The sequence below is a fragment of the Camellia sinensis genome, chromosome 14 (assembly GCF_055761805.1).
Source record: "Camellia sinensis isolate YWXY chromosome 14, ASM5576180v1, whole genome shotgun sequence".
Taxonomy (NCBI): Eukaryota; Viridiplantae; Streptophyta; class Magnoliopsida; order Ericales; family Theaceae; genus Camellia; species Camellia sinensis.
The window spans coordinates 126258319-126330407 of record NC_138974.1 but is presented as its reverse complement, the minus strand read 5'-3'; the positions used below and the strand labels follow the sequence as shown (position 1 = coordinate 126330407).

The 72089-nt window shown below is 35.7% G+C and overlaps 1 protein-coding gene across 1 annotated transcript; it reads right to left on the bottom strand.

The window, feature by feature from the left end:
• Nucleotides 1–34344: 34344 nt before the first annotated feature.
• LOC114323012 (protein RETICULATA-RELATED 4, chloroplastic) lies at nt 34345–65906 on the bottom strand. The gene is made up of 8 exons (XM_028270469.2): nt 65157–65906; nt 56593–56661; nt 54245–54376; nt 54069–54122; nt 53911–53955; nt 46383–46522; nt 34826–34951; nt 34345–34723 (listed from the first exon to the last, which is right to left on the bottom strand). Exons 1-8 carry the CDS (start codon nt 65688–65690, stop codon nt 34669–34671), a joined length of 1155 nt encoding a protein of 384 aa, XP_028126270.2. The 5' UTR covers nt 65691–65906; the 3' UTR covers nt 34345–34668.
• Between the last annotated feature and the right edge of the window lie 6183 nt (nt 65907–72089).

The window sequence follows — 72089 nt, the reverse complement described above, 5'->3', positions numbered from 1 at the left end:
ATGAAGTAAATACCTCTCGTGCCTCGTGGGAGAGATGATACTCAGGCTCCCGCAGGAGGAGATCCCCGGGTACTCGCACGTCAAACTCAGTGAAATGATGAAAAACAGCCCGCGGGAGAACATGTACTGGTGGATCATACCTCTCGGGGATGAAGGGGCGAACCCTCGGAGGTAAAGACATGATGTTAGGCTCGCCCTCAGCACCTGGAGAACCTCCACCGTGGGGAAACTGGCGCGCCATTTCAAGAAATCTGCAAAAAGGGCAAAAAAATGAGCAAAAATGAGCCAAAATTGGAAAAAATCAACAAAAGTCAACTCTCGGGAAATGAAAAAGTCAACAAAAGTCAACTCCCGAGAAAATCTTCCAAATATTGAGACAAACTCACCTCAAGTGGCAAAAATGAGAAAAGAAGCCCCGAAACCAAAATTTAATCGGTTCAAAGTGCTTGAAACTGAAAGATTTCGCGAAAACAACTTGCGTGGGGCGTTGGAAAACGCATATAGAGCCCAGATTTGAGGGAGAAAATGGTTTGGGAAGGTGGAGAGAAGAATTTCGGAGCTGCACAAATGAACTCAAAACGTTTGGATGAGTGTAGTTATAAAAAAGAGGCTAAAAGGACAAAATTGCCCCCGGATTTGGCAAAGTGGCCGGCCGGCCACTTTTTCTGGCTGGCCGGCCATTTACTTTTCAAAAAAATGGCCGGTGGCCTCCCTCTCCCAATAAAACTGGCCGGCCATGTTCCCCACATGCCCTCCAAGGTCCCTGCAAATTTTGAGGAAGATTGGAGTCCCCGAGACCTGAAAAAGTACAAGAGAAGTACACTTTCTGTCGCGAAATCACCTCGCCGGAACTTCAGCTTCAACTTCCAATGCATGTCTCATCGTTTATTCATCGAAAGTGAGATGTATCCTTTTGAACATGTTACAACCTCTCCGGGAGGTGAACCGGAGGCCGCGATCGAGTCGCCCTCGCCAAAACACGCGTTTCTCCCCGCATTGCGATGCGCCTTTTTATCAACACCGTTATCATCTGCATTTGATATCGCATTGAACGTATGCTGTTAGATATATTGTGCTTGTTGAGTTTCTTTATTTTGCAGGCACGATATTGTATGTACGGTTCATTTGAGGCTGGTGTGACCAGACGAATCGCGCAGGTATCGTATCTTCTCCGTGTGAGACGCGACGAGAATTGAATAATTCTCTGCATTCTTAACTGCATGAAATGTAGTTGTTGCTTTGCATTCTTGCTTAAAACTGTTGCATCTGTTTGCGAATACTTGCTTCATTACAACTTGCTGCATTTGCACGATCATTGAGTTACCTTCGGCTTCTTGCATTGTCAGTTGCATTTTGCCCCTGCCTGCGGGCATGCCTGCGGGCACATCTATGTTATTTTGTATGTTTGTCTAAGTCTTCGGCCTTGTCAAAAATGGGTCGTCTCTAGGCTTTGACATTCACTCCCGTCACTTATGACTTTCGAGTTCTATCAAAAAGGGGCAACTGTAGGCATCCCATTTTTGACCGACCTTGAGACTCAGACGTCACCAGTTGAGCACTCGGTGATACTGCATATTGTGCTCATTTAGAAGTTTCGGAGTCTCGGCTGCGAGCCTTGCCTCTGGACTTTCGGACTCTTTCATACTTTGCCTCGGTTTGCGAACCAGGCTCTGTTTTCTCTATTTTCTCTTCGCGAGGGGAGGGAGAGGTCTCGTAGACCATCTCTTAGTGGCCGTAGGCTACGTTTCGTGGTCGTAGACCATTTTGCCCGATTGGAGTCCGATTTCCGATTTTTCGGAGCCGATTGGCCATGTGCCTCGGTTCGGGACCGCCTAACCACCTCCACTTGCTTCGGTTTTTGGCATACTTCTTATTTTCTCCCTTTTGAGGGACACTGTGGCCCGGGAAACCGACTTCGTGGTCGAACATCACTCCCGGTGCCTAACAGCCAGTTTTCGGGGCCTTGAACTGCGTGTTTCGGCCCCCGAACCTTCGTTCTGCATCGGTTTTGGTTCATTTTTGGTAGGGACCTCTGTTTCATTGGTAGGAAGGCCGTAGAAGGGTGGGAGGCCAATAATTGTTCTGTCAGCCAACTTTATCCCTTCATCGCCCTCAGTCGCCCGATTTTCCTCACTTCAAAGCCAATGTTGACCACCTTTAGACCATTTTCTTGAACTTTTAACCACATATTTGTGATGTACACACCTGGAAGGCCACCAATATTTGGTGGCCGGCCAGTAATTGTTGTTGACCCTTTTGAACCCCTTTGAAAAGTGGGTTGTTCTCTCTCCTGGCTCACTTTTTCCAGTGTTCAACCACAGGGTTGTGTTGTGCACACATCAGAGGCTCTCTATTTGTGGTGGCCGGCCATTAATCACACTTGACCCTTTTGACCCTAGCCGGCCGGCCATGGGAAGTAGTCGGCCGGCCACCTGCAACCAAGATAACTGGCCGGCCATGTTCCTTGCATCATCTACAGTGCAGATATACATCTGTTTTCCCTCCAGATTCTGTATCCGGGGGGCCGCATTTTGGAGGGAAACTTGGTTGGTTTTCCCTCCATTTTTTTCCCCCTTTTTCCCCCCATTCTTGCCTATATATCAGAGGCTCCAGCTCTGATATTAGGGTTGGAACATTTTGCCTCAAGCCCTTGCCTTGTCTCTCTCTTTTTCCATACTTCCAAGCCCCAATCCTTCAAACCTTACACCATTTTACACTACACCACCTAGCACCACCCTTCCATCCTTCATTCCAGTAGCTGGAGGTTATTCTTCAAGGCCTAAGAGTGCTGCAACTCAAGCCAAAAGGGTGCCAAAGTCAAGTCTTCAAGGGTAAGCTCCATTTCCCTCATTTTGGTCCATATTTTGTTCAATACATAACTCGTTCTTGCTTGCTGTGTTGGGCTCCAACCCTAACTGAATTTAAGCTTATTTTGAGCCATTTTTCATGTTTCATTAAGGGCCTCTTACTGTTTGAGGCCTCCTTGGTGTACTTACTTCATTATCCCTCTTGTATGCCATTTTCTTGTGTAATATTTTTGGCATGTGTATAAACTGTTTTGAGCTCTGTCATGAACTGAAAAGTTGCTTATTTTGAGCCCTTATTCAACATTGTTGAAGGGCTCATTGCTGTTTGAGGCCTCCATTTATCACTTGCCTTTATATCTCTATTTTGGTTCCATTTATGCATGATTTATTAGCCTCTTGAGCTTCTGTTTTTCGGCTCTGGTCCGAACTTAAAACAGCATTATTTTGACCCATTCTTCATGTTTCATTGGGGTTCTTTCATGGTTTGAGGCATATTTTATATACTTTGTGTTATATCTCTCTTTTGGGCCTCATTTTGCATAGCATTTTGAACATATTTTTATACTGTTTTGGGTCCGGCCACCAACTGAAAAGTGCATTATTTTTGGCCCCTCTTCAATATTGTTGAAGGGCCCCTTTGTGTTTGAGGCCACAAACCACCACTTGCTTCTTTGTCCATCTTTTGGCCCATTTCTTGCATGAGAGTTTAGCCATACCTGTGCTGGTTTTTGTGGTTTTCCATAAACTGTAAAAGATCATGTTTTGGGCCCCTCTTTAACTTTGTTGAAGGGCCCTAATCTGTTTGGGGTCAGCAGCTGTGAGTTGCTTCTTTATCTCACATTTAGGGCCATTTTTGCATGCTAGTTTTTCCCTATTTGTGTTTGCTGTTTGGTCTTGCTTGAAACTGTGAACATGCTTATTTTGGGACTTCCTTGAATCTGTCTTCACATGTCATAAGTAAATAATGCATGCTTGATGTAGCTACAAGCCATTTCATGTGCTTAATCTTGCATTTCGGGACCATTCCATGCATTGGGGGCTATATTGTCATGATTCGGGACTGTTTTGGGTTATATTTTAGCTCTGAAATTTTCATGCTCCTATTCCATATTTCATGCTTCGCCATGTCTTGTTAGAGTGGCATTCGTGCCTTAGGGTCGGTCCTCGGTTTGCGTGCATGTGTGCACGCATTTCGAATGTCTCATTTTTCATCGATTGGCCTCTTATGTGAGTGTGGCTGAGGTCCACTCATGTTGGTGTAAGTCCATTACGCATTGTGTATGCCATTTCATTTCATAGCATTGTGTATGCTAGGTTGTATGTAGCGCATTGTGTATGCCATGTTATCTTGTGCATCATGTATGCCATTTCATAGCATTGTGTATGCTAGGTTGTGTCTTAGTCGCATTTCATGCATGTCATGCATATTGCATTGTGCTTGGGGTAGGAGTTAGCCCGAGCACGGGACACGAGGTACGTTTCGTACTCCGAGTGACGAAACGTGTCTCAATTCCCCAGTCACCGACACTCCAGATTATCCATGATGGAGTTAGGTTTTTATTTTGTTTTCATGTGCATTCATTCCATATTGAGTTGTGCAATTCGACTCCTCGGCCATCATGCATCGATATGCGTGATTGGGGGCACGAGGATCGAGGCATGCATACACTTGTGAAAATACATTGCTATGCCTTTTTCCTGCTCTCTGTTGCAGCAAATCAAGAATCAGCGGCCTTCCAGAGCTTGGCGCGCTTTCCAAGAATAATTGCAAAACAGAGGCTAATTGGGGCATCCTAGTAGATTTCCGCACAAGGCAGCCCAGACATGCATCATTCATCAGAGTCAAGGCAGTCCCTGGCTTGCATGCCAGTTTCTAGCTTTCTTAGTTAATTTGTAAATTAATTGGGAATTTGTTTATATTCGGACTGTATTATTTGGACTGTAATATTTGGACTGTACTATTTATTCGGACCCTCTGCGCGAGGGCACAACTGTAATAAGTGTGGGTGAGTGTGATGTATGTCTTCCAACCCCACGTCTTTCTTCCCTTTTATTTACCTGCTTATGGTGGTTAGATTAGGGCATGTTTCAATTAGCATACAGTATGATAGCATGTTTGCATTCATTCATCTGTTTTGCATGCACCGGGCTCGGCACATCATACTAACTGCATTGTATTTTCAATTCCAAATTGAATACATGTTAGCTGTAGCATTTCATATGCCATGTTTAGAATAGCTGAGCCTGCTATAGTTGCATTTTTGCATGTGTTGCATTAGGCATTTCTGTATAATTAGGATCATGCATGGATTTCTAATTGGTTTCTGTTTTGGCTTGGAGTACTCGGTGAGTTTTATACTTTAGCATCCTTGCATGCGTGTGAGTGACTGCCATGAATAGCATGCTTACCATAAGGCTATATGCTTATGTGATATAACTGCCTGAATGCCTGTGGGTGAAGGTTGAGTTACTTGGATTGGAATAAATCATCAACTGATTGTTTTAAGCCCACTAGATAGTGGCAAAACCATCTTTTCTAAGCCCACCCGAGGGTGGCAAAATCTGCATTTTAAGCCTACTTGCGAGTAGCAAACCATCTTTCAAAAACAAACATGAAATGTTTTGTTCCAATTCAGGCGACCCAGTCTATACTTGTATGCTGTGCGCATCACATAGTAATCTAGGCTAATAACCGGAATAAGAACACATAATGTTTTCAAAACTTGATATCATGGTTAGTAGAGGCCGATCTTTGATCGGGCGAGCGGGGGTGCTCACGAAGTGACCTTCCCCAATCGTACCCAAGTTCCCGAGCCGAGGCAACTTTGGTGATGACGGACACGTGGCATTAGGCAAACGAGTCAGGGTTTCCTAAATTTCCCCAAAATAAAATATTTAGGTGGCGACTCTGTATCTGGCAAAGCAGTCCACATTTGGCACTTCTTTTCTAAAAATCTGTTTTCTCAAAACGATTTGCCGGATTTGGACTCTTTGGTTCAGACTTTGAACCGTGACAATTTGAGAGTCCTGAGTTGTAGTGACCCCAAATGAACAGAACGGGAGCTCGTCCCTCCCGGGGCGTTCGGGGACGTCTACAGATGCACGTACCGACTCAAAATGAAAGGTGAGAGGCATGAGAAACTGAACCAACCGCTGTTGATTGTGATACTCAAGAAATAGAGCAGCATCTTCATGATGAGGCTAGCTAGGCTTAGAAAGAGCAAGCTAATCCCAGACAGAATATATTTGATACAAAAAATATTAATAGACTGACCAGGTTCCTATCGCATGCGATGGAGGTGACTCTAAAGCTGATACTGATGCGCAAGGATAGTAGTTTGATATCATTCTTTGAGAAAGTCCCAAATATCTTTAGCAGGGGTAGAAACCAAGTCAAGTTGTCCAAACTAAAGGCTGATAGGTGTGACAGAGGTATTTCAGAACCAAGTGATGATCTGATAATTTTTACTGTCCCAGTCTTCCAAACGATCAGCAAATTTGGTTATAGTTTCCTTAGCTCCCTTTGTTGGTTTAGGCACATCCCCAATAATAATACGCCATAATTTCTTGCCTTTGAAAAATCCAAACATGGCTTGGATCCAAAGAACATAATTAGAGTCGTCAAGAATGACGAAAATAAAATGAGCAAATTCAGAGCGATCCATGATGGTTTGGAATCAAACCAAAAATAGAAAACAGCATGATAGAGAAAAAAAAATAAATAAATAGAGCATACCGGTGAGTTAGGAAGGCTGAAAAGAGGCAGGAACCCAGCCAAAACAACCAAAATATAGCCCAAAAATGAAAAGGCCCAAAATAGGGGCCCAAACTAGGGTTGACGTCAGTAGCAGAGATAGGTTGACGTTAGTAGTAGGGATTGGCATCAGCAAGGTGCGGCGCACTGTAGGGATTAGAGGTGCGGCGTATGATAGCGAAGATGGCTCGGCGTAGTAGAAGGGCTGACGTTAGGCAAACATCGGCGGCTTGGTCAAGCGGATGGTGTGGATCGACGGCTGACAGAAACAGCTGATAGAAGTGGCTAAGGGCTGATGTCAACACTGAGATGCTGACGACAGCATTACAAAGAGACGAGTGTGGATGCACGTTGAATAGAAGACAATGATGTAACAACGATGGAGGAGGCGTGTGAGGGCGTGTGAGTAGTCCATTAATGACGATTTTGGTGGCGTTGGAATCTGGAATAAATTCTGAGCAAGATGATGGTATTTTTGGAGTAAAAGAGTGAATGAGATGATGGTATTCTCTCAGTACCCAAAAGTAAAACCCACAATCAAGATGATGTATTCTGGTGATGAACAGGAGAAAGAAGAGAGAGAAAAAAAATTATAGCTCTAATACCATATTGAAATTGTAAAGAGAGAATAAGCTCTATATTTTTTTCTTATTCTTTAACCAAGTACAATGACTTCTATATATATAGGAGGAGAAGATATACACTAAATAGGATAGATATCAACTAATATATATCTATATACATAATGCAATAAATAAGTATATATACACACTAGCAACCATAATTAAATTTTTTTAGTTATAACTAAAAAAAAAAAAAAAAACAAGTGGATCATAACCAAACACTATTTTAGGTATAATCAAAGATATTTTTGGTCATAACCAAAATAATAATCACAATAGGTCATAGCCAACATCATAAGTAAGTCATAACTAATACAAAAATGGGTTATAAGCAAACACCACTTGAGACATAACCAAATATATCAATCATAATCAAAATTACAACCACAATATGTCATAATTAAGTCATAACTAACACATAGCCATCATAACCAAGGTACATTGTTTTTTAAGGCATGTATCATAGAATTTTCCAACTATCGGACTTCATAGAAAGATTAGCTTTGACTTCCCACCTTCAAGCTAAATCCTAAAGCTTATTGATAATTTCTTAATGCAATATCAAGTGATCAGGGTCAAATATATATGTTTTCACACTTAATTAAGGCTCCAATGAAATATTATAGTAAAAAGCAAAGATTGCTTGATCAAGAGAGAAGTGCAATGCAAGCATCAAAAACATATAACTACTATTATATATATTTATCTTTGCATGTTGACGCGTTTGCTATCAACAACTTAGTGCATAAAACTATGTACTTAATGTAAGACTGTACTAGATCCATGCATACACTGTGCTTGTTAATTTCCTTGTCACTCAAGTACTGTGCATAAATTGTGCCATATTCCACTAGCAGTAGGGTTACAAATATCTCTCTCATATCTCTCTCTATATATATATATATATATAGGGTCCAGCTTGTCTCATGCTTGAGATCAAGACTAGACCGTCCAATCTGGCCCATGGGCTCATTTTTGGGCCCCGTTGTAATAATCTAAACCGTTGAATGTGTAGAACTTATCGAGTACTATATCCCTTTAAAAATTCACATTGATCGAATATCGATAGCTAATTGATCGGATCAAATTTCTGTCAACCATTTATTTTTTCACCGTTCAATTTTTGAAATACAAATCTGATCCGATCAAATAGCTATTGATATCCGATCAATGTGATTGGTTATAGGGAAATAGTAATCGACGAGTTCTACACATTGAACGGTTTGGATTATCGAAACGGGGCCCAAAATGGGCCCATGGGCTGGACTAAACGGTCCAGTCTTGATCTCAAGCATGAGACAAGTTGGACCCATATATATATATATAGAATGACCTAATAGCTAAAATAAAAAATATATATATATATAATTGCACATAATACAATTCAATGTATTCAATTTGAAATCATCATTTTTTGTATACTTCATTGGAAATTCAATAAAAAATATGTCCCCCTATACTTTTTGTTCCAGAGAATTATTATTATTATTATTTTTTAAGGGCACTGGCCCCGTTTATTTTCAGAGGTAGAATGAAGGGGATTAATAATGAGGGGATTGATAATGAGTGGATTAAGTAAAATTGTGTTTGCTTTGATGATAGTTGTTTGTGTAAGAATTGTTAAATTATTTTTATATAAAATAATAAAACAAATGCAAAAATACAAAAATATTGAACATTAATGTTCAAAAAAAAATGCCCCACTGTAACTTGCTTTTCGTGCTCCATGGAGGGGTTTAGTCTCCTCGAATACGATAGCCCTACAATTCAGACTCCCGTGGTTCTGAATCTGGTTTCACAGGTGCAATGTGAAACGGATAAACACAAAAGAGTCCAAATTCAACAAATCGTTTTAGAAAATCGAGTTTGAATAAAAGATGCCAAAAAATGGACTGCATTGTCAGATTTCAGAGTTGCCACCTTAATTTTTTTGGAAAATTTAGGAAACCCATGACTCGTGCCAAAGGCCATTAGTCCATCATCATCAAAGTGTCTCGACACAGGAACTTAGGTATGAGAGGGAAATGTCATGAATTGAGCACCCCACTCACTTGATCAAAGATCAATATCTACTAATCATGATGTGATTTTTATGTACATTATATGCTCTTATTCTGATTATTAGGCTATCTTTACTATGTGAGGACAAACAAGTATAGACTAATTCACAAAAATTATAATGTTTTGATTTCATGTTTGTTTTTAAAATTGTTTTGAATATGTGCCACTTGAAAAAGTGATCTCATATGTACATTCATCAAATCATCCCAACTTAAGCGAAAAAAAGCCTTCATCCACAGGCATTCAAATAGGTATATCAAATAAGCACTTAGTCTCATGGTAAACATACTTGATATGGCAACACTAACATTCATGCAATATGCTAAAGCAAAAACCACCCACCTAGTACTCCAAGGCAAGCCAAAGAAAACAAAAATAAGTAGGAAAATGCATGATCCTAAGTAATGCAACATAACTAATGCAACTCATACAAACATCCAATTAATAAGCTCAACTACTAGTATGGCATGTGCGTCAATTCAAGGCATGCGATAAAAGTACGTATTCGATTAAGAAATTTGAATTTGATATTGATAGTGATTAGTATGATGAGCCGAACCCTTATGCATACAAAAGTGGATACAAGTCATGTTAATGTTAAGGAAAATATGATACTACATGTAATCCATCATAAGCAGGTAAATAAAATGGAAAAAGAAATGGGGGTTGGAAGACATATACGATATTATATATTTTCCCTCGCGCAGGAGGGTCTGAATGTCCAAGTGTCCGAAGTAACTACTTGTTACAAATCCGAATGAATGAATAAGCTAGATTAACTAATTATTACAAGTTTAAAGGAATCTAAGTAAGTAATTACAACACACTACTATTAAATCACTAATTTTACGAGCCACGGGGGAGTAAAGAAGTGCGCATGCATGATCATAAATTTATGCCCAGAAAACACCTCTGTTTTGCTGCCAGAACTGTTCTGTTTTGTAGTCAAAAAATTAAATTGTTTTAACCTCAGCCTCTGCTCTGTTTTGCCATTAAAATGGCACTGCCTGTGTAAAATGAAGTGGCCAGCCGGCCAGAAAAAGTGGTCAACCAGATGGTTAGGTGGCCGGCCGGTCACTATTTTAGGGGTCTGCCCTGCTGCAACAGAAAAGAAACATAGCACAACCAGAGTATTTTCAGGGGATGTTTGTCCTTTCTACCTCTCCGTATCATGAAATAGATTAAGGGAGAAGCGGACTCAATTCGTAAACCATCAATTGTCGCAAACTCATTTCATGATGATCTATGAATCGATGGGAGAAAGTCAATAAATGGAAAGTAAAAACCAACAAAACCTCCTCCCTATCATGGAGTTACCTCAAGGTTGGTGATAGACATTGATTCTTGAGCCATTATCATCACTAGAGAGTATGAAATGACTCAAGACTCAATGGGTTCAATTAAATTGAACCCGATTTGATTTTATTTTCTTGCTTCTTTTAGTCCAATGTTATTAGCCTCTTTTAATTACCTTTCCATTATTTAATCATTTAGTCCAAAAATGAGAATTATGTCCACTAATGAAGAGAAGTGTCAAACAAGAAGTTGTTCTTGGCATGAGAGAGATGTAATTCCTTGGTAATGAACCTCCGAAGAGATTAAACCATTAAACATGGAAGGGTCTCTTTCGCATGCCTTAAACAACACTTGTTTGAAATGACTCTTAAACAAAGAAAACCAAGAAATGATGGAGGGTGCATAGATGATTATTAGTGCGAGCACATATATAAAAAGCATAAAATAAAAGCTATCAAGTTGGTGTTTAAGGCCTAAACCACCAAACCTATAAGGACTACAACACTATAAGCATACTATACAAAGCATGAATGAAGTAAACATAATAAAACAGTCCTAAAACTCACAAAAAAAGTGCTAGAATTAACATGAAAAAGCTGGAACAAGTGAACTAAAATAATGGAGAAATGAAGCTAGTAAGAAAGCCTAAGAAAGAGTAGCTAACCCCTTCATTTTTGGAACTTCAAAACCACATTTTAGCCTCTGAAAAACAGCAGTAAAAAGTAGGGAAGAAGATGAGAAAGAAGTGGGAAACACAAGGGCAAAAGCTTAGAAAACAAGATTCAAAGAAGGGTGGTAAACCCATCCACCTTTGATAGCTTTAAGCCCTAAGTTTCAGCCCATAAAAATAGTGTAAAACCAATACAAAAACAGTAAGGAGAGATAGGGAAGAAGTAGTGTAAGGAAGGTCAAGGTTATACCTTTTGAAGAGAAGTAACTCTATGATTCACAAACTCACAAGTAAGCACCCTCAAGAGCTGAAATTTAGACTCAAGAATCTCAGAAAGGAGAGCTAAAATATTGGTTTAGGACGTATAGGTACAGTGTATGTGTGTTGCAAGATATATATATATATATAGAGAGAGAGAGAGAGAGAGAGATTTTCAAGAATTTGAGCTTTTGAAATTTTTTCTAACCTAAAAACATAAGGTATGGTCCTCTATATATAGAAAAACTAGTGCCTTAGTCGGAAATATCTATATTGAGCCAAATGGTGTAGTGCCTGCACACGTGGGGAACGGTCGGCCACCAATTTCTAGCTAGCCAGCCACCTGTTAGCCTACAGGCCTCGGGTGGTCAAGCTTGGAAAAAATTGGTTTTGGTTCAAAGGTGGTGCAACTCTGAAACTCAAGAACCGAGACTTCATGCTAAGAAAAATGAGCGTATGTACAGCGTAATATTTCATCATCAGTTGATCAACCTAAGGCGCCCAAGTCTTAAGGGCAGTCAAAAATGGAGTGTCTACCCCAACATATAAAAATTAAAAAAAAAACAAATAAAACAATGATTTTTACTTAACAAAAAATACAAAAAATTAAACATTAATATTCAAAAAAAATGTCCAACATATAAAAAATTAAAAAAATAGTCCAACGGACTATTTTTCTAATACCACATCCACCTCTTCCATCTTAATCCCCCTTCTAAGCCCAACCTAATCCCCTCCTCCATCTCAATCCCTTCTCCAAATCTGCAAACAAACACAACATTAAATGGGTCCCACCTCTATCCTAATTCCATCACTCCCTCTATATCCCAAAACAAACGGGGCCTTAGAGAGTTAGGTTAGGATCGTTTAGTAGTTAAAATAGTTATATTTTTTTAATTTTGTTTTTATTTTTAGTAATTTTTTTTAATTTGTATTAAAAAAAATTTACTTTTTTGATCCATCTAGGGTAGAAGAATCTTAAATAAATAAATAATAAATAATAAATAATAAAAAAAGCATAAAATAAAAAAATAATAATTCACTAAAGACAATGAAAAAGGTCAAAATAATCAATTGTTTTTTCCTTTATTTTTTTAGTGGTCTTTTTTCAAAACAAAAAATATATATTTTTTATTTTTACTTTTGTGGTTTGTCAAGTACAGTTGATTCTAAAAGCCTATTTTTTTAAAAAAAAAATTAAAAAAAAAGGTCAACAAAAAAAATTATTAAAAAAGTTATTCCAAACTTACATTATTTCAAAATTTATAGGGTAGTGGATTATTAAATGGATAAAAGTAGGGGAATTTGATCAAAACTCCCATAATAAAATTTTAATACATTAAGGACAAGTATAAAAAAAATTCTTTAAAAAGTCCAACACACTACTATTACCAAAATATCCTTAGTCACTAAGTTAATATTTTAAATTTAGATGTCAATTTTTAATAAAATTAATATTTTTAGAATTCTCTTATTAAGTTTTATCAAATACGATCCAAGTTGACAATAAAATTCTTTTTAAAAAAATTACGTTGAAATTGACATAAAAGTAATATTTTACTTTGTTTAATAATAAAATGTTACTCTAATTCACAGTAAAATGTTACTGACTACTAAAGTAACACTTTATTGTCTTCTTGAATAGGGAACCAGTAATAAAAAAAAAATACTGTATGAACTAAAGGAAGCTTTACAAGTTCTTTCATTACAAATTCACAAACAAATCAACACTAATAAACAAACAACAATTCAAATCAACAACAAAACAACAATAATTAAACATACCTGAAGGAAACTTTACAAATAACAATTGACAACCAACAAACTCAACAAATACCCAAACTGATAGTGGCATTAAGGCCTTCAATCAGAGCTTTCACTTCCACCGCTTTGCGGCTCATTTCATTATAACCAAACAAAGGGTTTCACAACTTAAGAATCAAATAGTTTCCCAAATTGCAAATTTCTAGATACACACTACGTCAATGAGAAATAATACTCTATTCACAAAATCCTCTCATCCATGGAGTTGAAATATGTAATTCAAATCTGTGGACTTCCCTACCCAACTTCCACTTGAGATATATTCAGGGCAAGATTTGTTTTACAAATTGTGTACATTAAACATGATAAATATATTCATGATTCATCAATTATGTTAAAGAATAAGAAAAACATGCTGAATATTACAACCATATTTCACAGAAATACACAATACAATAGAATGGTAAAGAAAGCAAACTGAAACCTGTGTGGTACCACAATCTCCTTAAAACAAATTAGCCGCCTCACCGTGGGTGCTAGAGGTACGTCGACTTCTGTCACACAAGATACAACGGTTTAGACCGGCTAACGCAGAAGTGCCTTATGTTAGCTTTGGCGAACCGACAATGGCAACACTCTCTCGCACATGAAAAATAAAAATTTCTAGAGAAAACTTTGAACACAAAGGGAGAGCAAACTTTTTGGTGTAGAAGAATGAAGGAGATTGTCTCCTTTTATACACATCGTGAGAGAGAGAGGAGAAGGCTCCTGCAACAAATGTAGGTTTTAATTTTGCAAAATTCCTAAGACATAAATTTCAAAATTGGTGGCTTCAATCCATCATGAATACAAAGGAGTTACCAAGTTTAATACACATGTATATTTTGTATAATCCTGCAACCACCTTTCCCAACACCTCTATCATGAGACCAACTTAATGAGTCAATTTCTCATTCAAATTTTAATGGTTTTTTGTCATTTATTTTGTGGTGTAAAGATCTTATTACAAAGAATCTAAACCCATTTAATCCCACCTCATGGTTAAGACCTACTTTAATTTCACATTAAAGTCACCAAAAAATTAATTTTTTCTAACAATCCCCTACATGAATAAAAATTGACAGAATAAAAAAACGGACAAAGTTTATAACAAAGACTCAGAGAGAGAGCACACAAACTAACCCTGCATCAGAAAATGTAGCTATTGGCCTTGAACCTTTCGTACTGAAAGCCTACCGGATTTACTGGCTAACCAGCGAATGTTATGTCTTGAACTATTCTGTCATTTGTGTAAGCCGAGTCAATAGACCTCACACAGGAGTTAGTCCAACCATTGTTCTTGTTCTCACTATTGTGTCCAATATGGCCTTGGAACACTAGCCTGGTTCGGTAAGTAGTTTTAAATAATTTGGCCTTATCAATTCTTAAAACAGTGACCCCACTTCACAATCACATAAGTGACCTATATAAGGTATCTCGTTATACCACAGTTGATTATTCATATCACTTAGGTCATTAAAAGCATTAGCCTAACCTTCCACCCCTACAGAGTATCACTGTATAAAGGAATGGGCAAGAGGATTTACCTCTTTAGTGACTCACCCATTATACGAAATTAGGTTGTCATTTTGAACCTAGATCTTGGGATCTCCAATCAACTAGGTTGGGCTTTCTGTTCCGGTAACAATACTAAAGGCTTTAACCCCATTTCTCGTGACAACGTTTCTACTAACTCTCGAGTTAACCCTTTGGTTAGCGGATCCATAATGTTCTCCTTAGACTTTACATAATCTAGAGAGACAACGCCATTAGAGAGTAGTTGTCGTATGGAATTATGTCTACGACGGATATGTCTAGACTTCCCATTATACATATGACTCTATGCCCGTCCAATCACCGTTTGGCTACTACAATGAATGCAGATAGCAAGCACAAGTCTCAGCCAACGTGAAAAATCCTCAACGAATGGCGAAGCCATTCAACTTCTTCAGTTGCTTTATCCAAAGCAATAAACTCAAATTCTATCATTGATCTCGATATACACATTTGCTTAGAAGGTTTCCAAGACACGGCTGCACCTTTGAGAGTAAACACATAACCACTAGTGGATTTGGAGTCCTTTATATCAGATATCTAATTAGCCTCACTATACCCTTCTAGTACCACTGGGTATCTGGTATAATGCAGCATATAGTCCCAAGTGTAGCGTAGATAACCTAACACCCACATAATCCCCTCCAATGAGTGGCATTCGGATTACTCATGCATCTACTAAGCCTGCTAACAGAGTAGGCTATATCCAGCCTTGTACAACTCATCAGATACATCAAACTTCCAATGACCCGAGAATATTCTAGCTGAGAGACACTCTCACCATTATTCTTGGTTAAATATAGACTCATGTCTACCAGTGTCCTCGACACACTTGTATCTGATTTCCTAAATTTCTCAAGTATCTTCTCAATATAGTGAGACTGAAAAAGTACAATATCCCTAGATGTTTTGGTAATTTTAATACCATAATGACATCTGCAAGACCTATATCTTTCATGTCAAACTTAGAGTTTAACAATCTCTTGGTAGTTCGAATCATTTCATCATTACTACCAACAATGAATATGTCATCAACGTATAAACACAAAATGACATAACCTCTGTCAGTGTCTTTAACATATACACACTTGTCACATTCATTCATTCTAAATCTGTTTGACAACATAGCATTGTCAAACTTCTCATGCCATTGCTTAGGAGCTTGCTTCAAACCATACAATGATTTGACAAGCTTACAAACCTTCTTATTTTGTCCTGGAGTTGAAAACCCCACGGGTTGTTCCATATAGATTTCTTCATTCAAATCTGTATTTAAGAAAGCTGTCTTTACATCCATCTGATGTATCTCTAGACTATATAAAGCTTCTATCGCAATCACATAACTGATCAAACAGATGATCACATAGATGATCAAGTAAATGATCAAGTCGATAATCAAGTCGAGGAAGTAGATATGCCAAGAAGGAGTAAAACGGCTAAGACCGCAAAGTCTTTTGGTCCGAACTTCTTGACTTATATGTTAGAGGGAGAACCTCAAACTTTCCATGAAGCTGTGACTTCATCTGAAAGTCCTTTGTGGAAAGAAGCAATTAAGAGTGAGATTGACTCCATCTTACAGAACCATACTTAGGAGTTGGTTGATCTACCCCCAAGAAGTAAGTGCCTTAGGGAGCAAGTGGATCTTTAGAAGAAAGATGAAAGTACATGGATCAATTGATAAGCATAAATCTAGGCTAGTTATCAAAGGATACAGGCAACGAGAAGGTTTGGATTACTTTGATACGTATTCACCTATGACAAGGATTGCATCCATTCGCATGGTGATTACGATAGCAACTTTACGTAGCTTGGAGATACATCAGATGGATGTAAAGATAGCTTTATTAAATGGAGATTTGAATGAAGAAATCTACATGGAACAGCCCGAGGGGTTTTCAGCTCCAGGACAAAATAAGAAAGTCTGTAAGCTTGTCAAATCATTGTATGATTTGAAGCAAGCTCCTAAGCAATGGCATGAGCAGTTTGACAACGCTATGTTGTCAAACAGATTTAGAATCAATGAGTGTGACAAGTGCATATATGTTAAAGACACTAACAGAGGTTACGTCATTTTGTGTCTATACGTTGATGACATACTCATTGTTGGTAGAAACGATGAAATGATTCAAACTACCAAGAGACTGCTAAACTCTAAGTTTGACATGAAAGATATGGGTCTTGCAGATGTCATTCTGGTATTAAAATTACCAGAACATATAGGGATATTGTACTTTCTCAGTCTCACTATGTTAAGAAGATACTTGAGAAATTTGAAAAATCAGATTCAAGTGTGTCAAGGACACCAGTAGACATGAGTTTACATTTGACCAAGAATAATGGTGAGAGTGTCTCTCAGCTAGAATATTCTCGAGTCATTGGAAGTTTGATGTATCTGATGAGCTGTACAAGGTCAGATATAGCCTACTCTGTTAGCAGGCTTAGTAGATACATGAGTAATTTGAATGCCACTCATTGGAGGGGCATTATACGGGTGTTAGGTTATCTACACTACACCAGGGATTATGGGCTTCATTATACCAGATACCCAATGGTACTAGAAGGGTATAGTGACACTGATTGGATATCTGATATAAAGGACTCCAAATCCACTAGTGATTATGTGTTTACCCTCAGAGGGGCAGCCGTGTCTTGGAAATCTACTAAGCAAGCGTGTATATCGAGATCAACGATGGAATCTGAGTTTATTTCTGTGGATAAAGCAACTGAAGAAGTTGAATGGCTTCGCCAATTCGTTGAGGATATCCCACGTTGGCCGAGACCTGTGCCTGCTAGCTATATTCATTGTGATAGCCAATTGACCATTGGATGGGCACAAAGTCATATGTATAATGGAAAGTCTAGACATATCCGTCGTAGACATAATTTCATATGACAACTACTCTCTAATGGCGTTGTCTCTCTAGACTATGTAAATTGTCCAAATTGTGAAATTAAATAATAGATTCACGAATAAATCAAAATTATATACCAAGAACACATGCTGAGAATTACAACTAAATTACAACAGAAATACCCAATAGATTAAAATGGTAAAGAAAGTAAATTGTAGCATGCACGGTAGCAGTTTCCTTAAAATAGAATTGCGCCGCCTCAATAGTCGAGTGCTTAAAGAATTCTGGCCTATGTCTCCCAGGATACGATGGTCAAAAACTAGCTACGGCAAAAGTGCTCTCTATCTAGCTTAGCAAACAAAAACCGTGGCACCACTCTCTCACTGTAGGAACTCTCTAGCAAACTGACTTGTAAAATGGAAGCAAAAATTTCTATGTTGAGACTAAACAGGAGGGTCTCAATTTATACATGTATACGGGAGAGAGGAGAAGCCTCCAGCCTTTATGGCTGGTCACTAATGCACCATTAACTTGCCTTCATGACTGGTCACTAATACACCATTAACCTCTGTTGCAGGAGTTACAAACATATTATACACACTAATCCCACTACCTCTTTCATGAAGCTAACTTCATGAGGCAATTTCTCATTCAATTCTCAATAGTTTTTGGCCATTCTTTTTGTGGTGTAAAGATCTCATTGCAAAGTATCTAGACTCACTTAGACCTAACACAATAGGTGGTTGGGACCCACTTTAATGTTTAATTAAAGTCAGCAAGGTGGGGCTAAATGGGTTTAGATTCTTTGTAACAAGATCTTTACATCACACAAAGAATGACCAAAAACCATTAAGATTTGAATGAGAAATTGACTCATTAAGTTGGCCTCATGATAGAGGTGTTGGAAAAGGTGGCTGCAGGATTATACACAATATACATGTGTATAAAACCTGGTAACTCCTTTGTATTCATGATGGATTAAAGCCATCAATTTTGCAATTTATGTCTTGGGAGTTTTGCAAAATTAAAACCTGTATTTGTTGCAAGAGCCTTTTCCTCTCTCCCTCCATGTGTATAAAAGGAGACCATCTCCTTCATTTTTCTACACCAGAAAGTTTGCTCTCCTTTGTGTTCAAAGTTTTCTCCAGAAATTTTTATTCTTCATGTGTGAGAGAGTGCTGCCGTTGTTGGTTCGCCAAAGCTAACAGAAGGTGCTTCTGTGTTAGCTGGTCTAAACTGTCATATCCTGGGAGACAGAAATCGACGTACCTCCAGCACCCACGGTGAGGCGACTAATCTGTTTTAAGGAGACTGTGGTACCACATAGGTTTTGGTTTGCTTTCTTTACCATTATATCATATTGTGTATTTCTGTGAAATATGGTTATAATATTTAGCATGTTTTTCTTATTCTGTGACGTAATTGATGAATAATGAATCTATTTATCTTGTTTAATGTACACAATTTGTACAACAATCTTAAAACAGATTTGTGTTTATCATGGAGTTAGATGATTAGATTCATATGTATTTTGTAAGAATTTGATTAGTGCTTGAATTATCTATAGGGAACAGTCCATTTTTTTTTTCTTGCTACTGTTCTGATTTACGATCAATAATGAGAAAAAACAAAGAATAATAATTTTCAATAGTACTAGTCGACTGTTGCATACTGTTGCATACTTGGTCTTCGTGCATTGAAAACTTAGCCTACTAATTATTATTATTATTATTATTATTATTATTATTATTTTCCCTAATTGCACACTATTTTGTATGCACTGTTTTTGCATGATACAAATTGTTTATAGAAATCCTTTTCTATCATGATTCAGTAGACTCATTGTATGTTCCTACCACTGTATGTTTTATTTAAGGGGGAAAAAAAAGAACGAAAATGTTCTATGCTACTATGTGCTTTTTGGGAATATATATATGTAGTTTAGTATATTAATGTAATTTATTTATTTGGAGTTATAATTTTAAATGTTTATTGTTAATTTCATTCATAACTCATGACTATTAAATTTTAATTTAATTCTTAGAGTTACAGATTTATTTTTGTAACTCTTAAGGTTTATTGTTGTAACTCGCCTAGCATTTTAATTAGTTAATTTTTATTATTAAATAGTTTGCTAGATGGTTTTAAGTTTCTTTAGATTGTTTGGTTTGTATTTTCTTTTCTTTTTCTACTAACTTTCTTTACAGGAATGCATATGAGAAAGGGATTGGGAAAACAATTACAAAACCAAATGAATAGTCTTTGGGATGTACAAACAAAACGTATGGACGACTAACCTATGTGATGAACAGGAATACCTAAGCGTGGAAAGGATTTTGGACTATATAAAATCCTTATGGATTGGTTACTCTCTTTATAATTGAAGTAATTTTTGCTTGAGATTTAGTAATGGTTAATTGAAAAAAAAAATTAAAGCAAGGTGTAGACGTCCCCCGAACGCCTCGGGAGGGTGAGTCCCGTTCTGTTCATTTGGGGTCACTACAGCTCAGGACTCTCAAATTGTCACGGTTCTAAATCTGAACCAAAGAGTCCAAATCCGGCAAATCGTTTTGAGAAAAATAGATTTTTGAAAGAAATGCCAAACATGGACTGCTTTGCCAGATACAGAGTCGCCACCTAAATATTTTATTTTTGGGGAAATTTAGGAAACCCTAACTCGTTTGCCTAAGGCCACGTGTCCGTCATCACCAAAGTTGCCTCGGCTCGGGAACTTGGGTACGATTGGGGAAGGTCACTTCGTGAGCACCCCCGCTCGCCCGATCAAAGATCGGCCTCTACTAACCATGATATCTAGTTTTGAAAACATTGTGTGTTCTTATTCCGGTTATTAGCCTAGGTTACTATGTGAGGCGCACAACATACAAGTATAGACTGGATCGCCTGAATTGGAACAAAACATTTCATGTTTGTTTTTGAAAGATGGTTTGATGGTGCTACTCGCAAGTAGGCTAAGACGTGGATTTGCCACCTTCGGGTAGGCTTAGAAAACATGATTTTGCCACTATCTAGTGGGCTTAAAACACACATTTGATGAATTGTTCCAATCCAAATAACCCAACCTTCACCCACAGGCATTCAGGCAGATATATCACATAAGCAATTAGCCTCATGGTAAGCATGCTATCATGGCAGTCACTCACACGCATGCAAGGATGCTAAAGCACAAAACTCACCGAGTACTCCAAGCCAAAACAGAAGCTAATTAGAAATCCATGCATGGTCCTAAATATGCTGAAATGCCTAATGCAACACATGCAAGAATGCAACTATAGCAGGCTCGGCTATTCTAAACATGGCATATGAAATGCTACAGCTAACAAGTATTCAACTTGGAATTGAAAATACAATGCAGTTAGTATGATGCACCGAGCCCGGTGCATGCAAAACAGATAAATGAATGCAAACATGCTATCATACTATATGCTAATTGAAATATGCCCTAATCTAACCATCATAAGAGGATAAATAAAAGGGAGAAAGACGTGGGGTTGGAAGACATACAACACACACACACACACTTATTACAGTTGTGCCCTCGCGCAGAGGGTCCGAATAAATAGTACAGTCCAAATAATACAGTCCGAATATAAACAAATTCCTAATTAATTTACAAATTAACTAAGAAAGCTATAAACTGGCATGCAAGCCAGGGACTGCCTTGACTTTGATGAATGATGCATGTCTGGGCTGCCTTGCGCGGAAATCCACTGGGATGCCCCGATTAGCCTCTGTTTTGTAATTTTTCTTGAAAAGCGCGCCAAGCTCCGGAAAGTTGCTAATTCTTGATTTGCTGCAACAGAGAGCAGGAAAGGAGCATAGCAATGTATTTTTACAAATGTATGCATGCCTCGATCCTCGTGCCACCAATCACGCATCTCGATGCATGGTGGCCGAGGAGTCGAATTGTGCAACTCAATATAGAATGAATGCACATGAAAACTCAACTAAAACCTAACTCCATCATGGATAATCCGGAGTGTCGGTGACTGGAGAATTGAGACACGTTCCGTCACTCGGAGTACGAAACGTACCTCGTTTCCCGTGCTCGGGCTAACTCTTATCCCAAGCACGATGCAATATGCATGATATGCATGAAATGCAACTAAGATACAACCTAGCATACACAATGCTATGAAATGGCATACACGACGCACGGGATAACATGGCATACACAATGCGCTAACATACAACCTAGCATACGCAATGCTATGAAATGAAATGGCATACACAATGCATGAGATAACATGGCATACACAATGCGCTAACATACAACCTAGCATACGCAATGCTATGAAATGAAATGGCATACACAATGCATAATGGACTTACACCAACATGAGTGGACCTCAGCCACACTCACATAAGAGGCCATAAGATGAAAATGAGACAACTCGGAATGCGTGCACACATGCACGCAAATCGAGGACCGACCCTAAGGCACCAAATGCCACTCTAACAAGACATGGCAAGGCATGGAATATGGCATACAATCATGCAAATTTCAGCGCTAAAATATGTCCCAAAACAGTCCCGAATCATAAAAGCATGGCTCCCGATGCATGAAATGAAACCGAATATGCAAAACTAGGCCTATGCATTGGCCTATAGCTATACAAAAAATGCATTATTTGATCATGACATATGAATAAAGATTCAAGGAAGCCCCAAAAAAAGCACATTTTCAGTTTTAAGCAAGGCCAAACAGCAAACACAAATAGGTCAAAACTAGCATGCAAAAATGGCCCTAAATGTGAGATAAAGAAGCAACTCACAGCTTCTGACCCCAAACAGATTAGGGCCCTTCAACAATGTTGAAGAGGGGCCCAAAATATGACCTTTTACAGTTTATTTCAAACCACAAAAACCAGCACAGGTATGGCTAAACTCTTATGCAAGAAATGGGCCAAAAGAGGGGCAAAGAAGCAAGTGGCGGTTTCTGGCCTCAAACACAGAGGGGCCCTTCAACAATGTTGAAGAGGGACCAAAAATATTTCACTTTACAATTGATGGCCGGACCCAAAACAGTATGCATGCAAGCCTAAGATACTATGCAAAATGAGGCCAAAAAGAGAGATATAACACAAAGTGTATAAATGATGCCTCAAATCATAAAATAACCTTAATGAAACATGAAGAATGGGTCAAAATAAGGCTGTTTTAAGTTTGGACCAGAGCCGAAAAACAGAAGCTCAAGAGGCTAACAAATCATGCAAAAATATGGTCAAAAGAGAGATATAATGGCAAGTAGTAAATGGAAGCCTCAAACAGCAATGAGTCCTTCAACAATGTTGAAGAAGGACTCAAAATAAGCAACTTTTCAGTTCATGATAGAGCTCAAAACAGTTTATACATAGGCCAAAAATACTACACAAGACAATGGCATACAAGAGGGATAATGAAGTAAGTGCACCAAGGAGGCCTCAAACAGTGAGAGGCCCTTAATGAAACATGAAAAATGGCTCAAAATAAGCTTAACTTCAGTTAGGGTCGGAGCCCAAAACAGTAAGAAAGAATGACTTAGAAAGGATGCAAGAATGGACCAAAAAGAGGGAAATAGAGCTTACCCTTGTAGACTAAACTTTGGCACCCTTTTGGCTTGAGTTGCAGCACTCTTAGGCCTTGAAGAACAACCTCCAGCTGCTGGAATGGAGGATGGAAGGGTGGGGCTTGGTGGTGGTATGAAAAGGGGTATAGGACTTGGAAGGTTTTGAGTTTGGAATAGAGAGAGAGAGAGATATAAGGCCAAGGGCTTCAGGCAAAATTTTCCAACCCTAATATCAAAGCTGAAGCCTCTGTTATATAGGCAAAAATGGGGGGAAATGGGGGGAAAAATGGAGGGAAAACTAACCAAGTTTCCCTCCAAAATGCAGCCCCCCCGGATACAGAATCTATGGAGAAAACAGATGTATATCTGCACTGTAGCTGATGTAAGGATCATGGCCGACTGCTTATCTAGGTTGCAGGTGGCCGGCCGGCTACTTCCCATGGCCGGCCGGCTAGGGGTCAAAAGGTTCAAGTGAATTAGTGGCCGGCCACCACAGAAATAGGGCCTCCCATGTGTGCACAACATAACCCTGCGATCAAAAACTGGAGATAGTGAACCAGGAGAGAGAACAACCCACTTTTCAAAGGGGTTCAAAAGGGTCAACAACAATTACTGGCCGGCCACCAAAAATTGGTGGCCTCCCAGATGTGTACATCACAAATATGTGGTTTGGGGTTCAAGAAAAAGGCCCAAGGATGGTCAACATTGGCTCTAAAATGAGAAAAATCAGGCGACGGACGGCGATGAAGGGATAAAGCTGGCTGACAGAACAATTACTGGCCTCCCACCCTTCTACGGCCTTCTTACCAATGAAACAGAGGTCCCTGCCAAAAATGAACCCAAACCGACGCAAAACGAAGCTTCGGGGGCCGGAACGCGCAGTTCGAGGCCCCAAAAACTGGCTGCTAAGCACCGAGAGTGGTGTTTGACCACGAAGTCGGTCTCTCGGACCACAGTGTCCCTCAAAAGGGAGCAAATAAGATGTATGCCAAAAATCGGAGCAAATGGAGGTGGTTAGGCGGTCCCGAACCGAGGCACACGGCCAACGGCTCCGAAAAACCGGCAACCGGACTCCAAACGGGAAAAATGGCCTATGACCACAAAACGTAGCCTACGGCCACTGAGAGATGATCTACGAGACCTCTCCTTCCCTTCGCAAAGAGAAAACAGAGAAAACAGAGCCTGGTTCGCAAACCGAGGCAAAGCATGAAAGAGTCCGGAAGTCCGAAGGCAAGGCTCGCGGCCAAGACTCTGAAACTTCTGAACGAGCACAACATGCAATATCACCGAGCGCTCAACTGGTAACGTCTGAGTCTCAAGGTCGGTCAAAAATGGGGTGTCTACACAAGGTTGTTTGCTTGGCATGTTTGAAGCATTTTATATGCATGTAATAGTTATAGCAATTTTTTACATTGCTTGTAATTTGGTTAGAAATTTTTAAATTTCTTGTAAGTTTGGAACTCGGTTTCGTTTTCTGTAATAGAAACCAAAGTGTTTATTCTTGGCTAAAGAGTAGTTCTTATTTGTTCAGAAATGACAACTAAGATGGATTTGATTTCAAACATTTGGGGTTTGAGGAAGTCTTTGGGTTTGATCAGTTTATTCCCAAAGTGTTGGAAAACCAAGTTTGAAGAAAGTCTTCGGCTATAATTTGATTATTTCCAAAGTGTTTTGGTTCGCAAAAAGAAACTAAATGTTAGTTATAACCTTATTTATGAGTTGTGTAATTCTGGTAGCAAATTTTATTTACTTGGGAATTGGTTTGTTATAACCTGATTTATTCCCTGGAAAACTTAATTTTAAATTTGTTTCCCATGGACTAGGAGTCAACATGTTCTTGAAAGTCTTGTCAAAAGGTTAACTGGGTTTTAAGTGGAATCAATGTGACCCCTCCAATCTTTTTGGAAACATTCTTGACCACATTCGATTCTAGGTTAGGTGGTGAGACTAATTTTAAATTAAATTTCCAACTGTGGATTTTTTAATGTTAAGTTTAGTGTCTAGAAAAACAAATTAGTGAAATTCTATTGTGATTTTTCAGAAATGGGTTCAAGAGGTGACAACAGAAATGTTGGTCTACCTAACAACCTTAAGCCTTGCGAGGTTCTTAAAGGAAGATCTAGAGAGATCAAGTGTGATTAAAGGAAATCATAAGATTACATGATAATATCTCTAAATTAATCAAAGGCATTTAGTATGTTATCCTTGTGTCAATTATAACATAAATAATTGCTATGTGACTTTGTTTGAAAGCAAAGTTGAGACAACCCGTTAACGTGTGTGAATATATTTTAAATTCCAAATATATTCTTAAATTGGTGGCTCCTAGTGAGTACAAGATCACAGAGATAGAAAACTGGTGGTTCCTAGGAGGTGTTAGACCACTGGCTACACATTTATAAGATTGTGGTTCCTAGTAGTGAACAGATTACTGATCACATGTCTTGATGATTCCTAGTAGTAAAGAGGCTATTGATCATATGTCAAGACATGATGATTCCGAGTAATTAAAGAGTCTATTGATCCTATGTCAAGACGTTGTGATTCCTAATTGTAAAGTAACTACAGATCACAGGTTAAGACATTGTGATTCCTAGTAGTAAAGTGACTACTGATCACAAATTAAAACATTATGATTCCTAGTAGTAGAAAGTCTACTGATCACATGCTAAGAAATTAGTGATTCCTAGTAGTAAAACTATTGGTCGTGTTATGAAGATTCGAGTAGTAGACTATTGAACATTGGATTTGTATTTCCTAATAGTAAAACTATTGGCTTCAGAGTGATAGGTTGGACCAAATATGTTTGGGCGCCTAATTTGGTAGATGACATTCTGGAAATGTATTTGCTGTGATATGATTATGAGAGTATCATAATCATTGTGACACATGGAATTATTTAAAGACCATGTGTGAATTTTTGGAAAAGGCCAAAAGCCTTTGTATAAATTCTACAAATGTAGCGGTGTCATGCAAAAGGTGGTAATACCTAAACTCAAGAGGGTTTGGATAAACCTAAAAATCCATTGACTTTGTATTCAACGGTTATGCACAATATAACAGTGCACATTGATTTCTTGTGTTTAAGTTTGTGATGCCAGATATACACAAGAATACTATCATGGAATCTAGAAATGCATCTTTCTTTGAAAATGTATTACCTTGTCGTATCCAAGAAGGGGTTTCGAGTTCCATGAAAGAGATAATGGGATTCGTAATTCCTGCAATATTGCAGAGTTTAATGATTCATTAGTGGTATTTGTAACTCCTGCCTTTATTCCGGAGGTTAATGGTGCATTAGTGACCAACCATAAAGGCTGGAGGCTTCTCCTCTCTCCCCTATACATGTATAAAGTGAGACCCTCCTGTCAAGTCTCAACACAAAAAAAATTTCTTCTTCCATTTTAAAAGTCAGTTTACTAGAAAGTTCCAACAATGAGAGAGTGCTGCCTTGGGTTTTGTTCACTAAACTAGACAAAGAGTGCTTTTGCTGTCACTGGTTTTTGACCGTCGTATCATAAGAGACAGATGCCAGAATTCCTCAAGCACTTCACCCGTGAGGCAGAGAAAATATGTTTTAAGGAAACTGCTACGTGCAGGCTTCAATTTGCTTTCTTTACCATTTTAATCTATTGGGTATTTCTGTAGTAATTTAGTTGTAATTCTCAACATGTGTTCTTAGTATATAATTATGATTTATTCATGAATCTATTTATTTAATTTCACAATTTGGACAACAAGTTTGTAATAAGCTTTTTACACCACAAAAAGAATGGCAAAAAATCATTGAAAATTGAATGAGAAATTGCCTCATGAAGTTAGCTTTATGAAAAAGTAGTGATATTAGTGTGTATAATATATTTGTAACTTCTGCAATATTGCAGAGGTTAATGGTGCATTAGTGACCAGCCATAAAGGCAGGTTAATGGTGCATTAGTGACTAGCCATAAAGGCTGGAGGCTCCTCCTCTCTCCCCTATACATGTATAAATTGAGACCCTCTTGTCTAGTCTCAACTCAAAAAATTTTGCTTCCATTTTACAAGTCAGTTTGCTAGAAAGTTCCAACAGTGAGAGAATGCTACCACGGTTTTTGTTCGCTAAGCTAGACAGAGAGTGCTTCTGTCGTAGCTGGTTTTTTACCATCGTATCCTGGGAGACAGACGTCGAAATTCCTCAAGCACTCGACTCATGAGGCGGCCAAAATCTATTTTAAGGAAACTGCTACCGTGCAGGCTTCAGTTTGCTTTCCTTACCATTTTATTGTATTGTGAATTTCTGTTGTAATTTAGTTATAATTCTCAGCATGTGTTCTTGGTATATAATTTTGATTTATCCGTGAATCTTAAAACAGATTTGATGTGTTTCCCCTGAAATTGAACAAATAGATTCATCTAGTAATTTAGATATATGTATATACATATATGGCTGCTATTGTTTTGTTTCCTGAAAATTTTGTTGTGTTAGATTTATTCAAATAAATAAATACTTGTTGCTTAGTTGTTTATTTGATGTACGTACTAGTCTTACTGAGATAATGTACATTATAGTCTTACCGAGATAATCCATTGACTTTACATATATAGCTACTGCTTGTATGAAGCATCCATGATTAGCCTATTCATTTATATTACAAACAGATACTATTTCTGGTATATTAGTGCATGTTTAGAAATAGTATATTACAAACATACTATTTTTGTTGCATTCTTGCTAATTAAGGGCCTAGTTTTGGGGGTTTTTTTATTCCACTTTAATTTGAATACGTTTCTTTCCAGATCTTTATTAATGGTTGCATTTTGATTATTCTAGTAGAATTTTATTTTATGAGCATGATTTTCAAATTTCCTACTATGATTTGCATGCTTCTTTACTTTCTATTTTATAATATAATTTGCATGTATATAAGAGTTTAAATATAGGTTAGTTACCATTGACATGCTAATTAGTTTCTACAATTCTTGTTTAATTAACATGTTCAATAATTTTTTTACATACTAGTTTAATTCACATGTTTATTATTTTCTAGAATTTTAAAATAATTTGCATGTTCTTTATGTTCTAATTTTTGGTGTAGGTTGCATGTTTAATTGCTAGAATTATTTACATGTTTATCGTGAATTAAATTCATTTATGACACATGGCATTTACTTTGAATTTAATTTTGGAGTTATAAAATTTTTTGTAATTTATTTATATTTATTTTCATGATAATTGCTAGAGTTATTAGCATGTTTATTGTAAATTATATTTCATGTAACTCTTGCCTTTTAATGTAATTTATTTATTTGGAGTTATAAGTTTAAATGTCTATTGTTATTTTCATTCATAACTCATGACTATTAAATTTTTAATTTAATTCTTAGAGTTATAGGTTTTTTTTTTTGTAACACTTAAAGTTTATTGTTGTAACTCACCTAGCATTTTAATTAGTTAATTTTTACTATTAAATAGTTTGCTAGATGGTTTCAAATTTCTTTAGATTGTTTGGTTTGTATTTTCTTGTCTTTTTCTGCTAACTTTCTTTACAGGAATGCATATGCGAAAGGGATTGGGAAAACAAGTACAAAACCAAATGAATAGTCTTTTGTATTTGGAAATAGGATTATTTTTTTCCGCTAAACTTCTTTCTCGCTTGGTTATTCCTGTTCATCATAAAGGTTAGTCGTCCATATTTTTGTTTGTACATCCCAAGGACTATTCATTTGGTTTTGTATTTGTTTTCCCAATCCCTTTCACATATGCATTCCTGTAAAGAAAGTTAGCAGAAAAAGACAAGAAAATACAAACCAAACAATCTAAAGAAACTTGAAACCATCTAGAAAACTATTTAATAATAAAAATTAACTAATTAAAATGCTAGGTGAGTTACAACAATAAACCTTAAGAGTTGCAAAATAAACCTATAACTCTAAGCATTAAATTAAAAATTTAATAGTCATGAGTTATGAATGAAATTAACAATAAACATTTAAACTTGTAATTCCAAATAAATAAATTACATTAATAGGCAAGAGTTACATAAGATATAATTTACAATAAACATGCTAATAACTCTAGCAATTATCATGTAAATAAATATAAACAAGTTATAAAAAATTTTATAACTCCAAAATTAAATTCAAAGTAAATGCCATATGTTAATTCACAATAAACATGTAAATAATTCTAGCAATTAAACATGTAACCTACACCAAAAGCTAGAACATAAAGAATATGCAAATTATCTTAAAATTCTAGAAAATAATAAACATGTGAATTAAACTGGAATGTAAAAAATTATTGAACATGTTAATTATACTATAATTGTGAAAAATTAATGAACATGTTAATTATACTTGAATTGTAAAAACTAATTAGCATGTCAATGGTAACTAAACTAAATTTGAACTCTTATATACATGCAAATTATATCAAAAAACAGAAAATAAAGAAGCATGCAAATCATGGTATGAAATTTGAAAATCATGCTCATAAAATAAAATTCTACTGGAATAATCAAAATGCAACCTTTAATAAAGATCTTGAAAGAAACGTATTCAAATTAAATTGGAATAATAAAAAAAATAAAAGAATAAAAAAAAACGAGGCCCTTAATTAGCAAGCATGCTACAGTGGCCTTACTATGCTCCAAAAATCCTAATCATGCACTAATATACAAGAAATAGTATGGGTTTGAAACATAAATGAATAGGCTAATCATGGATACCTCATACAAACAGTCGTTGTATATGTAAAGTCAATGGATTATCTCGCTAAGACTAGCATGTACATTATCTTGGTAAGACTAGCATGTACATCAGATAAACAACTAAGCAACAATTATTTATTTATTTGAATAAATCTAACCCAGCAAAGTTTCCAAGGAACAAAACAATAGCAACCGTATATATATACATATATCTAAATTACTAGATCAATCTATTTGTTCAATTTCAAGGGAAACACATAAAATCTGTTTTTAAGTTTCTTGTTCAAATTGTGAAATTAAATAAATAGATTCACGAATAAATCAAAATTATATACCAAGAACACATGTTAAAAATTACAACTAAATTACAACAGAAATACCCAATAGACTAAAATGGTAAAAAAAGTAAACCGAAACCTACACGGTAGCAGTTTCCTTAAAACAGATTTTTGCCGTTTCACGGGTCAAGTGCTTAAGGAATTCCGGCATCTGTCTCCCAAGATACGACGATTAAAAACCAGCTATGGTAGAAGTACTCTCTATCTAGCTTAGTGAACAAAATCCGTGGCAACACTCTCTCACTGTAAGAATTTTTTGGCAAACTGACTTACAAAATGGAAGCAAAAATTTATGTGTTGAGACTAGACAGGAGGGTCTCAATTTATACATGTATAGGGGAGAGAATATGAGCCTCCAGCCTTTATGGCTGGTCACTAATGCACCATTAACCTGCCTTTATAGATGGTCACTAATGCACCATTAACCTCTGCAATGTTGCAGGAGTTACAAAACATATTATACACATTAATCCCACTACCTCTTTCATGAAATTAACTTCATGAGACAATTTCTCATTCAAATCTTAATGATTTTTGATTATTCTTTTTGTGATGTAAATATCTTGTTACAAAGAATCTAAACTTATTTAATCCCATCCCAACCAATGGTTAGGACCTACTTTAATTTCACATTAAAGTCACCAAAAAATTATTTTTTTCCAACACAGTCTATCGTATTATGTATTTCTATGAAATATGGTTGTAATATTCATCATATTTTTCTTATTCTATAATGTAATTGATAAATCATGAATATATTTATCTTGTTTAATGTACACAATTTGTACAGCAATCCTAAAATAGATTTGTCGTCTCACCGTGGGTGTTAAAGATACGTCGACTTCTGTCTCCCAAGATACGATAGTTTAGACCGACTAATGCAGAAACACCTTCTGTTAGCTTTGGCGAACCAAAAATGGCAACACCCTCTCACACATGAAGAATAAAAATTTCTAGAGAAAACTTTGAATACAATGGAAGAGCAAACTTTCTGGTGTAGAAGAATGAATGAGATGGTCTCCTTTTATATACATAGAAGAAGAGAGGAAAAGGCTCCTGCAACAAATGGAGTTTTTAATTTTGCAACACTCCCAAGACAAAAATTACAAAATTGATGGCTTTAATCCATCATGAATACAAAGGAGTTACCAGGTTTTATACACATGTATATTGTGTGTAATCCTGCAGCCACTTTTCCCAACACCTCTATCATGAAGCCAACTTAATGAGTCAATTTCTCGTTCAAATCTTAATGATTTTTTGTCATTCTTTTTGTGGTGTAAAGATCTTGTTATATATAATCTAAACTCATGTAATCCCACCTCAACCAATGGTTAGGACCTACTTTATTTTCACATTAAACTCACCAAAAAAACCATTTTTTTCCAACAAGATTGTCCAAAATAAAAGAGAAATATATATATATATATATATTAGTATGTAAATTTGCTTTCAATATTTAATATCTTGTTTGATTGACTTTTTAGAACTTTTTAGCTGAAATATTTTTTTAAAAAATAACACAGTGGTTTGACAACAAGAAACACTAATGAAAAGATCATTTTTAAATTTTTCAAAAACTAGAAAATTTTACGGAAATATGTAGGGCCTCGTTTGTTTTTAGAGGTAGAATGGAGGGGATTGATAGTGAGGGGATTAATAGTGAGGGGATTGATAGTGAGGGAACTAAGTAAAATTGTGTTTGTTTTGATGATAGTTGTTAGTGTAGGGATTGTTAAATTATTTTTATATAAAATAAATACAAAATAATAAAAAAAAAATACAAAAACATTCAACATTAATGTTTTTTAAAAAATGCCCAACATGTAAAAAATTCTAAAAAAATAAAATAAAATAAAATAAATAAGATAATGATTTTTATTTAACCAAAAATACAAAAAATTAAACATTAATGTTAAAAAAAAAATACCTGACATGTTAAAATAAATAAATAAATAAAAATAAAAAATTTCTAATCCGTCGGACTATTTTTCTAATACCAAGTCCTGGAGACCCATCCGAATCCGCTGGACTATTAGAGAATGCAACATCATTAAGAAACAATTTTCTAATAGTAGTTTAGGTCCTCGAACAAACAAGGTTTAGATCCATGAGTGAAATTTTACTGAAGAAAAAAATTCATAAAATTTTACTGTGCTCGTTATTACGTTAGTGAAATTTCTATAACTTCATACACAGTGAATTTTCAATTTGCAGAGTCACAAAAATATATATTTTTTACACTAGAAAATCTAAAATTGATTATTAATTACAAAAATTAGATCCTTTATTCTAAATTTATTACTAAAAAGTTCAAATTGAAGGTTTTAAAATAATAAATTTTAAAGCTTTCTATATTGAATCAATACAATTTCACTATATATATATAGTGAAATTCTCTGACTCTACACTGTGAAATATCATTGTGCAAAATCAGTCAAAAACATTTTTTTGAACTCTAAAAGATTAAAAATTGAAGGTCAATTGCAAAAGTTAGGTCCTTAATTTCAAGAATTCACTGGTTGAAGCTAGTACAATTGCACAAGTCAAGTGAAATTTCATTGACATCAATCAAAAATTGACAGAGGCTTAATCAGTGAAATTACACAAGTCAATGAAATTTCATTGACTTAAGTCAGTGCAAGTCAAAGACTAAGTCGGTAAAATTTCACTGATTGAAGTCAATGCAATTGCACAAGTCAGTGAAATTTCACTGACTAATTTCAACAAAATCTAAAATCAATGAACTTTAAAAAATAAAAAACACAAATCAAATAAAATAATCAAATCTTTATCAATCAACAACATATGAACCAACCACATCTATTTTCAAAATCAACATATAAATCGCCAGGGTACGAATGACGGTGTTGTAGAAAGAGATAAAGACTAAACGGTAAGATCAATCGAATCTGAGCTAAAGATGTCCAAACGGCGGTAGCTAGACGATGTTGAAGAGAGAGAGAGAGAGAAGAAATAATGAAATCAACTAGATTTGAGTTGGAGATGTGCAAACAGTATTGAAAGGCAATTGACAGTATAAAGAATCGCAGTGAATGATGTTGGAGTGACACTAATGAATGGGCGATGATAGTAAAAATGGTGGCGGTGATGGTTAATACAGTTATAGCGGTGCCCTCAACTTGAAATCATTGATCAGAAAGAGAGAAAGACATCATAAATGACAGAGAGACCGAGAAAAAAAAACTTTATGGAAAAAAAAAAATTAAGAAAAAACTTAAGATTTTTAAGTTAAATATTTTGGACCACGTATGTAAAAAATTTGTCCTTATCCTTTCAAAATCTCAATTTCTAGAGAGTTTAACTATCAAATCAATTTTTGGTACTGTTAAACTCTTATACAAACATAAAGAAGAATCTTTCCCTAATTTTCCGTATAATTATATATATATTTATAAAAATATAGTTTATGCCCGCCAGGTTGGGCCTGAATTACTTTCCGAATCTCGGCCTATATTATAATCGGGTCAAAAATATTTATTTGCCTAACATGGCCCTATGGGCCTAAACCATGATCTCAAACCCTACAAATCATGGGCAGGCTTAGTGGGTCCATGTCTTCCCCAAACAAAACCAAAACAAAAAATTATTATCAAACAAGTTTTTCATGTCAAAGTCATTTGGATGGGTGAATGTCATGTTCAAATGCTCTTGAAATGACATACCTAATAGACTTGGGTTAAGAGCATTTCACCTTTGAGAAGGTGATCAAAAGTAAAATACCATTAGAAATAAAAACAGGATATGGGCTTTTAATGATGACTATGCTATTTTGTAAACATTCTTTGATGGCCAGGAAGAGCATTTCACTAAATCAAAAGACTTCAAAAGTTTTGAATGAGGCCGCAAGTTGCTGCCGAAATGCTCTACCTATACTTTGCCATCACTTGGTTTTTGCACCATTTTAAACAAAAAAAACCAATCATATCATCCAATTAAGCTGTAGTACAACATGCTGAACACTGGATACACAACGGTTTTGTTCAAATTTGTAGCGCACATCCTCTAGATTCAACAGTAGACCTCATATCCAAACATATGCAAGCACACAATTCCATAGAAACCCATACTATTATACAAACAACACAAACTTTCTTCGATTCACATACCATCAGAAAAAAATACGTTTCTTTATGTACAAAATTATGCTCACAATGACTAAAATGGAAAAATTAATTCAACATGATGTCAGTTTGGCAATGAGCCTTCCAGATATGCATAGACATCTCAGAAACCCAAGTATACAAAGGTCTAAACTTCAGAGAAATTCAATCAAATTCCAGTGACCTGCTTTTCTGTGATGTCGACTAATGCAGCAAACCAAACATTCAGTTCTGAAAACTTGATAAGCGGCAACAGAATGCACCCCTAACCCGCTATTCTGATTCTTGAGGCTTTTGAACGCCTGTCCAACGAGCATAATCCACCCACCTGTCAAAAGCATTTGGAAGTTTTAAGAGGTCAAGAACTAAAAAGGGAACGATATTAAAAAATTAATAAGTTTCTAGAAGTTAAAAGGGCAAAGAATCTCACAGTAATGAACCCAAGAATGTGTTGCCTGTTCTGACAGCAAAGCAAAGGGCACTTAGAATTAACTTGTGTTGGTGCACCAGTGGTTCTAAAATTCGTTGTTCAATAACACCAGCCACTACTTGGTACCTGTTGAACAAATGCACATCTCTAGTAAAATGTTACGTTCCAAAAAGAAAAAAACAACTAATAGTTTTGTTTTGGGCTCAAGCAGGCTAATTCCCAGATTCCATTTAGTGTAGAATCTGGACACATTACAAGGAACCATCTATAGACAGGCCTAACAAGTTTGATAATCACAACATAAGCACGTTACATAACGCTAATAAAGAACCCTAGCATTACTTGTTGGAAAAAAATGGTTTTTTGGTTTGAGAATTAAATGAAAATTGTCTCATAAAGTTGGCCTCATGAATGAGAGATTGAGAATGATGATTGACTATTTTATACATGGTCTAACCATGAGAGACACAGGGCCTTAATAGTGTCTTAGACCATGAGGGACACATGGCCTTAATAGTGTCTTAGACCATGAGACACACATGGCCTAACCATGACGTACACATGGTTTTGGAAGCCTTGAGGTACACATGACCTTGCCATATGTCTTGCCAAAGATGCCTATATAAGGGCATGCTTAACATTGTGAATATGATCATAGAATCACAAAATAAGCTAAATCTCTCCTCCGCTTTTTCCCATTGTGTATAAAAGGAGACCATCCTCTTTGGTTGAGGTACAGAATTTTTGCTCTCTAAATTAATAGTCAGTTTGCTCCTATAATCTTCTTCCTGTGTGAGAGAGTGCAGCCATTGTTAGTTTGCCGGAGCTACACAGAAGGTGTTACTACGGTAGCGGGTTCTAAATCGTCATATCCTAGGAGAGAGACCCTGACATACCTTCAGCACCTACGGTGAAACGATGAATCTATTTTAAGGAGACCATGGTATCAAACAGGCTTCGATTTGCTTTCTTTTCTCATTTTAGTATTTTAATTTGTTATATGTATTTATGTTCATCAAGATGTAATTTCCCATGAATTCTTACTTTGTGGTCTTTCTAATTTAATTTACCATGAATCTATTTCTTTTATTTAATTCACAATTTGTACAACAATCTTAAAACAGATTATATGTTTCCTATGAAATTGGACAAATAGATTCATAATGATTTGTACTAGTTTAATTTCCCCACTGTATGAGTTCTCCACTTTGCATCTGTCAATTGAAAAAATCGAACAACCCACTGCATTTCATGGTAGACTTCTGTTAGTAATATTAACAGTTTCAACTTTGTTGTGCAAGTTTGTGTTCCCATTTAATTAATTATATTTCAATATAATATATATGTTTATTTATGCCCTAGGAGTGTTAACTGTTTGTTGCATATGTCAAATCGGAATTAGGAATTTAAATTTATTCTACATAAATATATTTTTCTTAATGTCCAGTTCTAGTATAATTTTATTTTATGTGTATGATTTTTAGGTTCCTACCATGATTTGCATGCTTCTTTATTATATAATTTTTAATATAATCTGCATGCTTATTATGAGTGTTTTAGTTTTAGTTAAAGATAGCATGTTAAATGTGTTCTGCTTTCTAGTATATTATACATGTTCATCTTTTCTAGATTCTAGTTTAATTCACATGTTTATTAGATCCTAGATTTGTAGGATAATTTGCATGTTCTAATTCTTATTTACATGCTTATTATTTTCTAAAATTGTAATGTAATTTGCATGCTAATTGCTTTCTAATTTCTAGAATTATTTGCATAAATTATTTACATGTTAATTGCTCTAGAATTATTTACATGTTAGTTGCTAAAATTATTTACAAATTTATTGTGCAACTCGTAAAGGTTATTAATTCTTTCCTTAATTTTGCTTTTAAGTAGATTGCTAAAAGGTTTTAAATAATTTGTTACTGTTACAGTTTATTTCAATTATATGCGTCGTATTTTGTTGTGTTTTTCTGTTAGCTTTCTTTACAGGAATACCTATGCAAAAGAGAATAAAAATAAATAAATAAAATAAAAAATACAAAATCAAATGAATAGAATTTGGGACCATAAAACCAAAAGTTTTAGACTACTAACCTTTTTGTTGAACAGAAATACCTAAGTGTAGAAAGAAAAATAAAAATTAGACCAAAAAGAATCCTTATTTGGATTGGTTTATTATTCTTTATATTTGAAGCAATTTTTTACTTGAGTTTTAATAGTGGTTAAAATGCCAATTTTAATTGAAGCAAGGTTGTTTGCTTCTATTTTTAAAAGCATTTTTATTTGCTTGAAAATTGGTTAGCAATTTTCAATTGCTTGTAAGTTTTGAAAGTTGGTTTGATTTAACCTAGTTTATCCCTTTGAAAACTTAATTCTAAATTTGTTTCCCATGGACTAGTAATTAACATGCTCTTGAAAGTTTTGTCTAAGGTTAACTAGATCTTAAGTGGGACCGGTGTGACCCCTCTAGTCTTCCTGGAAACTTTCCTGACCATGTTCGATTCTAGGGTAAATGGTGAGATTAATCTTGAATTAAATTTCAGACTCTGGGACTTTTCAGTATTAAGTTTCAGTTGTATTTTTCAGAAATGGCAACTATCACTAATGCTGCTGCTACAAATATTGGTGGGGATTTGAATCCAGGGTCAATTGGCTTGCCAACCCCTGCTATAACCTCTGTGGTCAATCTTGCTGTGACCTCTGGGATCTACTCCTTCTGTTCTAGGAGGACCGCTCAACCATCATGAGCACTTGGAGAAGTTCGCTGTAGTGAATTTCAAGAGGTGGCAACAAAAGATGTTGTTCTACCTGACTACTCTCAGTCTTGCGAAGTTTTTGAGTGAAGATCCACCAGTTGTGGACGAGAATAAGCAAAACAAGTAGAAACTCATGGCTCTAGATGCTTGGAGGCAGTCAGACCTTAGTTGCAGGAGTCGTGCAACCAGGTGACGATTCTGAGTAAGAATTGCGATTCTGCGTTTCCTAGAAAGAAACGTGTAAGAATCGCATTTCTGTGGAGAGAGAAATGCAATTCAATCTAAGATAAGATCGTAAAGGGGAGAGAGAGAGAGGGAGAGAGAGAAACCTGGTCTCGTCGTTGCCTTCTCCTTCGACATCGCCTGGACCTTCGACGTCGACCTTTGACATCGCCTTCGCCTTCAATCTACTCTTGCCTTCGATCTAGTCACGATCTGCTCACCTTTGATCTTCTCGACATCGTCTTTGATCTGCTCACCTTCTTCTTCTTCTTCTTCTTCTTCTTCTTCTTCTCCTCCTCCTCTCTCTCTCTCTCTCTCTCCCTTGTCGATTTGTGTTTTGTCTCCCCCTCCGATTTTTAACATATAATCAATATAATAAATAATATAATTTGTTATATAATAATAAATCTAATTAAATCATATATAGTAAAAAAAAAATCTAATGAAATCTATAAAATAAATTATCCAATTTTTATCTTTTATTTATTTTAACATAATTTATTATTCCTTATCTGTTAATTTTTTTATTTATAATATATATATCAATTAAAAATAAAAAAATAAATTATATAAATAAATTAAAATATTATCAATAAAAACAATACCTAAGATAAAAATAATAAATATATTTAAAAATAACTATTTAACTCATCTTTATATATTAAATATATTTAAAAAATAACTATTAAAAACATATATATATATATATATATTACCGCTCCCCAAGGCGCTCCTAACTTAAGAAACTTCTATCGGCTCATGCTTCCTCACTCCCGCTCCTGCTCTTGCTCCCACCTCCGCTCCTGCTTTGTGCAACTAAGAGTCAGACTTCTTTTGTTGGAACTCTATTTTGAATGGCTTGGCAGAGACACAGTTCAACGTGTTTTATGCCAAGAAGTCGGCAAAGGAGTTGTGGAATGCTTTGAACAAGAAGTACAAGACCGAGGATGCTGGGGCAAAGAAATTTGTCATTGGTCAATTTCTAGACTTCAAAATGAGGGTCTCAAAAACTATCATTAGTCAAGTCCAAAATTTTCAAGTGATTCTGCACAAAATTCATGTAGAAGGAATGTTACTGCGTGAATCATTCCAGGCATCCATGTGGAAGCGATGGCTATAGGGTAGTTGACTGCGGCAAGAAGAAGCCCTACAAGAGGAACCCTCCACAGAACAAAAGCTAGGCCCACATGGCTGAAATAAAGGATCTGTCTCAAGATGTGGACGATATGCATCTGTCGTCTATGAGGTGAACATGGTAGGGTCCAACCCAAAAGAACTGTGGGTGAACACTGGAGCCACTCGCCACATCTATGCTGACAAGAAGACGTTCACAACTTTTAAACCTGTTTCAAATGATCAACAGTTGTTCATGGGGAATTCTACGACCTCAACTGTTCAAGGGAAAGGCAAGGTGGTCCTGAAGATGATTTCAAGAAAAGAGCCAACTCTGAAAGATGTCCTGTATATGCAGGACATTCGTAAGAATCTTGTCTCAGGGTTTCTCTTAAGCAAGCATGGCTTCCGCATGGTTTTTATGTCTGATAAGGTCATGTTCACAAAAAGCGGAGTCTATGTGGCAATATGTTTAAGCTCAATGTAATGATAATTATCCCAAAAATGAATGAGAAATCTTTGTCTTCTGCTTATATGCTTGAGTTCCCTGAATTGTGGCATCGTAAACTTAGTCATGTGAATTTTGACTCTTTACGAAAATTAATTAAGTTAGATCACATATCGTCTTTCACGATTAATCCAAATCACAAGTGTGAAACTTAGGTAGAAGCAAAATTGACTAGGACTTCATTTCATTCTATTGAATTAAGTAATAAGCCTTTAGATTTAGTGCACAGTAATGTGTGTGACTTGAAAGTCGTAAAATCGTGTGGTGACAACAAGTACTTCATCACTTTTGTTGATGATTGCACCAAATATTGTTGTGTATTTGCTTAAAAGCATAGAAGAGACGATTGATAAATTTATTCTTTGTAAGAATGAAGTTGAGAATTAACCAAGCCGAAAGATAAAAGGCTTTAAGAAGTGATTGTGGTGGAGAATATGAATCGCCATTTAATGAGTTTTGTGCTCAATCTGGAATTATCCACCAAACTACAGCACCATATTCCTTTTAGTCAAATGGTGTTGCTAAGAGAAAAATAGGACGTTGAAGGAAATAATGAATGCAATGTTGATAAGTTCTGGGTTGCCACAGAACCAGTGGGGGGAAGCAATTCTCTCCATGAATTACATTCCTTATAGAATACCTCAAAAGCAAGTAGACAAGCCTCTGTACGAATTATGGAAAGGCCGCAAACCTTCCTATAATTTCCTATGCATGTGGGGGTGTCTTGCAAAAGGGGAGGTACCTCCACCCAAGCGGGTTAGGATAAGTCCGAAAACCGTGGATTGCATTTCATTGATTATGCACAAAATAGTAGTGCATATGGGTTTCTTGTGCACGAATCTGATATTTCAGATATACATAAGAATAACATTATGAAGTCAAGGAATGCGTCCTTCGAGGACATTTTTCCTTGTCGAACCTGGAGAGATGATCAAAGTTCTAAAAAGGAACTTAATGATGATCCTAGTGATAGTGATCAACATGAAGAAATAGATAAGCCAAGAATGAGCAAGAGGTCAAGGACATCTCTAGACTTTTGACTTATATATTAGAGGGAGAACCTCTAACTTTTCATAAAGTTATGACTTCACGTGGAAGTCTTTTGTGAAAAGAAGCGATTAAAAGTGAAATTGACTCCATCTTACAGAACCATACCTAGGAGTTGGTTGATCTACCCTCAAGCAGTAAGGCCTTGGGAGTAAGTGGATCTTTAGAAGAAAGATGAAGGTTGATGGGTCAATTGATAAGTATAAAGGTAGGCTAAGGATACAAGCAGCGAGAGGGCCTGAATTACTTTGATATTCACCTGTAACAAAGATTACATCCATTTGCATGGTGATTGCGATAGCAGCTTTACGTGGTCAGAAGATGCACCAGATGGATGTAAAAACAACTTTTTTAAATGGAGATTTAGATGAAGAAATTTACATGGAGCAACCAAAGGGGTTTTCAACTTTAGGACAAAATAAGAAAGTCTGTAAGCTTGTCAAGTCATTGTATGATTTAAAGCAAGCTCCTAAACAAAGGGATGAGAAGTTTCACAACGTTATGTTGTCAAATGGGTTTAGGATCAATGAATGTAACAAGTACGTATATGTCAAAGAAACTGACAAAGGTTATGCCATTTTGTGTCTATACATTAATGACATACTTATTGTTAGTAGTAATGATGAGATGATTAAAACTACCAAGAGATTGTTAAACTCTAAGTTTGACATGAAAGATATGGGCTATGCAGATGTGATTCTGGGTATTAAGATTACCAGAATATCTGCTGGTATTGTACTTTCTCAGTATCACTATGTTGAGGAGATACTTGCGAAATTTAGTAAATCAGATACAAGTATGTCTAGGGCACCGATAGACTTAAATCTACATTTGATTAAGAATAATTGTGAGAGTATCTCTTAGCTAGAATATTCTCAAGTTATTGGAAGTTTAATGCATTTGATAAGTTGTACAAGGCCAGACATAGCATACTCTGTTAGCAGGTTTAGTAGATATACTAGTAATCCTTATGCTACTGATTGGAAGGGAATTATACGTATGTTGAGTTATCTCTACTACACCCTGGATTATGAGCTGCATTATACCAAATACCAAACAGTATTAGAAGGGTATAGTGACGCTAATTGGATATTTGATATAAAATACTACAAATCCACTAGTGGTTATGTGTTTACCCTTGGAGGGGTAGCCATGCCCTGGAAATCTTCCAAGCAAACAAGTATATCTAGATCAACAATGGAATCTAAATTTATTGCTTTGGATAAAGCAATTAAAGAAGCTGAATGGCTTCACCAATTTGTTAAAGATATTCCACGTTGATCAAAACCTATGCCTGCTATATGTATTTATTGTTATAGTCAATCAGCGATTGGACGGGCACATAGTAATATATATAATGGAAAGTTTCAATATATCCGTCGTAAACATAATTCCATACGACAACTACTCTCTAATGGAGTTATCTCTCTAAACTATGTAAAGTCTAAGGACAATATTGCGGATCCGCTAACCAAAGGGCTAACTCGAGAGTTAGTAGAAACATCGTCAAGAGGAATGGGGTTAAGGCCTTTAGTAAATGTTACCGAAACGGAAAACCCCACCAAGCTAACTGGAGATCCTAAGATCTAGGTTCAAAGAGATAACCTAATTACATGTAATGGGTGAGTCACAGAAGAGGTAAATCCTCTTGCTCATTCCATTATTCAGTGATACCCTGTGGGGGTGGAAGTTTAAACTAATGCTTTTAATGACCTAAGTGATATGAATAATTAACCATGGTACAATGAGATATCTTATATAGGTCACCTCTTAGTTGCAGGAATCGTGCAACCAAGTGACGAATCTTCGTAAGAAACGCGATTCCGCGTTTCTTAGAAAGAAACGTGTAAGAATCGTGTTTCTGTAGAGAGAGAAACGCGATCCTGTCCAAGATGGGATCGTTGGTGGCTATGAACAAAAACCCTAGCTTGTTGGTCAACAAAGAGACAGAGGAGAAAGAAGGTGAAGAACCTGAAAGTCGTCTCTGGGTATGTCCTCCTTTGCTCCATTTTTCTTCTTCTTTCATCGGTTCGAAGGTCGTCTCTCTCTGTGTGTTTGTCGTCTCTGTCGCAATTCGTCTCTCTGTCTAGCAGATTGTCTCTCTGGCAGATCGTCTTTCTCTCTCTCTCTCTCTCTCGCAGATCGTTTCCTTGTTGATCGTCGTCTCCTCTGCCTTCGTCTTTGCCTTCTGCCTTCGTCTCACTCTCGCTCTCTCTTTTTGGCCTTCTGTCACGATATATATCTAATATAAGTAATATACATATATAAGATGAAACATATATAATCTTTATATAAATATATATATATATTTAAAAAAATAAAAAAATAAACATCAACACATTATTATTTAATATATATCATATATATAAATATAAATGTATAATAAAAAAACATTAATAAAAAAAAGTAAAAATATTAATATATATAATCTTTATAATATATATACATAATAAAAAAAAAAAACATTAACACATATAAATATAATATATATATATGAGTATATATTATACATATTCATAAAAAAAAACACAAACACATATATGTAAAATAAAATAAAATAAATTAACAATAATACATTATTTAAAAAATATAATAAATAAATAAAATAATTTATGTGTATTAAGATAAAAATATTTATAAAAAAACTTCTTATGCGTATTAAATATATATATATATATATATTATCGCTCCCAAAGACGCTCCCAACCTAAGAAACTTCTATCGGCTCATGCTTCCTCGCTCCCGCTCCCGCTTCGTGCAACTAAGGGTCACCTACGTGAGTGCGAAGTGGGGCTGCTACTTTAAGAATTGGCAAGGCCGAATTCTTTAAAAGCACTCACTGAACCAGGCTAGTGTTCCACGGCCATACCGGACATGCTAGTTAGAACAAAAACAATGGTTGGAGTAACTCCTGTGTGAGGTCTATTGTCTTGGTTTACACAAACGGTAGAACAGTTCAAGACATCACGTTCATTGATCAGCTAGTAAATCCGATAGGCTTTCACTACGAAAGCTTCAAGGCCAACAACAACCTTTTCTAATGCAAGGTTATTTTGTGTGCTCTCTCTCGAAGTCTTTGTTGTTAAACGTTACATGTTATTTTTTATTCGGTCAATTTTATTCATGTAGGGGATTGTTGGAAAAAATAGCTTTCTGGTTTGAGAATTGAATGAAAATTGTCTCATAAAGTTAGTCTCATGAATGAGATATTGAGAATGATAATAGAGCATTTTATACATGGTCTAACCATGAGAGACACATGGCCTAACCATGAGAGACGCATGGCCTTAATAGTGTCTTAGACTGTGAGACACACATGGCCTAATCATGAGGTACACATGGTTTTGGAAGCCATGAATTACACATAGCCTTGCCATAGGGCATGCTCAACATTGTAAATATGATCCCATAATCACAAAATAAGCTAAGTTCTCTCCTCCTCTTTTCCTTATTGTGTATAAAAGGAGACCATCCTCTTTGGTTGGAGTACAAAATTTTTGCTCTCTAAATTAATAGTCAGTTTGCTCCTATAATCTTCTTCCTATGTGAGAGAGTGCAACCATTATCAGTTCGCCGAAGCTAAACATATGGTGTTTCAGTGGTAGCGGGTTCTAAACCGTCGTATCCTGGAAGACAGACGATGACATACCTCTAGTACCCACAGTGAGACAGTGAATCTGTTTTAAGGAGACTATAGTATCACACAGATTTCGGTTTGTTTTCTTTTCTCATTTTAGTATTTTAATTTGTTATATGTATTTCTGCTCATCTAGATGTAATTCCCATGAATTCTTATTCCATGGTTTTTCCAATTTAATTTACCATGAATCTATTTCTTTTATTTAATTCACACAATTTGTACAACATTACTCACCCCTGTGGTTGTCTCTCACACAAGGTTAATGTTCATAGGTGGGAAAGACTTCATTTTCTCACCAAGTAAGAGCTTGGGGGGTCAGATCCACAAATTTTGCCTGATTGTAGATGACAGGTGCAACAAGGGCTAAATTGACCCTAATTCAAATATTCCAGGGGTCTAATTGATTTTTAAAGAATAGTTTAGAGGATAAAATGAAGGGTACTTACCAATCAGTCATGTTAACTAGAGTTATTTACCTACAAGTCCTAACTAATAAATTTATCACTGTAAATTATCATAAAAACAAGAGAAACTGATAAATTTATCGATTAATAAGTCTCGAAAGTAGGACAAATTGGTATTTTACCCTAAAATGAATTTCCTCAAATAGTAAAAAGAAAAATAACATTTTTCACATTCTATTTATTAGGATAAAAAAGTGTAAATAAAAAGTTGTAATATCTATTTTTAAAAACTATACTGGCAGACAAACCTAAAAAGGAAAGAGTTTCTAATTTAATCCTTCATTGCGAGGTGGCTAGGGATTTATAGGGGTTGGTTTTTGGCCTTGTTTATGGATTACGTTTTCACAAAGATGTCGAGGGTGTCATGTTAGGGTTGGAATGGAGGTGAGGTAGTAAAGCAAAGACAGACACATGGTTTCTAGCTTCTTTGTGCCAGATATTGATTTATGGAGAGAACGCAACAAGAGAACCTTTCAAGGAATGGAGGGAGCCTCTTTATAGGCTCAAAAGCTATTTTTTGCCCATTCTATATGGTTAGATTTCAAGGAAGATTATGCTTAACCTTGAACACTTACTGATTTTGTAATTAATTCGCCCCATTTGTAAGACACTATAGGCCTTATACTGTCATTTGAGTGTATGCGCCTTTTTGTTTTGAGCACCATAGGTTATGATGGTTTAACCTCTTTTTGCATGGGCAACATCAAATTTACTTCACCAATCAAAAATAAAATAAAACAAATAATAAATTGAAAACCCTAAAGAGAAGAAATTATTAAATATAAATCCACATTATTTTTATTTTAATGATTGTCATCCAAACCATATCCCTGAAACTTGCAATGTGTTTAGTATGTCTAACCAATGAATACATGTCCTCCAAGTATTTGAAGCATATCAGGTTCAAAAAAAAATTAAAATTAAAATTAATAATAATGGAACACATTTAGACAGGTGTCTAACAAGTGTCGGTGTTTGATACAGTACCTTCTATGTATACATGATCTTATCTTGTAGAAAAGATGGCAACTAAGGGCAATAATGTCCCTAAATGAATATCCACCCAATAACAACGTCTAGTAACTCTAGTTTACCACATGATAGTAGATTAAACTCCTCTTTTAAATTACTTTTATGACATGGTTGCTTCAAAATAAGTGAGTGCCATGCTTAGTGCTCGATATTACATAAAAATACCATTTATCCTAGAAAACTGGGGAAAACAGAGAACTATAAATATTTGGCCATTTTCCAATGTCCTTGAACATAGTATGAAATGAATTTAACGCTCCTAAACACATTTTCAATAAGAGTCAAATGGTGCAATGCAGGATGTCATGATATTTGAAACTGTAATTTGTCAGGTTAAGGTGTTGAAAAAGTTTATATTAAATTAACAAAACTTGAACTAATTTTGAACAAAAGAGATGAAATCATGAAATATAGGAAGAAAAGAAAAGAAAAGAAGATTACAATCACATCTATGCTATTCATACATTCCCTTGTGCATATGTTTGGGTGCCTACAAGTAAAATGTCATATCCTCACTATATCTAGGAACTCCTAAACTAAATATTTACGGTACAAAATTGTCTCTATTGTAGAAAAAGCAAGGAAGAGAGAGAGAGAGAGAGAGAGAGAGAGAGAGAGAGAGAGAGAGTACTCCATTACAGCTTGGGAGTCGGGACTTAATATCATTACAAGAATATTACTATAATAAAGGGAAGTCACTATATTGAATGCTCAGATTGATAAGCAACTATCTGGCAGACTATAAAGATAAGAAGACAGAAATCCAACATACCGTAGGTTGCTGGAGACTGCCATATAGACACCATAGGCAACACTAGTAGCTAATACAGGCACATTCTCTACCTCATCCGTAAAGGACTTATCAACAAACTTCCTTGCAGCCATCAAGGCATTTGTAACAACTGTGCCAATCTGGACAAAAATGAAATCCATTTTATAGAGAAATTTCAAAATTAAAACTTTGACTTGAACAAATTCATATTCTTCTTTAAGAAATTCAGAGAGACAACACAAACAAAGAATCAAAACTGAAACTTGTTAGGGGTAATTATCATCAAGAAACTAATCCTGCCAACTAAACCTTTTAAACATATGAATAAACATACACATCTCCACCCATAGTCGACAGCAAAATCTGAATGTGAAAACCCAGTAATAGGTAAGTGACCATGTCAGTAAGGTGTTAACAACATTCATGATTATGCAATGAGCATAAAATTAGCGAAACAGACCATCCATTACATAGATTACACCGTACTGATTGCTTTGCTCCTCCAACTATCTCACTTCCCCTCTCTATGCACATTTGTTTGCATATTTGTGTAAAGGGACAGGGTTAAAACTTCAACAAAACACATAAGAAGTTACTAACCAATCATAATAACACTGTACTTGACCTTGCAGAGGGCCTGTGCACCCCTAGGGATTAGTTGGGTAATTTCAGAGACTCAAACTAGAGATATCATGTTTCTCCAAGGAGCAGCAAACTTCCTCAATAAGAACCTCAGTCTGATATGCAGGCTGCATGGTGTACAACCCTCAGAGCAGTTTGTCTGAGGCTCGGAATAAGAGAAACTTATTTAATCCATTCACACGATGCAGCAAAAACTTCATTGAACTTTTACCAAACTATTGGGCAAGCATGACTGATGTTTTAGGTATATGTTAGTACAGTTTGAAGAACCAACTAAATACTGTAGACTAGTAGTAGTAACTGTAGATTAGGTTTCAAGCAATCCAACCCACCAAACCATAAGTTCGTGTTCTAATGTAAATGGCAGAAATTGTTTACATAAAAATGCCCAAATTCATAAACAATAAACAAATGTAGCCAAAATGAGGATGTCAAGACGAGTAATGTTCAGTGCAAGAAAAAGGGATAAATGTAATTTTGTGGGGTAAGTGTTTACAGGATGGGTATGTTTTGGGTACTTTGGTGGGTTTGTAGAGGCACAAATGTAATTTTTAAACGCCTGCCTCCGGGTGTTTCGAAAAGTGAGCAAGGGGTGCCGCGTCGACGCCTGGGTGCGGTGAAAAATGGGCAAAGGTTTTCGCGTTTTTCTGGACGAGCACGGGTAAAGAAGCTAGTCCAAGACTATAGGTTTAGGATAGCCACTTGGAACATAGGAACCTTAACTGGTAGGACGATAGAATTGGTAGATGTTATGATTAGGAGGAGAGTTAGTATAGCTTGCATACAAGAAACTAAGTGGACGGGAGAGAAAGCTAGGGAAATTGAGGATACTGGCTTTAAACTTTATTATCGTGGTAAGGATAGACGCAGGAATGGAGTAGGAATCATAATTGCCAAGAGTCTTGTGGAAAGTGTGGTGGCGGTCACTAGGAAAGGAGATAGGATTATACTAATTAAACTAGTTATTGGAGGGAATATAGTGAATATTATTAGCGCTTACACCCCTCAAGTAGGGTTAGATGATCAGACTAAGAGGGATTTTTGGGAGCAAATGGATGAGATCTTACAGGAGATACTCGTAGGAGAGAACCTGGTTATAGGTGGAGATTTTAATGGCCATGTGGGCATAGATAAAGTAGGTTATGAAAGGGTGCATGGTGGATACGGTTTTGGTGACAGAAATGAGGCTGGAGAGAGAATCTTAGATTTTGCATTGGCTTCTGACCTGGTGGTGGCCAATTTATTCTCTCTAAAAAAAAAAAAAAAAAAAAAAATCATGAATCATTGTAATAAATAGAACATTATATCAATCAATAATACATTCATTTCTCTTTATACATTAAATTTCTATCATTTCTCTTTATACATTAAATTTCTACATGGTATCAGAGCAGGTTTAGAACCTAGTATTTTTCGCTTCACCGGCGGACGGCAACCTCACCTTAGCCGTCCGCCGGACCTCAACCTAGTCCGTTAGAATTTTCTACACATACCTTTACACCTCCTATGGTGTCCGCTCCGCCGGTTTCAGCTCCACCACCGGCCACTCCACCTCTCGGCATACATACACACACTGATCTCTAACACACAGCAGCTGATGGGAAGGAAACCTTGCTGTGACAAATTTGTGGTGAAGAAAGGACCATGGACAGCTGAGGAAGACGCCAAACTCGTCAGTTTCATCCTCACCAATGGCCACTGCTGCTGGCGTGCCGTTCCGAAGCTCGCTGGTCTCCGCCGCTGCGGCAAGAGCTGCAGCCTCCGCTGGACTAACTACCTCCGCCCTGACTTGAAGCGTGGCCTACTCAACGAGGAGGAAGAGAAGTTGGTCATTGATCTTCATGCCCGCCTCGGCAATAGGTGGTCAAAGATAGCATCAAGGTTGCCTGGAAGAACAGACAATGAGATAAAGAACTACCCCCACTTTACCTTTATTTATTTTATTTTATCTTCTCTTTTTCTTTATCTGCAGCTGCTCCCACAGGGCACATGCTTTCACCATTAATATATATTATTATTCTTATTATTATTCTTACACAATCAAACCATTAATATATTATTATTATTATTCTCACAAAAAAAAAAAAAAAAAAAAAAAAAAAACCAATTCCACACCCATGGCAGGTTTTCACCAAACCGTGGGCCAAGAAACCCACGTGAACCAATAAAATAAAATACAATAAAATAAAAAAAAATATAATAATAATAATAATTCCAAACACCATTACTGTTTTTCACAAATCCGTGCAGAACCACTCTTTCGTTTTTTAATTTCACATATATTCTTATTATTTCTTTCTTTTTTTTTTTCTCTTTCACTTTATTTTTCACCTTTTTTCCATTATTATTTCTTTGCACAAACACACAAAAAAAAAAAAACAAAAACAAAAACAAAAAACAAAACAACAGGAAGAGACGAACTGCACACCAAACTCATTTTATTCATGTCGGGGCTCACCCCGATCACCATTTTACACCACACAAAAAAAAAGCGAACAAAAAAAAAAAAAAAAAAAAAAAAAAAAAAAAACCAAACCAAACCAAACCAACACAAATCGGAACAGTGGGATTTTTCTTCTCTACTCTGCCGCCGGTCTCTTCTTCTTGCCTCCGTCCTGGACGGCCCTTGACGGTGTTGTCTCCGTGCTTCCTAATCCACCGAGCACGTTCACTCCCCCCTGCTCCTCCACTCCATTATATGGCGGCCCTCCAAATCGGAACATCACGGTGGCCTTCCGCTTCAGCTCCTTGTTTTCCGCCTTTAGCACACTTATCTCTGCTCGCGCATCCTTATACATGCGTTGAAGCAGAGCCAGTTGGGCGTTTAACTGCTGCACCTCATTTGTCCTACTCTACAGCCGGTTCGACAAATTTGTAACCGCAGTCATGGTTTCCACACATGACTTCAATGTATACTGATTGGCCTCCACATCCGACTGCACTGCCATTCTTTGCTCCACAGACCGCATAGGAAAGTTCAACGGAGCAAACTCCGGGGCGCTTGGTTGAGGTTCCAGTGCCACCGCACCAGTTATCTCTCTTGTTGACTCGTTGAGGTCGGGAAAGAGAGTGAGCAGACCACGGGAAGATGAGGCCATATTCTGGGTAGCTGAACGGGAAGACGAGGCCATGTTATGGGTTGCTGAGTTTTTTCAGAGAAGGGTTGGATCCAGAGTATTTCCAGAGTATCTCTCTCAGAACACGAAGAATTTTTCAGAGGTTTCTCTCAGTTTTTCTGTCTCAGCTTCTGCCTCAGCCTCAGCCTCAACCTTGGTTAAATAGCCGAGGCCGACACGCCACTCTGTCGCTCACGTGCCTCGCCGCGTCTCCGGCTCACCTTTTGATGGCTCGACGCTTTCTGTCAGGCACGCCTTTTGATGAAGTGGGCGCGCCTTTTGAGGGCGCGACTTTTGAGGGCTCACTATATATATCCATATATATATATATTTGGGCAGCCTATATACACCATCATACAGTGTATTTTTTAAGGGTCCGACAAGACTCTGTAAACTGTCCCGACATTGATTCCGGTAAGCTCCTTCATGGGTCCGACAAGACTCTGTAAACTGTCCCGACATTTGATTCCGGTTAGCTTCTCCATCGGTCCGGTGTGACCTCGTCAACTGTCCAGACTTTATCTGCTACAACAGTCTGACACCACCATACAGTGTCCTCTACAACGTTATGACACCACTATACAGTGCCTTCACCAACGGTCTGACACGACCATACAGTGTCTCCTATCCTCTTTTATTTTATGTATTTTCTTGTTTTGTTACTCTCTCCAAACTCAAGTTGGTTAGTTCCTATCCCCCTTGAGTTTGCGGGGGCTGTTAAAATCCACCTACTACACACCTACCACCTACTACACACCTACCACTACCACCTACTACACACTCACCTACTTCACCTACTCTCCACCTACTCCTCACTTACTCCTCACCTACTACACACTCACCCTCTTCTATATATAGGAATCATGAATCATTGTAATAAATAGAACATTATATCAATCAATAATACATTCATTTCTCTTTATACATTAAATTTCTATCATTTCTCTTTATACATTAAATTTCTACACTATGTATAAGAAGAGGGAAGAGCATTTGATAACCTTTAAGAGTAGATTAGTTAAGAGCCAAATAGATTATTTCTTAGTGAGAAAAGTGGACTGCCTAAAATGCAATGATTATAAGGTGATTCCTGGTGAGAATCTGGTCTCTCAACATAGGATTTTGGTACTAGATTTATGTTTTAGAGGGCAATACCAAGTTAGAAAGGATGGTGGGCGTCGTAGGACAAGATGGTGGGACTTAAAAGGGGATAAACTAGAAATATTTAAGAATCGAATGGATAAGGAAGGTACTTGGGACTTAGAAGGTGATGCTAACACTATGTGGAATTCGATGGCCAATTGTATGAGGAGAATCTCAAGGGAAGTGCTTGGAGAGTCGAAAGGAACGGGACCCAGCTCTAGGAAAACTTGGTGGTGGAGGGAAGAGGTCCAAGCAGTAGTTAAGGCAAAAAAAGAGTGCTTTAAAAAGTGGCAGAAGGATAGAACTGAGGAAAACCTTAAGAGCTATCAATTGGCTAATAAGGAGGTCAAGAAAGTAGTGAGAGAGACTAAGTTGAAAGTTTATGATGACCTATACACTAGACTAGATAGTAAGGAGGGAGAGAAGAGGGTATACAAACTTGCTAAGATACGGGAGAGGAAAACAAGAGATTTTAATCAAGTAAAGTGCATCAAGAGTGAAGATTCTAAGGTATTGGTGAAGGATGATGAGATTAAGGAAAAATGGAAGAATTATTTTGAGAAATTGTTAAATGAGGAACATGGAAGTACGACAATAGGGGAAGAAATAATCAGTAATACGATAAACCAAGACTATAGGTTCTATCGCAGGATTAGGAACTTTGAAGTAGAGATTGCACTTAAGAAGATGAAATCAAATAAGGCTTTAGGACCTGATGATATCCCTATTGAAGCTTGGAAGTGTTTGGGTAAAAAGGGAGTTGCTTGGTTAACTAGGTTGTTTAGCAAAATTTTGTTAACTAGGAACATGCCAGATGAGTGGAAGAAGAGTATTTTAGTGCCAATCTATAAGAATAAAGGTGATGTCCAGAATTGTAACAACTATAAAGGAATTAAGCTAATGTGTCATATAATGAAAGTGTGGGAGAGGGTGATGGAACGCCGATTGCGAGACATAATAGAGGTGTCAGAGAATCAATTTGGGTTTATGCCTGGCAGGTCAACAATGGAAGCGATTTATCTTTTGAGGAGAGTTATAGAAAAGTATAAAGAAAAGAAAAGGGACATTCATATGGTGTTTATCGACCTTGAGAAAGCATATGACAGAGTACCCCGAGATATAATATGGTGGGCGTTAGAGAAGAAAGGGGTGACAAAAGGCTACATTGACGTGATTAGGGACATGTATGAAGGGGTGGTGACCACTATTAGATCGCCAGCTGGAGAAACAAATGAATTTCCTATCACTGTAGGGGAAGAAACATATGACGTGATTTACCTTAAGTCCTTATCTTTTTGCTTTAGTTATGGACGAGTTGACGATAAATATTCAGGATGACGTGCCATGGTGTATGCTTTTTGCAGACGATATTGTGTTAGTAGATGAGACTAGAGAAGGAGTTAACACAAAGTTGGAGATTTGGAGAAAAGCTCTTGAATCTAAAGGATTTCGGATAAGCAGAACTAAGACAGAGTACATGGAGTGTAAATTTAGTAACAGTAGCAATGAAAGCAGAGGAGAAGTGAAGATTGAGAACCAAGAACAGCCTAAAAGTGAACATTTTCGTTATTTAGGGTCGATTATCACAACAGCGGAAGAGATTGATGCAGATGTGGCCCATAGGATTAAGGCGGGATGGTGTAAGTGGAGAAGTGCGTCTGGGGTATTGTGCGATAAACGAATACCCACTAGACTAAAAGGTAAGTTCTATAGAACGGCTATTAGACCAATTATGTTGTATGGGACGGAGTGTTGGGCAACCAAGAAACAACATGTAGATAAGATGAGTGTGGCTGAGATGAGGATGCTAAGGTGGATGTGTGGTAAGACTAGACAGGACAGGATTAGGAATGAGTGTATTCGGGAATGGATAGGAGTAGCACCGATAGAAGATAAGTTGAGAGAGAATCGTTTGAGATGGTTTGGTCATATTCAACGGAGACCAACAGAGGCAGTAGTGAAGAGATGCGATGCTGTAACGATAGATGGAAGTGTTAGGGGACGGGGTAGGGGTAGGCCTAGATTAACGTTGACTAGCGTTATAAATAGAGATATGAATCTACTTAATTTGACTAATGAAATGGCCTTTGATAGGGCCACGTGGAGAAGAAGGATTCATGTAGCCGACCCCATTTGATGGGACTTAAGGCTTGGTTTGGTTTGGTTTGGTATAGAGGCACTAAACCAATTATACTGTTCCTACTTTTAAAAACTTTTCAAGAAAAGGTATTTTTTCAATTATCAAAATATAAGAAACACTTGGGGACCTTTGTTTGGCCATTACAGAGATTTACATCAATATCTCTGTCACAATCACAAAGCTTCTTCCATTCACTGTCTGCAGCAGCAATCAACCAATTAGGGTTGACGCTCAACACTCAACACAACACTGAGGATCAGCATTTATTTTTTTTGCGTTTCATTTTCTGATTGTTATCTATCATGCACCATTACAAATTATAAAATGAAAAATGAAAAATTATAGACATACCCCGACTATACCCATATCCTATTTTTTTAAGTATTGTTGTATTTGCGTACCCATAACATACCCGTATCATAGGTCTTAATCTACAAAAATATATATATATATATATATTTAAGAAAAAAGGAAAAGTTAAATTTACCAGGGATGAAGCGGTGCCAACTACAAAAAGCTTTGCCCCGTTGCGCTGTAAAACAAATCCAAACAAGGAAGTAGTAGATTGTCATTTAACTCTAAATATTTTGAATTTCTCAAAACAAATATGCTAGTTAAGAAAAGAAGAAAGAAAAAGCTCCTTACAACTATTGCACCAATTCTCTGCAAAAATGTATACGAAGTTCCGGCCAGAGCAACCTAGAGCGAGGATTTGTGGACTAGATAATTAATAATATGCACCAAAATAACACACGTGTATATATATATTATCTTTACAAAATTCAAACTCAATACATTAGTTAAAAGGGCAAAACAGTAACCTGAAATGCATTATCAGGGCAATTATAAAAGAATTTAGCAATGGATCCAGCGTTGACTGCAACAGGTGGACGGAGTGAAACAGTAGGAGCAGGAAGGTAGACAAGCATGAAATCAGCAATTATGGCCATCACCTAAGCAGAAAACAAATTAGAACTATTAACAATAAAAGATGGGCGGGGCGAATTATACCAACGGTCCCTATAGTTTGGGACTTGTGTCACTTTGGTCCCTGATTTAATTGTGAAACATTTGATCTTGAATTTTGAATCTTGTTCCAAATAAGGATAATTGAATATACCATTACTCAATTTCAAGAGCAAAATCATCAATTTGATAAAATATAAACTAATTTGACAAAATATAAACTAATTTGACAAAAATAAATGTCAAAAAAATAATTTTGAATTTTAAAAAATTATTTCTACCCACCAAAGATAAAAATATGTCAAATTGATAAATCTTTTACACATTTATTTATTTATTTTTTTACCAAATTAATTTTTATTATGTGTTTGGATAATAATCATGTAATGTATGGTTGTTAGGCTTTTAATGTGTAATTGATATATTTAATATATGAAATATTTTTAGTTTTGGAATTTTTTTATTTAATCAATTAGTTTAATAATGAAATCAAATGTTTGACTTTTGAAAAAATAAAAACTAATTTAATGAAAATAAAAACAATCCATTACATGATCATCATCCAAACACATAATAAAAATTAATTTGGTAAAAGAAATAAATAAATAAATGTGTAAAAAATTTATCAATTTTACATAATTTTATCTTTAGTGAGTAGAAATAATTTTTGAAAATTCAAAAATATTTTTTTGACATTTATTTTTGTCAAATTAGTTTATATTTTATCAAATTGACAATTTTGCCCTTGAAATTGAGCAATGGTATCTTAATTGTCCTTATTTGAAACAAGATTCAAAATTCAGAATCAAATGTGTCACAATTGAAAAGTCATGAACCAAAGTGACACAAGCCTCAAACTATAGGGACTATTAGTGTAATTCGCCCATAAAAGATGCATATTCAAGATTAATGGCTACGCAAGTTCAAGAGTAGATGTTACACAAGAGGACAATCAATTTATGAATATCATCTAGCCCAAACCACCACAAAAAGTAAATAGAGAAAATGAAAATAAAATAAAATAAACTTTACTTTAATATGGAAACATTACAGGTAGAAATCATGGAGGAGTAGAGATTGAAAATCAGGAGATACTTAAAGAGTGAATAAATCCGTTATCTATATTTGATTATTAATAAAGATGGAGAAGATAGAAATTATGTGGCCAATATAATGTAGGTTGGCTAAAGTGAGAAATGCTTCCATCATATTATGTCTATGTGATCAACATATATGGTATACCAACGAAATTGAAAAAAAAAATTATAAGAAAGCTATACGGCCAGAAATACTTTACTGGACAAAATATTGGGCAACTAAAAAACAACACATAAGTAAAGTGAGTATAGCCAAGATGAGGATTTTGAAGTGGATGTGTGGTAAGATCGAAAAAGGAAGAATTAAAAATGAATACATTCGTGAAATGGTAAGAACAACACAAATTGAAGACAAGTTGAGAGATAAAAAACTATGATGTTTTGGTCATGTACAAAAAAGACAGGTAGAGGCAACATAAGGAAGTTCAATAGAATCATGGTTAATGGAAACGCAATGGGGAGGAGAAAACTTACATTGACAAGGGATGTTGTAAAAAAGAACATACGAAGTTAGTTAATTTAACTGAGCATATGTAATTTGATAGAGCACAATGGAGAAAAAAATATTGATTTAGCCAACCCCAATTGATTGGGACACAAGGCTTGGTTTGGCTTAGTTTGGTTTGGTGTGGTTTACCTTTGATATGAAACCTAGATTTTGCATTAAAAAAGATATCTTCATATTTCATCCTTGATTTCTTCACTACTTCAAATGCATAATTTAAAAAAATAAAAATAAATAAAAAATAAAAAGAAGGAACAACCTAAGTCCATTAAGAAAACAAAAAGAAGAGGGCTTGAAGGTATAACATGGAAAAAAAAAAAAAGAAAGTTTCATAAATTTTTTTTTTTTTTTTTTTAAAAGAAAAAAATCCATTGCCTGTAAAGATGAATCCTAGTATAATAAAATGCAAATGAATGTCCCCTATTCTTGCTAGCTATTCAAACCCAAGAGTTGAGAAATATAGGAAAAACTGGCAGGCACTAAAATTTTAATGGACCAATTATCCTTTAATTATGAGTTTAAATAATTTTGAATTGAACTCAGCAGCCCAATGTAACAAAAATGAAAATATATTAGACAAATTAATCATAAAAGATCATACCACATCCGCACAAACAAATTCCAGCTCCTTAAAAAATTTCTCTCTTCGCCTTTCATACTCAGCAGCCGTCTGGAGAAAAAAAACAAAAATAAAAATAAAAATAAAAGATTATGTCCATTCAGACAAATATTCTATAGCCAGAATAAATAGGGTAGAGGTGGGAGAACTAGGTAGACGGGGGAATATAACTTAGACAAAACGATAGCATTGATGCACTAATTTTTATTTTTTTTTCTTTTCTTTTTAATTAGCACAGATACAGAGTAATTCTTCATCACAACCATTTTTCACTAGTTTTCATCGTTTTAAGCAGTATATTACTACTGCTTGTAAAGGTACTAAGATAGTATGCTCCTCTTGAACTTTGTACTTAAAACCATTTCTTATTATAGCTAGTTACCAGCTAAATTTAAAAATTAAAAAAAAAAATGAAGAAGAAGAAGAAGAAAGAAAGAAAGGGGGGAATATGAAATAAAGAAAGAAGGTACTTTTCTTCTTTTATTCTCCGTTCGTTTTCTTTTTTCTTTTTTTCTTTTTTTTTTTTTTGACAAAGGTGATAAAGTTCAGCTTGTACTGTTATAGACAACGGCAATGCTTGACTGAAGCTTGTTGCAGGTTCAATAAGCCCAGGTAGCCCTAAGTTGCATAATTGGCCTATCCTAATCCAAAGAGCATGAATCATAAGTGCCTTAAGTGGTTTAAGCCTTTGAAAATCATAATAAAAAGCAAAATGAACACACGTGCCGCTGACAAGTTTATGTTCATGAAGATCAACACCATAGGAAAATAAACAGATCACACTTTGATTCCTAGGAGATAAGTGTGAATTATTCTTTGCACTTGGCTTCCAAGATTAAAATAGGAAAATGCTGAAAACAGCTCTAAAGGCTGTTGTTGGTGTTGAAAAATATGTAAAAAGTGTATTGAAATACATAAAGAACGAATAAAAATATGTAAAAGTGTCTTGGGATATGCAAAATGTATTAGGGTTATAAATATTTTGGTTTTATGTGGTTCTTATTAACAGTCCTTGGCCTGTCGTTAGCAAGACCCAAACATTAATATAATTGGATCTATCCCACTTGAATTTATTCTATGAAGCTTGGACACTCCAAAATCGATGCCGTGGCAGTGTCCAACACGGGGACACGGTAACACATCCGGGACACGCATGGCGTGTCCCTTTAATTTAATGATTTTTTTGTAGGGGACACGGCGGGGACACGTGTGTCTATATACACGGCATGGGACAGGGCGGGGCTCACTTTTTTTTTTTTTTTTTTTCCTTCTTTTGCCTCTTTTATTTAGTGTTTTTGTGAAGAATATTGTTGGATGTTGGATGTTGAATGTTTGTCCCTTCTCATCTTGGTTCTTGTTATCGTTTATTATAACTTTTTTGTGAATGAATCATCTATTAATTTGTTTAAATGCAGTAGTTATATTTATTGAGTTAATATTACTATGTTAGTATTTGTTATTTTTAATTTAGGATGAATGTAATATGAATCTACATAACACATAAAAATATATAAAATAAAAAATTTGCCGTGTCCCCCGCCATATTTGTGTCCATGTCCGTGTCTCCATATTTTGGAAATTGTTGTGTCCCGTGTCGGTGTCCGTGTCCATGTCCGTGTCCGTGCTTCATAGGATTTATTACATGATTAAACACACAAAAACAATGAGGAAAATGTTTTGGAGGAAAAGGAAAATTTTACTGAAATGTCAGAGAAGTTGGAATTGTAAAATATCTTATGTCTATGTTCTTGTTATTTAGTTTAGTCATTAAGGGTAGTTTAGTCGAATTAGGCTTTTAGGGTTTCATTAACAGTAGTTTAGTCTTATTATCTGTAATTAGGCTTCTAGGGTTTTGGTTGTTTCCCCATTCATATTGTACTTCAGGTTTAGTTATTATTCAATTCAATACATATATTTTTCTGTCATCTTTGTATCAGGAATATGTTCCATATAATAGTTACTAATGTCAAAGAAACACATGCATGCAGTAAGTTCAACTAATTTTCATAATAAGTACAAAACTTAATATGAAAGTGCATCAAAGGGAATGCCACTTGTATACAAACACAAAAAACAAAAAAAAACAAAGACAACCTATGCACCTCTTTTCTCTCAAAAGACTTCATAAAATCCAACAAATTAGATTTCACTTCTACTTATACTTTAGTAAAATTTATTTCTATTCATGACCTGCTCATCATAAATGTTTTGCTCACCATAAACATTTTTCTCCAAATGTAATTCAAACTTATATGGAGAGCAACTTATTGTGAACTAACGTAGAACAAGTGGGTTAAAATTTATTGGAGCAATTGGATAACTTGTGTTTAGCAAAGATAAAACTTTCCTTATTTGTTTTACTTGATTAGCAAGAATAAATCCTTTCCTTTATTGCTTTTCTTGATTAGCAAGATTTAGGTTATTTCCCAATTTTCAAATTGATTGGTCTCCAAGACATGGTTTAGTATAAATACCAAGGGAAAAATAATTTTTCATCAATAATACTATGAGCTTTTCTTGTGGATTCAATGTTTTTTTCTTTCTCATGGATTTGAGAATCCCTTTTATCTACCAGAATGATATGTAGTGCATCAAGCGGGTATCAAAGCAAGGATTTGTCTTGCTCAATGACACGAGACATAGAAGAATACACAAACCCTATCAATGATGATCATGGAGCCGGTACTTTCTTTTTTCTTTTTTTTCTTTTTTTTATCTAGGAGTCAGTACTTTGTAAGAAGTCTTCAAGAGAACAAACCATTAGTGGTTGATCCGGCATGTGCTGAAAGTGTCACTCACTGCCAACCTAGTAACCAGGGCAGAGTACGTGCCAAAGGATTCACCCTACGCCAATGCTTTGAGACATCTAGCATAGTATCCTTTAGACAATGAAGAATCTGAACCAAAGGCTGAAAAGGATTATATAGATCGCCAACCAAGGAAACAACAACTATGGATCAATGACTATCATTTGAAGGTCGATATTTTTGATAGGTCGATATTTTCCAATTCAATGGAAATCTATATATTGAAGATTTTGCTTGAGTGAGTTTCCGATGTTGAATGATTCAATGGGATAATGGAGGTTTTTGAGTCAAAGATGGTGAAATTGGCCACCTACAAATTGAACAGCGGTGTTGTAGTTTGGCAGAATTAGTTGTAGACTAAGAAGCACGGGCACTTCTATGAAGGTGATATATCCGTGTCATGTTCTTGTCAGACTCTAACACTCTTTGAACACTTTCCGAAATGTGTCCAACACTCCTCAAAACGTGTCCTATTTTTTTTTTTTTTTTTTAAAAACCTGGGCACTCTTCGGACACGTGGAGAACACATGTGTCTATCTCTTAGACACGTGGCTGTCGACTAAACACAAGTAAAAGTAATTACAAGTTTGAACAAAATAACTTGAAATACAATAATAAAAGAAAAATCATATAAATTTATAGAAATTAGTATCATATTGTTTTTTTTTTATTATCTTTGAATTAAATATCCATATATATATATATATATGACATATAATAAATATATAAAATTATATATTCCATGTGTGTCCCCCACATGTCGTGTTCTGCATTTTTTGAAAATTAGCATGTCGGCATGTTCGTGTCGCATCGTGTCATGTCACGTATCCGTATCCATGCTTCTTTGGCTATAGAGAAACCAGACAACGACAAGGAAAGGAATCCAAAAGAACATGGTGACTAATGAAGCAATTTGTCATTGACATATTTCTATTGCCAAATTATGAGCAATATTTGTCCAGTTATGTCATAATTGCTCATAAGGGTCCAAGTTTGTGTTTACCTACACTGCCAAATTTTCTAGACTTCCAAATCGTAATAATTTGAAGACAGAGTATCTCAACAAGTTGAAGTCATCCATCTAGGAGAAGATTGGGTTGCAGGTTTTATCAATTGTGGAAGAAGCACACAATGTGACTCTCAAAGCCAAGTTAGGGGTCCAAACATCAACAGCAACAAACCTACCCAGGGGTGCAATGGAGAAGGCACCAATAGAGATGCTCTGCGAAACCCAAAACCTTATGCCAAGTTGGCAACAAACAAGTGCCATAGGTGTAGCTAACTCAGCCACCATTCTAATGTTTCTCCAAAGCAGAGGCCAATCAGCCTACTAGAGAAGGATAATGACTGTGGAGTTGATGGGGTGCAGAGTACGATTATCCTAATGATGAGGGTGAGCTCGTCATAGAGGATGGAGAACTAGTCAAATGTATGATGCACGCCAAAGACAAACAGTTTATTCACGCCAAAGAAAAAGGACATTATCACCGTAATATTATTCGCTCTTGTTGTTCTATTAGTCAAAAGGTTTGTGATTTGAACATGGATGGTGTTGCAAATAAATTGCCGATTGAGCCATATGTCAATCCTTCCAACATTGGGTGGATCAAGAGGGACCTGACAACAAAAGTAACTGAAATTTACTGAGTTCCTATTTCTATTGGCAATCATTGTAAGGAAAATGTTTGTGATGAGATTGACATGGCTGCTAGCCACATATTGTTGGGTAGACCTTGACAATTTGATGTGGATGTCAGGTTTAGGGGACGAAATAAACACTTATTTGTTTTTGTGGGGGACCCATAAAATTGTTATGTTTCTTTCACCACAACAAATAGTGTCCAAACCTTCTAAAATATAAGGGCAATCTTTTTCTTACCATAGCCCATTGAGAAGCAGAATTCATGACAAATATTAAGACTTCACAAAAGGTATATGCTATGGTTGTGAAGACTATGGTAATTAAAAAGATAGGGAAAGCAATATGTTGGTCCCAAAGAAAGTACAACCATGGCTGGAGAAATTTAAAGAACTGACAGTTAATAAGCTGCCTAATGAATTGCCACCAATGCTAGGCATACAACATCATATTGATTTTGTACCAGGAGCAAGTTTGTCAAACTTACCGCACTACCAGATGAGCCCAAAGGAGAATGCAATTTTGAGAAAGAAGGTTGAAGAATTGATGCAAAAGGGGTTTATTTGTGAAAGCTCATATCCGTGTGTCATTCCAACTCTATTGACACCAAAGAAATATGATAGTTGACATATGTGTACTAACAGTTGAGCTATCAACAAAATCACTATCAAGTAAAGATTTCCTATTCCTCACATAATATACAGATAACTTCAGCATAAATTTCCTTCCACCATTCGACACAATTCAAGGACTTTTAACAAAGTAATAGCAAATGCATTGAGCCATCGTGCTAATTTGCTAATAATTTTGGCTCATGAGGACGTGGGATTTGAGTTCTTGAAGGAGCTCTACCAAGAAAATGAAAACTTTAAGGAGATATGGGTTAAATGTGAAGAGAGCAACCTATTAGTGATTTCCATGAGACCAAGGGATACTTATTCAAGGAAATTGTCTTTCATTCCCAAAATATCTTTGTGGGAGAAGCTAATTGAGACCTTCATTGTAGAGGATTAAGTGGGGACTTGGAAGGGACAAGACTGTAGCAAGTTTAGAGGAGTGTTAACTTTTACTTTTAGCCTCAATTGAAGTGAGATGTTACGAACTTTGTGAGAAAGTGCTACATGTGTGAGGAATGTAAGAGTTAGTCTCAAAACACTAGCCATTATGTCTTTACCTATTCCAATTTCCAAACAATATTTGGAAAGACTTGCCTCTAGACATTGTGTTGGGGTGTTGGGTCTCTCTCACACCAAACGAGAAGTACATCCTATCCTTAGTTGCAGGAATCGTGCAACCAGTACACGAATCTTTGTAAGAAACGCGATTCCGTGTTTCTTAGAAAGAAACGTGTAAGGATCGCGTTTCTGTAGAGAGAGAAACACGATCCTGTCCAAGATGGGATCGTTGGTGGCTATGAACAAAAACCCTAACTTGTTGGTCAACAAAGAGAGAGGAGAAAGAAGGTGAAGAACTTGAAGGTCATCTCTGGTCTAGGTATGTCCTGCTTCTATGCTTCGTTTTTCTTCTCTCTCTGGCAGATCGTCTCTCTCTCTCGCTCTCGCAGATCGTCTCTGGCAGATCGTCTCTCTCTCTGGCAGATCGTCTTTCTCTCTCTCTCTCGCAATTCGTCTCTCTCTCTCTCGCTCTCGCAGATCGCCTCTTTCTTGTTGATCGTCATCGTCTTCTCCTTCGTTTTTCCTTCTCTCAGTCGTGCTCACTCTCTCTCGCCTGATATGTATGATTCTAAGTAATATATATATAAGATAAAACATATATAATCTTTATATAAATATATATATTTAAAAAAAAAATTAACAAATTATTATTTAATATATATAATAAAAAAACATTAATTAAAAAAATAAAAATATTAATATATATAATCTTTATAATATATATAAATAAATAAAAACATTAACACATATAAATATTATATATATATATGAGTATATATTATACATATTAATAAAAAAACACAAATAAATATATGTAAAATAAAATAAAATAAATTAACAATAACACATTATTTAAAAAATATAATAAATAAAAAAATAATTAATGTGTATTAAAATAAAAATATTTATAAAAAAACTTCTAATGTGTATTAAAATATATATATATTACCGCTCCCCGAGGCGCTCCCAACTTAAGAAACTTCTATCGGCTCACGCTTCCTTGCTCCCGCCCCCGCTCCCACTTCGTGCAACTAAGATCCTATCTTTGTAATTGTCAACAGGTTTTCTAATATGGCTCACTTCATTTCTTACCAAAAGACGTCAAGCACATCTCATCTGGCAAGGTTGCTTTTTTAGGAGGCTGTTTGTTTGCATGAAGTACACTTCCATTACTTCCGACTGTGACATAAAGTTTCTTCACCATTTTTGGGTGACTTTGTGGAAGATGTTTCGCAATTCATTAAATCATAGCTCTACCGCACACGCACAAATGGATGGTTAGACAAAGGTAATTAACAGAACTCTAGGGAAGTTGGTCAAAAGCATATGTAGAGACAAGTTGAGACAACGGGATCATCCTTTGCCACAAGACGAGTTCTCCTACAACAGTGCAGTTCATGGTGCCATTAGAAAATCACCTTTCTCTGTGGTTTATGTGACACCCCCAAGGCATGCAGTGGACTTGGTTCGTTTTCCACGAGGTCCAAACGTGAGTATTGTAGCTAAAGTCATGTCTAAGCGAGCCAGGGCCGGCCTTGAGCTAAGTCCACTAAGGCTTGTGCCTTAGGCCCCAAAATTTGGCCCAAAAATAGGGCCCCCAAATTCGATAGGAGTAGTATATCAAAATTTAAATAGGCCCAATTTGTTTTTATTGTTTAGAGCTAGTCTAAAGGGTTCCAAAAAATTCTATTGGGCCCAACTAAAAAAATCATTTAATCACAAATGTGGTAAGGCCCAATTGAAAAAAATAAAATAAAATGAATTAAAACATATACAAGTAATATTTTTGCCCAAATTTTTCTCTCATAAACTATCCGATTTTAATGGAATAAATAATTTTAATATAATTTTTTTACCCTATGTCTTTATCATATTTTAATTGAACAAAGTTTCTAAAAATTTTTTGCCCTAAATTTGTTTCATTAAATTGTGTTCCTTAATTTCTTTACTATAAGATATCAGATAGTGAGTGGATTGGTGTGTTTTGTGTGAAAAATTGATTATATAGTCAAGTTTTCTTTTCATTTATGTTTGTTTCACACTAGTGGTGAAGCAAAATTATTATCTCACTCTTCAATTTAACACAATGTGAAATAATTTATGTATGTTTCACACCGCTGAAACATTTCATTAATTAGAATTGTTGATTAATTAGTTTGTTTTGTTGATTTGAACTATACCTTTTTCGTAACTTTTTTTTCTTTTTTTCTTTTTTGTATTTTAGAATGAATATATTTTGATATTTATTTTGGTATTAATCGGCGCAGTGGTGCCAAATAGGATGATTTTTATCTTTATTTTTGTGAATATAGGCCCCCTTTTTGGGTTTCGCCTATTTTTGTGAATATAGGCCCCTTTGTTGGGTTTCGCCTTAGGCCTCTGAAAATTCAGGGCTGGCCCTGAAGCGAGCTGAAATAGTGCAGGATGAAGTAAAATAGAAGCTAGAAAAAACCAATGCCAGGTATAAGGAGGCTACTAAAGTATTCAAGGAAAGAGATTCAGTGATGATTTACTTGCACAAAAATAAGTTTTCGATGGGCACGCACAACAGGTTGAAGCCAAGCATATATAGTATCATGCTAACGAACCGCTTTATCCGTACTTAAACTCGAGGTCAAGCTCTCACCAAGTAGAGAGGACTGATGATGTGCAAAAAGTGGCTCCAATTTCTTGGAGCAGTTGGATAGAAAGATTGCTTGAGTTGAGCAACAATTAAATAAATATTTCCCCTTTGGTAAATCTTGAATGAATAGGAAATTATTCAATAAACATTTCCTTCTTAACGTATTAATCAATCAATCAAACCACAATTACAATTTGCGACATTGGATCACAAAATCATGGCATTGAAAATCAAAAACCAAGTATCTACACTAATATACAAATTAAAAAACAGAACACACTCAAGCGAGAAAAAGAGAATACCTTAGTGAAGATCCCAACACCACACTCCATGGCGACTTTGGCGAAGAAGAGATCATCAGCCAACAACCGCTCCTTAAAGCCACCGAACTGAAGCAACCAACGAAACAGTGGCGATTTCTCGAGCTCAAAGTACCGCAGAACTATGGATCCCGGTATTTTTCCAGACTCGATCGCCGCCGCTAAATCCTTAGGAATGCTGTCCAACGACCGCCCCATCTCTGCCAAAGCCAGAATAGCCTCCTTCTTGTTCCCTTCGAATCCCTCCCCTTCTCCACCTCCTCCTCCTCCTCCGCCGCCTCCGCCTGAGCTACTGCCATTTCCGCCGTCGCCGCCGCCGCTGCCGCCGGAAAACACTAAAACCGGCCGGTTTTGGTTGTGATTTGTTCGCCGGGTGAGAGTGGTGGTGGTGGTGCGCGTACGGAGGCTTAAGAAGGTAAGTGGTAGTGGTGATTGTGGGCGCGATGAACGGACAAGAGTGAATTTGGTGAAACTGAGAGAGCAACCGGAGGGTGTGAAACCGGTGGCCATCAACATTTTTCACCCTCACTCTGTTTGGCGTCACCACCTCTTTTTTGTATTGCTCTCTCCCTGTCTCTCTCTCTCTCTCTCTCTCCCCCAAAACCCATGGCTGAGATTTACGCAAGGCTTATCCTAGGTTCTGTTGGGCATATTTTGGAAAGTTCGCAAAAAGTAAGGCTGTGTTTTCGACAGGTGTTCCGAACAGATTTTCATCAAATATAGCATTTATTTGGAGCTTTTAAATTATAATTTTATATTCATTTTTGAACTCTTTTTTAAGTGCAAAAATCATTCATCGAGATGCATTTATTTGGAGCTTTTAAATTATAATTTCATATTCATTTTTGAACTCTTTTTTAAGTGCAAAAATTTAGTTTTTTGAACTTTTTTTTAAGTGCAAAAATTTAGTTAACCCAGACATACAGCCCATTCATTGAGATAGTGTTCAGTTTTTTTTTCACCAATTATTTTTATATTTTAAATAAAAAATATTTTTAAAATTTTTTATGAGATTTGAATAAAATTTTGTATTGTGTGTTTAGTTATGAATTGTAAATTTCTTAATTAAATATCATATGTCACATCATTCATTTCAAACTCAACTCAAAATTCTTTTCAAAATTCATAATTAAACAAATTTTTTACATCCAAATCATAATTTCAAAACTCATAAACTCAAAATACAAACTCCAGAGTGTTTTGGAAATTAGTAAAAAGTTGATTTTTTAATTTTTTTTTTGATGGCTTTTCTGTGACTTTTTTGGAAGAACTCGATAAAAAGCCAAAAAACTAGCTTTTTACAAAGTTCCCAAATTGCTCATCTATTCTCAAATCATAATTTTAAAACTCTACCAAACGCAAGCTAAGTTTTTTGGGTTTTAGTTATTTTTAAGGAAAATGTTATGATTCTAAACAATTTTAAAAAAAATTTAACAAATTTTTTATATGGGTATGGGACTTACACAAACTTAAATTTGTGTCTTACACCTATGTGAGAAGTTTAGTAGAAAATTTGATAAATTATTTGGAATTCCTAGCAAAACTCTTTTTTTTTTAATCACATCACTTTTCTATTTATTTATTTCTTTTGCATATTTTTTTAAAAAAATAAAAAGAGTCAAAAAATTAGCTTTTAATTGACTTTCCAAAATAAGCTAGATTTGATAATTCACAAGCAAAATTGATTTGGATTTTAAAAACGGTTTTTTGAATTTTTAATTCGCTTTTTTTTTTTTTGTTATATAATTTTAGTAATTTTTTAAACTATTTTAATCAATATTTTATAATTTTTAGATTTACTTAATCTTGATATACTTAAAAAGTATAAAATTTGTACAAAATAAAATATAAAAATATACTAAATTTTCGTATTTTTTAGATTTTTTGTATTTGATGAATTTTTTAAAAATTTTATCATAAATATTATACTTTTTAAGTGTATTTAGATTGAATGTATCTAAAAAAATAAAAAAAAAATTGTGCAAAATATTAGAAACATTCAATAAAAATAAAACAATATGAAAATAAAAAACTCAATTTTCAAAAAACAAATATAACCAAACTAATTTTTTTTATATATATAGTTTATTTAAATTTAAATTATTTTTGTCTAATTAAGTTAGAGAAAATTACATTTCAATGGAGTAGTGAAGAAATAAATGCATTTTTATGTTGATGCAAGTGCCTTGTGTCCATAGTGCAAGTGGATTCATGTGTTTGGTACAAATATAATTTGTTTAAACACTTCATTTACTTCTTTTTATAACTGTTTTTTTACTGTTTCAACGGGAAGGCAGCACCACCCACATATCTGCTGTAATTTATTATTATTATTATTATTATACTATTTTACTATTTCAATAGAAATGCTGCACCACTCACATATCTGCTGTAATTTAAATATTGTGTATAAACTGTTTCAATTTATTACTTTCAATAATTTATCCCACCGGATGAATAGTACCTATGACGGTGAATAGTAAAAGTGGTAGGTTTCTCTCAAATTCTTTTGGGGCTGTTTTTCAACATCTAAATTATGTGATTTGAAATTGTAAAAGTGGAGGGGTTAGCCACCCTTCCTTCTACTTGTTTACTAACTTGATCCTATTTAATTTTGCTCGCTTCCTATAGCTTAATTTCATCACTATTGTATGCTATTTAGGGGGCTTTTAATTTATTTCAATGATTTGTGTTTTAAATATCAAGTTTGTTTCTACTAACCAATTAATTAAATTCGCATAATTATCTCTGCAACCTCCATCCATTCTTTGCTTATTTCGATTAAAAAGTTGTGAAAAATTAAGATTGTGGTTCAAGTATAAGAAAGGAACTCTTCCATGCTTAATGGTTTAATCTCTTCGGAGGTTCATTACCAAATGTATAAAACGTTCTTTACTTAATGGTTTAATCTCTTTGGAGATTCACTACCAAAGGCATAAAACGTTTCATGCTTAGGAGGTTCATTACCAAAAATATAAAAACGTTCTATGCTTAATGGTTTAATCTCTTTGGAGATTCACTACCAAAGGCATAAAATGTTTCATGCTTAGGAGGTTCATTACCAAAAGTATACAACGTTCTATGCTTACTGATTTAATCTCTTAGGGGATTTACTACCAAAAGCATAAAACGTTCTATACGTAACGGTTTAAATTCTTTGGAGGTTCACTACCCCAAATGTATACATGTTCTTATACTAAAGCACAATCTTTTATTTTTCATTTCTCTTCATTCATCAGTGTGTTTATTTTTAAGGGACTAATTGACCCTTGAAAATTACTAAGGAAAGTGTCAGTGTCACTTATTATAAAGTTTGGATTTCAAGTCATTATCACTCAAGTTTGCGTTTTTCTAAGTCATTATTACACATCTTGAGTTTGACTAGTCCTTGTTGCACATCTTGAGTTTGACTTGGAATCCTCTATCGCTTGTAAATAAGTTTGACTCTTCCTTTGTAATTTCTCTCGAAGAAAATAAGATTTGTTTTTCGGGTTAAGTTGATGCTTGTTTCTTTTTATTGCGCTTTGGACTTAGTGGACGTAAATATCACCTTTGCGCAAACAGGAGAAAAGATAAAGAAATGGAAAGGTAATAAAAAGGCTAATAAAATTGGTTTAAATTGGATTACAACCGAAAAAAAGAACCAATATGATTAATTGAATTCGATCGAACGTTATACCAAGTTTATTATGTCAAGGCTTGTCTTATATCAATTCATGATAACTTGGTGAACCTTGAAGCGTCTCTACTTCCCTTCTTGAATTCACTTCATGATAGGAGGGAGGGGTGGTTGTTTATTCATTGCATTTGTTGATCATTGTCCATATTGTATCCGAGATCATCAGGCAATCAACTTGCTAATTGATGGTTTTGGAGATTATTCCAACCCGCTCTTGAGTATTTTTATGATAGAGAAGGGTAAAAAAAAAGACAAACATGGCTAAAAATACCCTGTCTGCATTATTTCACCTCAGGTACAAAAAACAGATTTCCACAAGAAAACAAAGTATTGGATTTATTTGGGGCTCGACTGAGTCGCGGTTTGGGGTTGACAAGCCTCCAATAAATTGCAAAACAATACACTTTTCGAAAGCAGTAACTAGGGGTGAAACAGAACAAATCCCAGCAAGGCAGACAGAGTAATTCCTGAGGAGCATCGAGCAATCATTGCATATTATTATTGTAATAAATTAGACAGCCCCTTTCATTTATTATTCATTCGATTTTGTAATAATTATTTATTCGGACATTTGGACATTCGAACCCTCCTTTGCGAGGACAAATATGTAATAAGTTGCATGTCTTCCAACCCCCATTCTTTCTCCCTTTTATTTCAGTGCTTATGATGGTTAGGTTAGGGACATCATGTTTAATTAGCATTTTCCATGATTTGCATTCATTCGTTTATATGCATAAAAGTTCGGCTCATCATATTATTCAAATGTCAAATTCAAGCTCCTTACTTGCATACATGCTCTATCACATGCCTTGAATTGACTCACATGCCATACTAGTAGCCGAACCTTAATTGCACGTTGCTTGTGTTGCATTAGTCATTAAATTAGGATCATGCATTTTTTTTTTCTAACTATTTGCTTTCTTTTTGGACTCGCTTTCGAACATTAAGGTAAGCATTTTTGCTTTAGCATAATGCATAAGTGTGAATGTTGTCATATCAAAACATACTACCATGAGGCTAACTGCTTATTTGATATACCTGTTTGAATGCCTGTGGATGAAAGCTAATCACTTGAATTGGGATACTTTGATTCATGTATATATGAGATCACCATTTTCAGTGATACATATTTAAAACATTTTTTTTTCAAAACAAACATGAAATCAAACGTTCCAACTTTTCGTGAAATTAGTCTATACTTGTATGTTACATATAGAACAAGAGCATATACTGTAATTAAAAACCACATCATGATTAGTAGAGGCCGATCTTTGATCAGGTGAGTGGGGTGTTCAATTATTGACCTTCCCCTCTCATATCTAAGTTCCCGAATTAAGATACTTTGGTAATGACGAACTAATGGCCTTTGGCACGAGTCATGGGTTTACTAAATTTCACAAAAATAAATATTTAGGTGGCGACTCTGAAATCTGGCAAAGCAGTTCATTTTTGGCATTTGATTCAAACATCGATTTTCCAAAAGAAATTGCCGGATTTGGACTCTTTTTGTGTTTCCACTGTTTCACATTGCACTTGTGAAATTAGAATCAGAACCAACACACAAGTGGAGTCCGAACTATAAGGGCTATTCATCCTTTCGAAAGGGAGCGTGAAAAGCCGAGCTACGGTGCCCAATTTTAAGACTTCATATAGGGCTTAAAAAATTTGAGGGTTAACCCATTCTCCAACATCGTTGCCTCCTCCCAACGTCACCATTTCTCTATTCTTTTTCAAACCTTATATATATCTATATATATCGCTACAGGAGTTGTCGTCACAAATGGTTAGCCAAGTGTCGCGGGATATGATGGGTAGCTAGAGATATGAATTGTAATGTGGTGGTTACAGGGTGATAGATCACTAGAGGTAGGAACTGCAATATGGTGGTCATAGGTTGCTAGAAATGGGATCAGCGATGATATTGGTAGTGAGGTGGTCGAACAGTGACAGGATTGGAAAAACGGTACCAATGAGGTAATAAGTCTAGGAAGGTGGTTAACAACGGGTCTAGGAAGGGAGTAGTGGCAATGATGAAGAAGGAGATGGCATTTCACAGTGAGATCGATAGTTGTTGGTGATGGTTGTGGCTAGTGGTGTGTAATGGTGTGTATTAAGATATTGAATTTTAGAAATTTGTCCAAAAATGTAATTTGGTAAAGACACAATAGTAATTAAAAAAAAATTAGGTTGTAATGTATATTGAGAGAAATGGTGGTGTGTAGATAGAATGGCCCTTAAAAATAACATATAATTTAACAATTTTCATTTAAGTGGGTTAAGTTTTTATTTTATTTTTAATTTTTTTCAATTGATGGGAGATTTAATTTTAAATATTAGAAGCATTATTACAATCATTAAGCCCAAATTTGAAAAGAAATAAACACAACCTCACACTACACTCCCATACTACGAGAGAAATAACAACTACAAAGGATATCAAACTCTTCTTCCATATAGGAGTTGAAACCACAATCTCACACTACAGAGTGTTGCTATATAACCATTAGACTAAAAAGACCCTAATTTCCATATGGGTTTAGTTGCATGGAATAAAATAGTTACTTCCTTGCTACAATTTATTCAATCATATTAAATCAAATATAAATGTTTATTCCCCATAAAAACTAATAAGTAACTTACATTGACTTTCTCTGAGATTTGAAGAAAAAGTCCAGTAGTAAGTTTCACATATTTTACATGATATTGGGCTTTAAAGTTGCAATTTACATAACACTTAATTCTTTTTTCATCAATAATCGATTAGACATATAAATGAAAAAATAATTTTATTATCTCTTTTTTACAAAATATATATTGTAGCGCCCCTAAATTTATCCTCCTTTTTTGTAATTAAAACCATTTAATAATCCCAACCATTAAAATGAATACCATAAAGAACATGGTCTTTTACTCAAAATGATCTCTCTCCCATTGAACTATCCCCAGTGAATTACATCATTGTTTCATTAACATACACTTACAAATAATAATAGTTCAAGGAGTAAGAGAATTCAAAAGTATGCCCTAGTGGTGTACACATTTTGAGAATAGTCCTTGATTACAAAAAAAATGGACATTCAGTCCCAAATCACAAAATAGCTTCGGAGCTTTGACAAGTAACACCCATTAAGCTTTCATACTCTATTCAAAACACTTTGCCAAGTCATTTGGGTGGAGTCACAACATTAGTTCCTGAAATGTTGTTAGTTTGGAGTAAGCTAATGCCTAGTAGGAAT

Excerpts from the sequence above, each read along its gene's own strand:
- LOC114323012 (XM_028270469.2), bottom strand. The coding sequence starts at position 65,690 with ATGTTGATGGCCACCGGTTTCACACCCTCCGGTTGCTCTCTCAGTTTC. Across the intron at positions 53,956-54,068 it reads AGAGAATTGGTGCAATAGTT|CGCAACGGGGCAAAGCTTTT; the intron begins GTAAGGAGCTTT and ends TTTGTTTTACAG. Across the intron at positions 46,523-53,910 it reads TTGGCACCGCTTCATCCCTG|ATTGGCACAGTTGTTACAAA; the intron begins GTAAATTTAACT and ends ATTTTTGTCCAG.